The sequence below is a fragment of the Phoca vitulina genome, unplaced genomic scaffold (assembly GCF_004348235.1).
Source record: "Phoca vitulina isolate PV1807 unplaced genomic scaffold, GSC_HSeal_1.0 scaffold6, whole genome shotgun sequence".
NCBI lineage: Eukaryota > Metazoa > Chordata > Mammalia > Carnivora > Phocidae > Phoca > Phoca vitulina.
The window spans coordinates 65,499,724-65,571,812 of NW_022589709.1; positions in this window are offsets into that span (position 1 = coordinate 65,499,724).

Below are 72,089 nucleotides of genomic sequence, written 5' to 3' on the forward strand. Positions count from 1 at the left end.
ATTCAAATGGTCTCAACATTCAAGTTTCTTGCCAACAGCCCTGAAAACCTGAGTGCTCCGTGTATCAGTGTACACTTGGGCTGTGAGAACCCCAGGCACAGATGTCTGTAAGGCCATGTATATTTCTGCCATAAATACAACTTTCAAATGTGCTCCACTCTTATCCAGACCTCCAGACAAGGAAGTTGTTAAATGCGTTTTTTTCCCTTCTTTCCTGTAAGTTGCCTTTGCCTTTGAAATACCGTGAAGCAGTTGTCCCGCAGGGTGGAGGGAGAATTAGCAGCTGCAGCATTTCTTCCAGCGTCACCACGTTGGTATGTAGCTTCCTTTCACTCTCCCGTCAGGGAAGATCCCACCCCTCCTTTGCATTCCTCCTGAGCAAGTTGTGTCAAGGCAAGGCAAGAGAGGAAACTATTCCCATCCTCCAGGGTGTAATCAAAAAGGAAGGTTTTAATTAGTTTCTCAGGATGTTCTCAGTTTCTGCACAGAGCAGCCCTTCCCTTCCTTGGCATCAGAGCACTTCCTGGATTCTTCAAGAAACACACAGTTTTGCTCTCTCAGGTGTGAGACTGTATTGAAATGTAACAAGGCGTCTGTGAAGCCTGTCTTTGATAGCCCTTACCTCGAGTGCAATCCTCTATTTATTCACATAATTAGTTCACTTGTGACGGTCTCTCCCATTCTGCTGAGGACTCTCTGCAGGTGGGGGCATGTCTGATTTTGGCCGCCGTGATCTCCTGAGCACCCCGCAGTATGCCTGGGACAGAGCAGGTGCTCCTGCTCTTTTTTTCTACACTATGGTGACAAAATAAAATGATGAACATGTGATCGAAGAGGCTTCCCCACAGCAAACATGATATCACCGAAGCACATGTGGCCCTCAGAGATTGCTTCTTCACGATCTTCTTGGAAGGAGTACTGTTGATGACGGTGTCTTGTCTAGGTACCAGACACTCCTCTTTGTGCATCACATTTATTGTGTCTATTAACTCCAATAATCCTCATAACAACACTGTGAATAGATTCTGCGATTATCTGCATTCTACAGATAAGAAATCTGAGACAGGGAGAGAGAGGGTTAGTGAAATGTCCCAGGGTCACACAGCAGCCATGGAATAGAACAAGCCCAACTGGTTCGAGTCTCTACACCAACTCACCATGTGATCCAGCCTCCAGGGATGCTGCATAGACAGGGCTTTGCGTCCACCAAGTACATGCAGCCTGAGTCTGAGGGATAATCCTAACTGGCCAAAAATAAAAAAAAATTTTAAAATAAACATAAAAAGGATTCAGGTCTAGGCAGATGTGTGTAAATTTATAAACCATCTTTCATAGTTAGGGACCCCAATAAGCAAACACACACTTCAGATTTAACAAGATCAAGGACCGTGTATCATTACTGGCAAAAATAAACATGGGCAAAAATTCTCTCTTGAATGCCTTAATGTCAAGTACACTCTTACATATCTAGTGAATCAAAAGTCTGCCTCTTTTTTTTTCTACACTATAACCTGGAGGATAGTTATGTGAACATACAAACTAACTGTTCACTCCACGGACTTCATGGAATCCCAAGTGGCTAAAGAATAGAGGTTAAATGCCATTAAATTAAGATTTCTGTATGAAGAAATGTCCCTCCAGTACTGAAAGGCATATACTTCAATTCCAAATGGAGTTTTAGACACAAAGAAGTGGGCAGGAAAACATTTCTCTCTCCTCTAAATTCCCATTGCACATTGGGCCATTTTTCTTGGTCTTGACATTTAATGCATTGTATTCTGATGTCTGTGCACTGGTCTTATCTCCCTGCAAAAACTGTAAACTCCTTAAAACAGGAACTGTGTCTTGCAGTAAAAGGCGGTGTGCTGGAAAGAGCAAGATTTTTATTGGTAAGTGCAATTACCACTTGTTATTTGTACAACCTTGGGCAAGTTCCTTAACTTCTCTCATCCTTGATTTATTCATCTATAATATGAAGTTAATAATGGTATGTAGCATTATTAGCTAGAATTTTAAAAGATTATTTGGGACTTTGTTTTCCCATTGAAACTGATATGCTTTCGTCCAGAAACACATTAAAATTTTAGTAAATAAATAAAAAACCTCTTAAACCCATAAGGGCAAAGAAAACAAGGGAAGAGAGAGAAGACAGAAAAACATATATCCATACGGAAAGCCGTGGACTGATGTGTGATTTGGCAGACCAGCAAACACGGAAACCCTTCAGTGAATGAAGTCACAGAGAAGGCTCATTTGCATTTCAGAATCTCAGAGGGCTTGGGAGTTGGAGGCAGGAGGCACTCTGGAAGTGGGTGTTGGTGGGATGAAAACAAGAACACCATTGAAGGTCTTTGTAAGGAATAGTGAAACCCTGGGATACTTTCCTTTCCCCACACAGCCAGGTGTCTACATGGCTTCACTGTGAATAATCCTTATGTAAACAAAGCAGTATGCAGACTGAATATTAATATGACCAAAAATTATAATTTAAATTATATTATGAAAACAGAGAAAGAAGAAGTGAGTGTTTGAGGTGAGAGGAGGTATTTAAGGAAGCTACATCCTTGTCTTCCATTGTTCTCAGGCAATATCTAAAATCAACCAAAGAAAAAATAGCAGTAGAGCATATTCTGTAAAACACTGAAGGCAAATACCCAGAAGAAACAGCTGAAAGGATTAAAAGTGATTTCCTCTAAGGGATGAAAATTGAAGTTGGCCGGGTGAGACAGGGGCTAATATTTTGCATTATAAGCCTTGAAGAGTGATTTGACTTTTATATCTATGTACATTTTTAATCATGAAAAAAAATGTTTTAAATGAATGCTGGACTACAGAAGGCAGTCATAAATATCATTGCCAGCTCTCTTAATCCCTGTTCATTTTTATTTTGCCCCCTGTTCATTTTATTTATTTATGTTCATATTTTTTATTTTTTTTTTTAAGATTTTATTTATTTATTTGACAGAGAGAGACACAGCGAGAGAAGGAACACAAGCAGGGGGAGTGGGAGAGGGAGAAGCAGGCTCCCCGCTGAGCAGGGAGCCCAACGTGGGGCTCGATCCCAGAACCCTGGGATCATGACCTGAGCCGAAGGCAGACGCTTAACCGACTGAGCCACCCAGGTGCCCCTATGTTCATATTTATTGCCCCGTAGGTTCTCCTTAAATGTTTACTAAATGACTGAGCAAATGAACCCTGAAGATTCACATGCTGAATCACCAACAACATCTTCAGAAGGGAAAAAAGGAAGGGACACATTTACTACCTTAGATTTTATAGTGTAAAAAATGAACTGTCACCTAGGAACAAAGTTTTGAACAATGAATGATCAGACTCCTTGGCACTTTTTAGGGGAGGGACAGAGAGAAACTGCTATAAATAGGAAATCAGGTATTTGTTCCAAAGGCATGACCTGAGAAATATCAGAATTATGTTTAACTTGAAAAACTCCCTTAAAATACCATACTCGACCTAAAACATGACTGATGAATTAATCGGACAGCATCAACTCTTAAAATGACCTTTGCTGCCACCACTGTTATATGGGCTCTCATTTCCCCACACCTCCCCTCCAACTCCACAAGCAGGGTGGTGATTGATTTAGCACTAGTGGTGACCAGGTGACATGATCCCTGAGTCTGGGTAGATTTACTCTTGGGGAGCTTGCCACCCAGTAGCATATTCACACACAGACTCAGAACTTGCATGGCACAAATAAGCAACTATCACCTTTCCCAGCCCACGTCACAGTTTGGTTTTATATGTACTCTTCTCTCCAGGAAGCATCTCCTCCCTGGAGTTTTCCATCCCTGCAGTTGTCCCCCTACCCCAGCATTCTTTCGTCGGGATGAATGAGGAGAAATAGATCTGGTAGGAAGAGAGAAACAGATCCTCTTAGGTGACTTGTTTCCTCCTCTTCCACTCCCCAGTTTTATTTCTTTTGGGACCCCCACCTGCCATGGACAAAACCTCTTCACTGAAGCACAAATCAATGAAGATCAGTGAAGATCAACCAAGGAGAAATGCCATGGGTCCATCCCTCAGTTTGCATGTCTGTTTGTTTGTGGAGATGCATGAAGGAAAAAGCATGAGGGGACCACACCGATCTTTTCTTCTCCAAAATGATTGTTTCTGAAAATCCAGATGACATGTACTTTTGAAGATTATTTTTATTTTACATTTCCAATAGTAACAATAAATTAAATTCTCTCTCCCAACAGCTACACATACTGCTCAGCGGAGCTGGTGATTTATGATTAATAATCCCCTCAGAAATACAAAACCCAGTCAAACAACAAAGGTTCAGATTCAACCCAAGCGAAATCAACAGATGCCTGGCACCATGTACTAAATACCACCAACTGGAGGCTCCCATGGAATGCATGAAGGAGGGGATTCCAGAAACACTGAGTCAGTCTTGGAGCCAGTGTCCACTCTTGGTGATGGCAAGGGACATGGGAATGTCCCAGGTGAAGAGTTCAAGTTTTGTCGAATCCATCCCATTACTGAAAATTTCCAATGATGTAAGATTCCTAAGCATGAAGTCATTATCTGAATGCTGGGCTATTATCTGTCATAAGAATGAAATATCAAAAGAGGATAAGAACGGTGGTCCAAAGGAGACTAGTAGATTTGCAACTCTGGGAAAATGTCAGTGGATACGTGCAGTGAATTAACCTCAGCCAATTTTGTTGTTCGTAATTATTAGGTTCTCTCTAGTAGATATGCCCTATTGTAAGAGGTATGTGAGTGGTCTTGGTCTCCTTCCCACAACCTCACTACCACAGATGACAGCAAGTCTCAGACTGAATTCTGCTCTACAAACATTATCAAATAGTCACCAAAAGCATAGCATAGCAAAGCATTATATAGTTCCAGCTTTCTGACCTTTAGGTGTTTGGAACATTCTCTATGAAAAGTTCCCTCAAAGCAAATGCAATAGTATTTTAGCAGAAGGATTTAGCTCCATTCAGGCTGGTAAGTAGTCTGAATCAGGAAGCTTACTGGAGAGTTATGCCTTGGGCACCACACTGAAGGGCACAGATTACATGGGTTGCTATGTTTTTATGTCTCATTCATGCAAGGCTAAGGGTTGTGTCTTTAATATTTCTAGCTAGTCCACACCCAAACACCACTCATTTCGTGAATGAAAACCTATTTATTACATTTGCTATGCCACTTTACAAACTTTCACATTCATTGGGCAGCTGAATTTCTTACCATAGCTAACTCTGAAGCAGGATCTTTCAGTTAGATGTTAACAAATAAACCATGCACTAAGCTGAAGAGTATCCCCCCCCCAAATTCATGTCGACCAGGAATTTGTGAATGTGACCTTATTTGGAAATAGGATCTTTGCACAAGTAATCAAGTTCAGATAGGGTGATAGTGGATTAAAATATGCTCTAATCCAACAACTGGTATCCTTGCAAGAAGAGGGAAATTTGGACACAGACACATACAGAAGGAAGAACACTTTGTGAAGATGGGGAAAGAGACTGAATTGATGCTTCTAGAAGCCAAGATACATCAAAGATTGCTGGCAACCACCAGAAGTCAGGAGGGAGGGATGGATTGAATTTTCTCTCAGAGCCTCCAGAAGGAATCAGTTCTACTGACACCTCAATTTTGGACTTCTAGCCTCCAAAATTATGAGAGAATAAATTTCTCTTGTCTTAAGCCTGTCTGCAGTAGCTTGTTACAACAGTATTAGGAAACTAATACACCATGGAATATGGAATATGTATTTCCAACTAGGACCACTAACCACTACAGGGAATAGATAGAAACTAACCAGTACATATATCACAATGTTAATGCTGAAGTATCTAAAAGTAAATTATAGGCAACATGACAACATGCTAGTAGGATTGCCATACCTATGTTTTTAACAGCTATATTTTGAACAGCTGTACCAATCAGCTAAAGGTCACATAAGACACAGATCACCTTTATATCCTTGGGCCTATAGATCCATTCTAGGGTTTTTAGACAAGAAGAGTGGTCTCTATCTCATCTTTTCCAAGGACTTTTGGAGCCTTTGGAGGGCATGGCTCATTCACAGGCTTAGTTTGCTATTGGTTAACAGACACCATTTGTGCCAATATAAGAAGCCAAATCTAATATATAAAACATCACCGGAGTGCCTGGGTGGCTCAGTCGTTAAGTGTCTGCCGTCGGCTCGGGTCATGATCCCAGGGTCCTGGGATCGAGCCCCGCATCGGGCTCGCCGCTCTGTGGGAAGCCTGCTTCTCCCTCCCCGACTCCCCCTGCTTGTGTTCCCTCTCTCGCTGTGTCTCTCTCTGTCAAATAAATAAATAAAATCTTTAAAATAAATAAATAAATAAATAAATAAATAAATAAATAAATAAAACATCACCTATCTTGACCAGAAGTTTTGTTTTTTGAGATGAAAAGATGAAATTTCATTTGAAAGAATCTTTTGTGATTTTTTTTTCTAATGTAGAAGCACCATAAAAGGAAATAAAAGAATCATTTGGTGGATAATAAATGATGAATACAATTTATTGCAATTTATTCAAATTACTTGTACTTTCTCAGCACATATACATTTTATTCAAATCCTCATATTTTTGTGACTTATTGGTGTTAAATCATCCTGAGTATAAATTTTAGTTCTGAAACTTCTTGTCTGTGTGACCTGGAGAGAACCTTTGTTTGATATTTGCACAAACCATGATAATGTATACCTCACAAGCTTATAATGAGGATCCAGTTAAACTACATATGTCACATATGAATCCCATGAAGTGCACAACACTAGATAAATATTTGCTTCTTTCCTCCATTGACAAAGATCTTGCATTTTTTGTTAGACCTCATTTGTTTCAGTACAGTACCCACCGTTTTGTTATGGGATCCAGGCATAAGTGATGCTCATAGAAGTTCACTTGCTCCTTCTGGTTTGCCTATAGACTCCAGCGTGCTAAGGATCAAGAACAGGCAGGCCCCTGCAGAGAGGAGCATCAGTGTGCCTTTAACTCCAGATACTTTCCCCTGCAGATTGACCATGGCTGGAAGAGCATTCAGTTGGAATACGTTCAGGACAAACTGAGTTCCATTCCTAAAGTACACCCCTACACCACCACCACCCCAACAGCATCCCTATAGCTCCACTTCTAGGACCCACACTAGAATTAGCTGAATGTGCTACAAACATGAGGTGGGCCATATTAATGACCACAGCACTGTCCTGCCTCAGGGGAAACGACATGAATTTGGGAACATGAGAGAGTGGTTTTGAATCCAGGAGCCACCTTTTACTACCCGGGTCATCTTAGGAAACTTATTTTAAGTTCCTCAGCCTCAACTTCTCACCTGGAAAAATGGAGCTCTTACTTTCCCTGTTGTTGACCTGCAGTGAAGATTAAATAAGATAATATTGCAAAAAGTCCTTTGCACAGTGCCTAACTCATAACTGGCTTCCAACAAACAACAGTCCCCTCCCCCCACACACATCCTATATATACTCTATTCACTCTGCCTTCCTTCCTCTTTTGCTCTCATAGGAATATCATTCTTCGCTTAATGGCTGGCTTCCCACAGCTTCTTCCTCTATCCCTCATGCTCAGTGAATCTTCCTTTACCACTTCTGCTCTTACTTCCAATGGTAACTAGAGATCATAGGTTTTTGAGCCTTACTAGGTGCCAAGAACTCTATAAATGCTCTCAGATTCTCACTGCAACCCTCCAACACAGGTCATACTTTCCTTAATTTACATAAAAGGAAACCAAGGCTAAGAGAGATTAAACCTACCAAGCTCACAAGTGAGTGAATCAAAACCCCGTGTGTCTAACTACACAACCCCTACAATTGCATCATCTGTAAGACTTACTTCGTCCATACTGTCTCTCACATTTTAGGCATGCAATCCACATACCAACTGACGACACGCATGAAGACAGGCTTAACACAATGTTTAGTTCATAGTAAATGCCAAATAAATGTTAGTTAATTATTACTAAAAACTGTTAATTGGTAATTAATTGATGATGATTAAATAATTCTGAATATGCTTATTATCCTGTAGACATTCTCAGGCAAAAGAAAATCCTGAAAGAGGGTACCTGGGTGGCTCAGTCGTTAAGCGTCTGCCTTCAGCTCAGGTCATGATCCCAGGGTCCTGGGATCGAGCCCCGCATCGGGCTCCCTGCTCAGCAGGAAGCCTGCTTCTCCCTCCCCCACTCCCCCTGCTTGTGTTCCCTCTCTCGCTGTGTTTCTCTCTGTCAAATAAATAAATAAAATCTTTAAACAAAAAAAAAAAAAAAAAGAAAGAAAAGAAAATCCTGAAAGAAGGAAGGCTTCTATTTCTTCAGGAAAGAGGATTTTTAAAAGGTTATGGATTGGGCGCCTGGGTGGCTCAGATGGTTAAGCATCTGCTTTCTGCTCAGGTCATGATCCCAGGGTCCTGGGATCAAGTCCCACATCGGGCTCCCTGCTCAGTAGGGAGCCTGCTTCTCCCTCTGCCTCTGCCTCTCTCTGTCTCTCTCCCTGTCTCTCATGAATAAATAAATAAAATCTTTAAAAGAAATAAAAAAAATAAATAAAAGGTTATGGATTAAGCCAGAATCCAGTCATTAAAAAAAAAAAAAGTTTCTTTTTTTTTTTTAAGATTTTATTTATTTATTTGACAGAGAGAGACATAGCGAGAGAGGGAACACAAGCAGGGGGAGTGGGGGAGGGAGAAGCAGGCTTCCCGCTGAGCAGGGAGCCCGATGTGGGGCTCGATCCCAGAACCCCGGGATCATGACCTGAGCCGAAGGCAGACGCTTAACGACTGAGCCACCCAGGTGCCCCAAAAAAAGATGTTTCAAAGAAAATCAGGAAGACCTGGGTCTATCATCCCAGAACTATAATGAGGTTCTTCCTTAGTATAACCTTCAATAATATTTTTAAAGGTGCTACATTGATGTGTTGACAGTTGTTAAGGTTATGATGACAAGATATTAAAGGGAGAAGGGTGAAAACAAGACCATGAGCCATGTAGAGAATCAAGGGGCAGCCCATTTTTATGTACTTGCTCATCTCCCTGACCAACAGTGAAGGCCCCACCCCAGCCTCCCTCACCCCATGTTAGAATCCACCTACACAGTAGCCGTGAGTTAGAGTAACACAAAAGTAATTCTGTACTGATGAAAATCAGATTCCTTCAATCCTAGTTATAATGAAAGACATCTTATTATCCATCGATTTTGGCAAGACTATTTCAAACTGATTTTGTTATCCATATCCTGAGAATCTGGCCTCATGTCCTAATTCAAGTAGGGATTGCTAATTTTTCCCACTCAGTTTTAAAGACCAAGTGGCCAACAATGGAGGAAAGCAAGATCTCTGCCTCAGATCTTACAGAGGAGCACTGCTGGGTCCGTGCCCAGGATACCTGCCATCTCAATTAAGGAAAGTCCAAAGCAGTATCTATGCCCATGGGAGAAAGGAGTTGGTTACTCTGATAAAATCCTTACCAGTGATTTCCTGAGAATGGAAAAGTGAGATATAACGTGTCTGGCAGAGCTACTGATGGTGAGTGGTCATAGGCAGTTGTTACTGTTTTGTTTTTTTCCCCCGAAGGAGGAGGTGAACACATGTTTTGGCTTTACATCTGGCACCCAGCCCTTTCCAAGGAAGAACTTCTGACTCTTGCCAGCAATGGACTTAGTTGCTTTCCATGGGATTTTATTAATCCGGATGGTCATGAATCCAACTCACAAACAGAAAGGAGGTTTTCCCCAAGCCAGGGCCAGGTGCAGAAGAACCACACACTGACCCTCAGTGTAATATGTGCTGATGATATTCTGAAACAGCCTTGACTTGGGTCCAGTGAGAGCAAGATGCAACTCTATATCATGATCACAACTGGACTTTCCCAGACTTCCCAAGTTTGTAGATCTAATAACACTAAAAGCAATTCCTGCTGAGTGCAATCATTAAAAGTAAGAAAGCAAAATTTCAAAAACATACCATGACCTAACTACCATTATTTCATAAAACAAGAACATTTTAACAACAAAAGAAGGAAGATGGTCATAATCTCAGAATAAAAGAGTCTGCTAAATTAGTAATTTAGTATTATATTTTTAAAAAGTATTCTGATGATTCTTACGAAACTACTAACCAATGAAAATATTAAAAAACCAGAGTGTTTCTTGTAGTCTGGAAAATTCATGGGGCACCTGGGTGGCTCATTTGTTAAGCGTCTGCCTTCAGCTCAGGTCATGATCCCAGGGTCCTGGGAGCCCCGCATCGGACTCCCTGCTCAGCGGAAGCCTGCTTCTCCCTCTCCCATTCCCCCTGCTTGTGTTCCTGCTCTCGCTTTGTCTCTCTCTGTCAAATAAATAAATAAAATCTTAAAAAAAAAAAAAAGAAAATCCTTAAATATGACTAATGGATCCTGGAGGAGCACATCTCATCAATTAAACACATTTAAGGTATACGTATAGGAGTTTCGCTATGGAATTCATGAAAGCATACGTTTGAGTTAATGGAATCCTGGAAATAACTTGATGAAATCCTGGAGGTAGATTTGTGGCTGAGACCACAGCTGAGCCTCAGCCCTCCTACTGTGCCATCCTGATGCCTCTAAACTCTCCCATGGGGCCATGATTAGCCACACCACTTGGCATTTAATCCCACATCTTTGATATTGACAGCTCACAGCACTTACTGGCTACATCACATTCCATACATATTTTCTAGATGAATAGAATTTCTTCCACATCCAAGGGCAAGAAAGTCCCTGGCAAAATGTAGGGCTGAAACATAAATACAGTAGATTCTGTAATAAGATCAGTAATTTCAAAAACCTACATGGGCAGGAAGATAACATGAATGTCAAAATTCTGTAGGCATATAAAGTCCAATTAAAAAAAAAAAACTACTGAGGCATCTGAAAAGAAATTCTGGGAGTTAAAACCTGGTTTTCCAGGCATCCTCTCTTTTCTTAAGCCACCTTTTCCACTGTTCTTCTACTTAAGAAGGCTTAGCCCTTCTTTTCAAGTCTACCTCTCTTCTCAGAAGTCTTTCCAACTATCCCAGCCTTTGGTGATTTTTCCCATCTATGAGTTTCTGCAGTATTTATCTCTTCTCTTCTCCCTCAAAGAAAAATTTAACTGTATTATAGGCACAATGAGGCTAAATAACAGAACTTTTCCATCCTACCTTCATCTCTCTGTATTCTAAGCAAGATATTCCCAGCCTACCTTCTACATACCAGGGAAATCCTAATCATCCCTCAAGGTCAGATCAGCAAAGTTGCTTCCTCCTCTTTATACCTGCCCTGTGATCATGACCTGAGCCGAAGGCAGACCCTTAATTGACTGAGCCACCCAGATGCCCCAAAAGTACTTTTTGTTTATCTGAAATTCAAACTAGTTGCCCATATTTTATCCAGCAACCCTATCTTTCTTACATAGTACAATCCAACCTGAATATCTTCCGGTCTTTTGATTTTGGAATGTTTCTCATTGCCTCAAGACTTACATATGCTAAGTGTATTCATTTCTTAGGCCTGCTGTAACAAAGACCCACCAACTAGGTGACTTCAAACCACAGAAATGTATTGTCTCATAATTCTGGAGGTTAGAAGTCTGAATTCAAGGTGCTGGCAGGGCTATCCTACTCCTTGCACCTTCCTTCTGGTAGCCCCAGATGATCTTTGGATTGTAGCAGGATAACTTCAATCTCTGGCTCAGTCTTCACATAGCTATCTTCCCTTTCTATGTCTTCTCTTCTTATAAGGACACTGGTCATATTGAGTTAAGGGCCCAACCTGCTCCAGTATGACCTCAACTTAATTAATTATATTGGCAATGACCATATTTCCAAGTAAGATTACATTCTGAGGTACTGGGGTCCTGGGGGTTAGGACTTCAACATATCTTGGGCGGGGGGAGCACAACTCAGCCCTAACACTAGTTCTGCTAGGAATGCACTGTTTTCTCCTATTTCTCTAGGCACTCCTATTTACTTCTACCCACACTTTAGATTTCAATTTAATTAACAATTCTCTGACTTTCTTGAGTAAATCCTATTCCCCAATTTGGTACTTTCAAAGAACCATATTCTTCTCTTCATTCCCCTTTAGGTTCTCTGTGATAACTCTACATGCACTAGCTTGATAATGTGATGAATGTCTTTGTTCCCCCTTGGACTGCACTCCATGAAGGCAAGAACCAGGCCTGCTGGGCTCATTAGTACCTCCTGGGCCGTGAGCCTTACACTTAGTAGGTATTTAATGAAGACTCATCCTATGAATGAATAAATCAATCGTGATTTTGATGAATTATTTTACAGCATAAATGGCTTAAGGGCAGAATGGAATCTGTATATTCACAGAGCCTGGAAGAGGCCTGATAGAAAATCTGTGTTCAGTAAGAGATTTCTACGTTAAGTAATTAGTTGTTTTCATTCCTACTCTTTTGTGGTTTTTATCCTAAAAAGAATATCAGGAAGATAATTACCAGGCAAGACAGACATATGTGTTTATTTATTAAATGCATAAAATACTTAATTCATTTTTTTCTATCTGAGTTTCTTTTTTTGATTGAGGTATAACTGACATATAACACTATATTAGTTTCAAATATACAACAGAATGATTCAATATTTATAAATGAGTCTCTTAGATAGACCCATATTTGTCACCAAAAGACCATGCGGGCCTGACCTGTGTTTGAGTAACAAGAGTAAAAGTTGATTCAATTTTGAACACTTGGAGAAAAAGTTATCCTCAAAAAGTGAGTTAAAACATATTTACTGAGCTTTATAATATTCTTCAACTTTATGCAATTCTACTTTTAACTTTATGAAATAGCAAAACACAAAAATGTCTCTGGATAACTTGACTTTTATCTTTTCTCTTCTAAGCTATGAATGACGAAGACAGCGTCAGAGCATCAAAAAGGGTACTTTCTTAGTATTATATGTGTGCTTAAAGAATACCAAAACTAGCCCCAGGAACTAAGAAGCTTTTGAGATTGGACTCAGAAGCGAAGCTCATTCATTGTTTCCAACCTCCTCTGCTAATTTCTTCAAGTAAGTAATACATCACTAAGTCAGAGTCAGTGGAATCTCTTAGCTATATATTTTTAATGATGATGAACAAGAGGATTTTGCCAAAGCCTGTGTGGAGATAGAGTAAGATTTATTGAAAGCACATCTAGCATTGATATTGCACTAGTTTGGATTTTAGGTTTGTTTCCACTGGCCCTTGTGTTCATTAGGAACCAGCTTTGATTACTTTTGGGGTGGCAGAGAACTGAAATGAACTAAAATAGTGTCTTCTAAGAATTTGTACAGCTTGGGTATATCATTGTTAGAAGTTGAACTTGTTAAACATCTAGGTAAATAGAAGATACAATCAACTTTGCTCTAAAAGGACTAAAGTAGACTTTAAATATTTTTAATGTAGTCTGTTCTTTAATATGCTCCAGTGCTGTTGATTTCAAGTATGTTTAATAGACACTTGTTAGCTTCCTACTATTTGTGATCACATGCTTTTGCATGTTTAGTAATTTGATAGGTAAGTAGGAAAATCCTATTTTTTCCTTTTTTATCTCCTTTACTCTCACACTACTACCACATTCCCAACACTTCTGGCACCAAATGTGTGCATTTTCCCCACACCAAGCAATTCTGTGAAATATGCCAGTTATCCTATAATTTAACCCAATTCTGACACTATTTACCCGGAGATAGCATCCGATCCCACAGGTTAAGGACTCAGTCCCGGAATACTGCTTCCCACTTCAGATGCCAATCACAATTAGTAGGTCCCAGGTTACCCATAACTTCTGTCCAACTAGGCTACAAAATGGAGGCTCTCATGATCCCCTCTTCACATTTGATTAATTTGCTGGAATGGTTCACAGATCTCGGAAAACCCTTACTTATGTTTACCGGTTTAAAAAGGATATGATAAAAGATACATTAAAGAGTGAGATGCAGATATACATAGGTAAAGTCTGGGAGGGTTCTGAGTACAGGAGCTTCTGTCCCTATGAAGTTGGGGCATGTCAGTCTGCCAGTATGTAGATATGTTCACCAAATTGGAGGCTTCCCAAACCCCATACTATTGGGATATTAATGGAGTCTTCCTTAACTCCATTTCCAACTCTTCTCCTGTATCTAGAGAAGGTGGGAATGAGGGAAAGTTCTGAAAATTCCAAGCTTCTAATAATCATGGCTTGGTCTTTCTGATAACCAGTCCACATCCAACAGCTTATCCAGAGTCACCTCATTAGAACAAACGATGTTCCTAGTGCTCTGATCACTTAGGAATTTACAAGGGTCTTAGGAGCTCTCTGTCAGGGACAGGGTCAAAGATTAAATGTTAGAACAAGAGATGCTCTTAGTGTTCTTATCACTTAGGAATTTATAAGAGCTTTAGAAGTGCATGTCAGGAACTGGGGAGCAGAAACCAATACATATACTTTCTATTATCTCACAATGAGGAAGTATATCTTTTAAGTGGACCTTCTTATCTAAGTATCTACTTTTCCGACGGTATTAGCCCAATCATTCTATACCCTTACAAGAAATTCAGTGATGAGTCAGTTTCTTTCAGATGGCTTCCCTTGAGGAACACCATAGGATTTGCTTTGTTATATGGGTCTTTAAATAATATCCAGGTTTTAAGACAAACTTCATTGTTTTGTCGGTTTTTTCACCTGTACTTTGTTAACTAATCTAATTCATCAGATCCATCTATGTTTTCAATAAATTCCAGTAGTAGTACAAATTGTTTTCAGATGGATAAAATAAGTTACTTCAATTTGTTTTCCCTTTGTTTATAAACAAGGTGTTTCAACTTTAAAGGCATTTAAAAGTTTTTTATTAAATCACATGAAGTAAAAATTATCCCATCCTCACCACAGTAGAGGGAGGAAAAGAAATACTTATAATGAGATTTGTTTTAAAATCTGACTTCTACCTAGAAAACTTCTGGGTGAAGCCTAGGGTGGTGATGGTTGCTCTCAGCTGTGTATTCTTGGCAACCGGCATGGTCCCTCAAGGAGAGCCTGGGCCTCATAAATAGTTGTTGGAAAAAAATGTGTAAATCAAACTGCAAATAGAAACAAATAGAGTTTCTAGAATTAGAACCTCTAAAAAGATAAAACCTTAAGTAGACAAACAGGCAATACTATCTGATAAGACCTTCTAAGGAAAGATGTTCTTCCCAAATATTGTTCTATTCATTCTTATTTTTTTTTAATGAAAATACGAGGTTGTTGGGTTAGAGAATAAAAAAGGGTATGACTAACCTCAAGGATGCAGACATAGTCCTGAGGAGTTTTAAGATGAGGTTAGGTTATAAACTTGCTTTCTGACATAATATAACATAAAGAGATGCAAATGAATACAGAGCTGAAGGTGGCATTCAGCTCTGGCCTGGGTGAAGAAAAATGGCAACAAGTATCCTAACACCCATTTACCAAAGCATAGTAAAGTCAGGGAGGTCCAGGATACTCATCTTGTTCAATGTTTTATCAGCATCACAATATAGTGGCTTCAAATTAAATTCAAATAGCACAGGCATTTTTATTCATGAACAGTACCACCAAGCTATGAACGAAGCAAGATCCTCTTCAAATTGCCGAAGGAGCCTAGATAAAAACCCACGGCTACCCAGCTAGAACCGCCATTTGTCAGTTATCCTGAGACAGAACCCTGGGGTGGGCCTCGTTGTTCTTCTCTGAATGCTGACTAGACCAATACATAAATGTGGGCTCCTGCATGGAGCACTGCAGGTGGAATATGTTTAAACACCAGGCAGAGGTGTTGTCTCTGACATGAGACTAACAAACCTGATACAGGTATGGATCGGCTCTATTGTATGGCTGCAGATGAATGACAAGAAGGCTAAGCAGTTATTGGGAGTTTCCTCTGAAATACAGTTCACTAGTTCTCTGGGCTCAGGGGAAGAAGCGTTAGAACATATGCTTTGCTACTAACAAGTATTGAAAATATTGATCATTAAATACTGCATTGTATTAAAGTAGTTATCAGGAAGCAACATGTAGATTAGGTCATCCCGTTTATGAGTCACAGGGTAAACAGGACAGACAGGAACGAGTCCAAGAGAGACTGGGGAAGCACTCTTGGCACAGCAAAGTGTGGGCTACACAGTCCAACAGAACCGGAGTCTTGGTTCTACCACTTGCTGGCTGAATGACCTATAGCAAACCATTCAGCTCTCTGAAGTTCCCTTTCTACACCAGTCAAATGGAAGTAAAAATACCTACCGTAAAGACTATGGATGTGGATAAATGAGATAAGTAATGCCTGTTACCTGTCGCACCGAGCAGGGACTACCCATGTGGAAAGAAATGCAGTTGATGAAGCAAGCAAATATGCAGTGGTTGGACGAAATACCTGTATCAGTTCCCGAGAGTGGAAATAGTTGTAGAATGACCCATTTCGGCAGACTGACCAGCAACTGGTTTTCAACTTCTAAAAACTCTACTTTGTTATGCATTCGTGAAATGCGCTAAAACTATTAGCAAGCTGTACCCAGCTGGCAACTGTGGGGAAAAGGGATTGGTAAGAAAGCGCTTTTCTAAGTATGCCCTCATCTTTTCCCAAGTGTTTTGTCACCAATAACAAGTAGTTCTTGCTATTTTCTTTTGTTTCTGTTTACATTTAACAGTGTTGAATTGATACCAACTGTAGGTGAAGAGTTGGTAGGAGTGTGGTTTTTCCTCGTGCTCTGTCTTCTCCATGGACACACATACACACCCCTCAGAGACACAATGTCATGGACATACACAGAGAGATAAACACAGCTACCTATGAGCCTGTCTTAATCCAACACATAATTTCATTAGGAGCTATGAGGGTTTCCAAGTGATTTCCATAAGAATACCAGCTATAGTTGATTTTTAAAAATTACATATCAAAGTTTTTCAAATACTTAGAAAAAATTTTTGTTTTTGTTTTTGTTTTGCTTTTGTTTCTATTTGACATTGGATTGTGCTGTTTTACACAGAGAAAATGCATCATAGATATCATACAACTTACTCGATCCAAATTTGGTAAATTTTCGAAGCTATGAGGACAGTCAATATGAGAATGCTCTGTTCAAAACTGGATACTTGCCAATTCGTTTTAATAAAACAATAGATCTCTATCTATATTCTATAGCTGGGTAGCATTCAGACTATTACAAAGAGGAAAAAAAAATCCTGCATTTTATCTATGATCTAAGTCAGTGAAAATATGGCAGGGAAACAAACAAGACAGAGTACTCTCCTTATATAGAGAGTACAGGCAATGGAATGAGGCAGAGATGGTAATGACTGAGTGAGCAATACGGACAGAATGACTCTCGAGCGAATCACGCCAACTAGGGAGCAACCCACTGATTGGAGAGCACCACCTTGAACCACAAAGCTTTCATATTTCCATGGTGAGAAAGAATCAAGACATGAAGACAGAACTTGAAAACACTAGGACAAAGGTAAACACAGAAGTATAAGCATTTAATCAAATGCCATGTATTATATCTGACTCATGACTTCATAAATGTCTGAGGAAAGCCCTGTCCCTGCATTTGACTGCCATCGTATGTACACAAAGAGAAGAGCATATTTGTGAACATTCTGGAAAAAATATTGTTCTATTGACTCCTATTCTGTCTTCTCCCGATGCCATAATGATTTTCGTCCTTGTCCTGATTATGTCCCCAAACACTATACATCCTGCCTTGCCTAGTACCTAGCTCCACACAGTTTCTCTCCAATGCTCTAAGGGGAAATTTACTCCACTTTCCTCAGTTGTTAAGTTATATGGAAAAGCGCAGTGTTGATGGTGAACATAGGAAAGACTGGCAGCTGGAAATGATCTTAGAGACCAAGCAGGAGCTATGGGCCAAAATCAACATGTTGGGAGGATTAAATGAGATAATGTCTGTGAAAGTGCTTGTAAATTGGAGTACACTAACAACTGTTCTGAAGATGCAGTAGGTGAAACCTAATAGATGCAAATTCTTGCATCCACATTACAATAAATTCATTGTGTGAGTGTCAAATGAGAGAGACCTGGCTAGAGAGCATTTCGATAGAAACCAGGAGTCTGACTTGGCTGCTGGAAAGTCTTAGGTCATCTGCAATTACAGGTCAGTAGATCACATCTGGCTATGGTGTTTATTTCTGGGAGTCACATTTTAATGGCATATGGACAAACTGGACCCTGTCCCCCTCACAGAACAGAGTGTTCAAGTTAATGAGAGGTTGGAAACTTTGTCATTTGAGGAATGGTTGAAAGAGATAGAAATAAATATTTCTTCTCAAATGTTTGAAAAGTTAAGAGTGAAGTACAAGAAAACAGAACAAGATGGGGGTAGAGGCAGATTTTAACTCAATATAAGGTAAAACATTCTAATCATGAGAACTCTCTAGAATTCTGGAATAATGGATTGTCCCTTTCCTTGTTTCTTTAATTACTATGCTGACCTCTCAGAGAAGCATCTAGGTAGCTACTATATCATGAAAGGAACTTTCTGCACAGAGTTGCCATGCTCTGTGGCACATGCCCCGTTGACCATGGCTGACTGGAACAGGGATGGGCATCTAAGCCAAAGGCCCCAACCAGTGAGGTGACTGAGCCTGAGATACCAGTCCAATGGGGCCCTCTATTTAGGATAATAGTTAATAAAGCCAATCAGATCCTTTCTCTTCCAAAATCTGATGTCTATGGATACATAATAAGTACCTGCTAGGTAGGAGAAGAAGCAAAAGCAGAAAAAAATGAGAGTAAGAGAAGAGGAAGATAAAGAGCAAGAAAAAAGCTGAGGCCACAGGGGCTTAGGTAGACGTGAAAAGTCAGGATCAGTAATGCAGAGCAGGCTCCAAACAACTGCTGGGTTCATCTTGTATGTTATTGGATGCTAGAGCTGGGCTATGTTGGGACTAATATTCGATTGATAAGGAGGCCTGACTGTGATGTTGGCTGCATCATCCAACGGTTCATCTGATAAGACTTTATTCTTCTCCCTGCTTTCCTGCACATTCTTACACTCAGTCCCCAGTCACAGAGGTGACATGAGCATGTTTCAGGGTAACCTTTCAACTCAGGAAGCCTAACACCATTACAATATAGTAATATAAACAAAGAAAAAGAAGGAAAAAGAAACTGATCAAAAACCTACCCTAGATTAAAAAAAAAAAAAAACTGTTAGTATTAGCCATGTGTGTTCTTGGGTCTTTATATACATGTGTGTATGTGTTGCTTCATACAACACTCAGACAAATGCAAACACACGCACATGCAGGTACAAAGGGGTCATATAATGCATACAGTCTAGAATGTGAAACTTTTTACTCAAGTGAACAGGATAATCTTTCTTTACCTTGAAATGTATCTTTTTAAATAATTGCATAGTATTTCCTTATACTATTGTATCACAATTTTTTTCTGTTCTTTTTTTTTATTTAAGTAAAGTTGACACACAATGTTACATTAGTTTCAGGTGTACAACTTAGTGATTTGACAAGTTTATACATTATGCTATGTTCATCACAAGGTAGCTACTACCTGTCCTGTTACATCGCTGTTATAATTGACTGTGACCATTATGTTGTGCCTTTTATTCCCATGTATCACAATTTATTTTTAAAATGCATTTTTTGAACATTTAAGTTGTTTCTAATTTTTCCTATTCTAAGAAGCATTGTGTTGACTGTGTTCTTAAAGCTCAACTTTGTGCACCCACTGACAATTTTTTAAGATAATATCAAAAGATGAGTATATTTAAGACATTGGATTCAGACTGCCAAATCTCCCTTTAAGAGATTTTTACCAATTTCCACTTCCAGTTGTGGGTTTTTGAACTACAGAGTACTCATTACTTAAAAAAAAAAAAAAAAAAAGATTAAAGTGATGATCATATTTTAGAAAAATTTTGGAAATTTTTTCTGAACTTGAATGATTGATGGTTGATATAACTAATATCTAAACACTAAATACTGTATCACAAAATATCACAGAGCTAAAAATAAGATTTGAAATCTAATCAATGACTCTTTAAGTTTATATTTTCTTTTAGTAATAATCTTGGAAGTAATGAACTTCAGTCTTGATATTCCAGAGTTCCCTTATCAGTTCTTATGATTTCAACATTATAATCATCTGAGAGTAGAATTCAGGTTAGATTGCCTTGTATCAGAAGGTAGCAATGAGTTTCACAGGGGCAATTCTATTACTGAACAAATCATTATAATAGAAGTCTCAGCTCAGATTCTGATTGACCTAAATATATTGTTAGCAAATAGTTATGAACAGTAATGAAAATTTATATCCAAGATCATGCATGTATCACAATAAGTAATCAATAAGCACATGTTGAATAGATAAATGGATGATTAAATCAGTATTATTACTTAATATGTGGGAGGTATGTACATGTAATGATTATATTTTTTGCAAGTAAAAAAAAATTCTCCAGTGTATAAAATGGAATGAAATATATCCATCTTTGATTACATTCCACAAAAAGCTAAGGTGGTGGTTGAGCTATCCGAGCAAATTTAAAAGACACTAATTTAACTATTTACTAATAGGCAAATAAGAATTGTCCTCCCAGTTCCTTTAAGAGATAATGAATACTTTCAATTTGAAAGGAGAAAGCAAGATACCATCTCTTTTGGAAGGATAAATGTAGACAGATAAAAAGGTTGTAGTCTCAAGAAACTAAAATTCGAAAGAGATCTTTTCCTTATGCAGTAGCTATGGTATTGATGAACGCATATAGGTAGGAAATGCTTGTTCTTCATATTTTCTAAAATCTAATTTACTTTTATTTCTAGATTTACTCTTCTTCCTGAAATATCCAAAGAAACAAGGAAAAATGTTCGAAACAAAGGTTTTCAAGACACTAGACACCAGGCAGCCTAGGTCAGCGATCCCTGAGACATGGGAAAGAAGCAAGATGAGCCCAGCTCAGTATCTTGAGAGAGTTTCCAGACTATGGTACAGGTAGAGCCTGGGATCTCTTATGTTGAAGGGATAGTGCACAAAGTCCAGGGAGACCAAGGTGGCTAGAATCACAGAACAGAATACCAGACAGGAGATAGTTGTATGGGTAACCCTGGAGATCTATAAAGGTCTCCACTTGTATATTCAACAAAGTGATGATGGTGCATCAAGTCTAGAAAAAGAATCATCTAAAAGGATTAAAAGGAATAGTATTTGATGTTTACATAGCGTTGAGAAGAGTAGCTTCTCCACAATGTACAGCTAGACTATTCAGAAGGCTCTTGCCTCTACAGTGTGGGATTCTTAGCCCTAGATTCAACACTGCCTCATTTGTACCTAGCAAACCTTAAAAGCAAGACCAAAAACTGAACTAAAATAAAATTTTCCAAGTAACTTAACTGCATCTCAGAACAAAGCTTGAGGTACATAGAAATACAAAAAGATATAGCACACAGCAAGATAAAATTCACAATATGTGATATCCAATTAAAGATTACCAGGAATGAGGGCGCCTGGGTGGCTCAGATGGTTGAGCATCTGCCTTTGGCTCAGGTCATGATCTCAGGGTCCTGGGATCGAGTCCCGCATCGGGCTCCCTGCTCCGCGGGAAGCCTGCTTCTCCCTCTGCCTCTCTCTCTCTCTCTGTCTCTCATGAATAAATAAATAAAATCTTTAAAAATAAAAAAAAAAAAGATTACCAGGAATGAAAGAAGAAAGAATATGACCAATAATGAAGGGGTGGGGGGAATTAAATGATCAAAACCAACCAGAGCTGACACAGATGACAGAAATATCAAACAATATTAGCAAAGTCAGTGTAGCTCATTCTGTATGTTCAAACAGTTAAGCAGTGATATGGAAGATATAAAGAGTTCCAAACTTCTACAGATGAAAACTATAATGCCTAAGAAGAAAAATACACTGGATAAGATTAACGGCAGATTAGTCATTATAGAAGAAAAAAATTAGTATACTTGAAGATATAGCAATGGAACCACGCTGTCCAATCTGAAAAACACATAGAAAAAAAACTGAATTGAAAGAAATCACCAGTAAACTTGGGGCAGTTTCAAGCAGTCTCATATTATGTAAGTGGAGTCCCTAGAGAAGAACTGAAAGGAGGCAGAAAAAATTTGAAGAAATAATGACCAAAATGTCTACAAATTTTACACAAATAGTAGTTTTTTATTTCTAATTTAATTCCACTATGGTCAGATAGCATACTATGACTGGAAAACTTTTATATTAATTGAGACTTATTGTATGGCCCACCCAGAACATGCCTTTCAAGGTAAATGTTTCAAGTGTACTCTAAAAGAATATGTGTTATACTCTTTTGTGGTACAGTATTCTATAAATGACAATTAGGTCAAGTTGTATTGACATTGTCTACATTTATTTGTATATGACATGATCATCTTTTGTAAAAAAAATCCCATGGAATCTACAAAAAGCTACCGGAACAAATAAGTGAATTTAAGAGAGCTGAAGGATACAAAATCAATATAAAAATCAATCATATATTTATACACTAGCAATGAACAATATGACATTAAAGTTTTAGAAAATACCATCTACAAGAGCATCAAAAATATGGGCTACTTATGGATAAGCTGGACAAAAGATGTATAAGATCTATACACTGGAATTGTAAAACATTGCTGAGAGAAGTTTTAAAAGGCCTAAATAAATAAGAGAGATTATACCTTATTCATAAATGAAAGTACTCAATCTTATTAAAATGTCAATTCTCCTCAAATACCTATAGAATCCATGCAGTCCTATCAGGCTTTTGGAAATATTCGTTTGGAAATGCAAAGTATCTAGAATAGCCGAAGCAACTTTGAAAAAAGAACAAAACTGGAGGACTCAGATGATCTGATTACAAGACTTACTATAAAGCTACAGTAAAAAAGGCAGTGTGGCATTGGTATAAAAATGGCAAAATAGATCAATGGAACAGAAGAGAGTCCAGAAATATACTCAATCATATACACAGACAAATGACTTTTGACCATGCTGCCAAGGCAATTCTGTGGAGGCAGAACAATCTTTTCAACAAATCATGCTTGGATAATTGAATATCCACATGCAAAAAAAGAAATAAAAACACACTTTGATGTCCCATTTTTTTAAAAAAAGATTTATTTATTTTAGAGAGAGAGAGCATGCACGGGAAGGGCAGAGGGAGAGGAGTGAGAGAATCTTAAGCAGACTCCACACTGGGCATGGAGCCCCACACAGGGCTCGAGATCATGACCTGAGCCACACATTTTTGATATTCAAAGTGTGTTTTTATTTAAATTTATTTAAATTTTATTTAAATAGGCAACTATTTACCTCTACAATATTGGAATGGTTAGAACCTGGGGAGTAAGAGAGCAGTAAGTCTTGGTCACAGATGACAGATGTACAAGGAAATTAATCCTAAATAAAACTGCAAACTGTGATTCTATGAAATTCTACTTTTGCTAAGAGTTGACCAAAAGACACTGTTGTCTGTGCCAAAAAAAAAAAAAAAACAACAAAATTCATGCCAAATAAAATGTTAGATTGATCTATTTCTTTTTTTTTTTTTAAAGATTTTATTTATTTATTTGACAGAGAGAGACACAGCGAGAGAGGGAACACAAGCAGGGGGAGTGGGAGAGGGAGAGGCAGGCCTCCCGCCGAGCAGGAAGCCCGATGCGGGGCTCGATCCCAGGACCCTGGGATCATGACCTGAGCCGAAGGCAGACGCTTAACGACTGAGCCACCCAGGCGCCCCGAGATTGATCTATTTCTTAATCAATTGGCTTTCCTATTAAAAAGAGATTATAGATTTTTCTTTTTTCTTTTTTCTTTTTTTTATTATGTTATGTTAATCACCATACATTACATCATTAGTTTTTGATGTAGTGTTCCACGATTCATTGTTTGCGTATAACACCCAGTGCTCCATGCAGAACATGCCCTCTTTAATACCCATCACCAGGTTAGCCCATCCCCCCACCCCCCTCCCCTCTAGAACCCTCAGTTTGTTTTTCAGAGTCCATAGTCTCTCATTGTTCGAAGAGATTATAGATTTTTAAATGGCCTTCATGGTTTCCTGACTTTACAAATGATACACATATTTGCCATGCTTCAAACCATATAAACACTTAATTCAAAATGGGTCTTTACATATGATACATTTGCCATGCTTCAAACTCCTCTCTAATACTAAAGCTCTGGGAAGTGGTGTCTTGTGACATACTTACTCTCACCATATCCTGAGTCTACCCCACTTTCACCCTCAGGGACTCTTTCAACTGAACAGCAACATCACACATCATGGAAGGATTATCACTAAAGTGGGTCTCTCCAATTGTCTCTGTAGTTAGTAGGTTTCTAATAGCACTAGCACCTTTGTTTTGAGCACAGCTAGAAGTTGGGCAAAAAACAAAGAGGAAAGGACATTTAAAAAGGAAATAACAGAAGACTATGTCACTTCTGGAGTCAATCAATCTGGGGAGGCAGTAGATTGCTCAGGAAAAAATATATTCCCATGTGCAACCCATTTCTAGTGTGGCTATTGAATTTCAACATGAGGCACTTTGTGGCTCAAAAGTGAAGACTTCTGCATTGGAAGACAATTCTTCCCTCTATTCCCAAGCTATTTGTCACAAATCTCTTCTCTTTCTTATGGGTTAGACCTGATACATCCCTCCAAAGCAGAAATGGGAACATTTTTAGGGACAGAGAATTTGTGAATCTGTTGTTTATTTGGAAAACTGGTATCACAATTCTCAACAAATACAAACTAGCCCTGGCTCTCTTTGGGGCCATTCCATACTATGATCTTAAAAGCATTTACAACAGTTTGGAGACAGAGATGGTGAGCTTTATAGCTCAGACATGCAAAGGGAGCACTCTCCTTCCACATATAAAATACCTAGATGCAGAAGGATGATCTCTGTTGTAAGAGCAGCCTATTTCTGCTAGGAAGTTTTTCTTCAGCAGAGACTCCTTTAGATGACACAAAATCCCAAACCAAGACTAGCAGTGTGAATGGCAAGCCAACGACATTCTTTTAGCTTGAATCTGGCACACTTTGTACAGCTGTACTCATTTAAAATGGCAACATAGTGAATGTTTTTCATTTATTCAGTAAATCAACACATATTAAGTACCTACTAAGTGCCCGGAACCATTCTTCAACAATGAATAGTATGGTGCTAACTCTCAAGGAACTCATGATCAATGGCAGTGATTCTTAATGGTGGGCCTTTTTCTAATAGGGTTTATGTTATTCTTGAGGGTGTTAGAGAGAGAGCGAGAGCGAGAGAGAGAGAGATTGACAAAGAGGAAAGAGAGACCAGTTGTGAACCTTAGATCCCAAGAGAATGTCAGTGGGTCTTCAAGATGGAGAGGTAAGGCCACCTCTACTCTGTCCATACTCTATTTGAGAAATCCTCTGGATACTAAAGAGGAGGGGAGGGGCAGTGCCAGGCCTCTTTGAAAATTTGCATGTGGATCAGTCTCTGCAGAGCCTTCCCACCTTCTTGCATAAACATACACAGAAGCCCTGACCAACTTTAAGTAACCAGCCTCCTCTTCTTGGGGTGTGAGGACTGAAGTCAGTATTGTAGTGTCTCTGGAATTTTGAATCGGCAGAAATGGCCAGGGAAAGCACCAGAGAGGTTTCACAGTTGCATGACTATTGCCAATGAAGTGACTCATTCACCTCAGAATGCATTGCAAATCATGAGGTCAACTTCAGAGCAGGCAACAGCAGTCAGCCAGAGAACCAATCAGTGGGAGATAAATTCTTCAAAGAGTAAATCTTTCCAGTGAAACACAGTCAAAGAAAAATACAGCCAGAGAAAATACATCAGACCTTTACCACAGACTTAGGAATAGAACCAACTTAGCTGGTCTAGGCAAGCTCATATGGACTTCAAGAGCTTGAATAAAAGTAAATGTATTTGTTTTTTCCACTACGGATATAAATAAGTTTATGGGGGAAAAGCAAACAGAGACTATAAAAGAAACTGAATGATTTTACGGAGAAACTCTGATTTTCTCTTATGCTCTATAGTACGATTTGTTCTGCCATTCTAGCGGTCGAAATGCCTATCAGCCAGCTCCATATGCTTTCTCAGTGCCATTGTCAAGTCATGTCTTTCAAGTATTTCATCCTCTTAGTTCTTTTCAATCAGTAAATCAAATGTCTGATGCCACTTTGGGGTCAATTCAATTTTTATTGACTACTGGGAGACTTTACCTTGTGGAAAATTGAGACAGTATTTGACAGAAGACTATACCAGGAAGACTCTTGAGGTTCTCCTCAGTTGGTTTTGAGATACTTCCTTAATTGATGAATGACAATTTTTGGATAACCAAGATATAGAAAGGTTTTATGATAAAATAATTTCAAACTAAAAAAAGAGGGAAAATCATACATTTCCTGAATTGTCAGACTGGGGGTGGCAGGCTAGTGAACACTAGAGGCATCAACCTTTAAAAAAGTCATGGTAATGGCCTCTATTATTTTAAGTTTGCTTTTCCTAACCAGATCTTGCTGGTACGGGCTCTTCTAAGAGCCTACCAAGCAGCATTACCAAGTAAGGAGACAAAAAAAATTGCTGACTGTATGTTCCACCCACTAGAAGATAGATTTCATCATCACTTCTCGGCCTTTTGGCTAAGATCAAGTGTAGAAGATAGATTTCATGTAGGCAGAGATATTGATTGTTTCATTCATAGCCATACACTCAGTATCTGGAACAACGCATATCACAAAATGTGTACACAATAAATATTTGTGAATGCACTGAATGAATGAAGTGGCAGTTTGTACCTGTGATTCAATTTGCCAAAGAAATATGCAGGGATTTAACTGCTGTCTAATTAATGCCTCTTTAAAATGTGAAGGACTCACAGATCCAAGCTGCTGTGACACAGGCTTTTTCTGATAATTTACACATTTCTTTTTGGTCATATACACGTAGGATTTTTATTACCAAGTTTGGTATGGAAAAGAGTGAAGCTCAAGCTAACAACATTCCTTGGGAATTTTAAATTGACTTCGTCGCCAAAGGATATGAGATCAGAAGAAAATCAGCGGGAGGGTCTTTAACAAATCTAGGCAAGAAGTAGAGTCAGTAGAATCGAAATTGAATCAGGATGGAGGTTAAAAGGTGAATTTGGGCTTCATCTTTATCGAAGCCTTAGATCATTTGGGTTAAGGATGAAGGAGGACTTCTGGTTACTTTCCTATTGAGAGTTAAAAGAAGAGAGTAAAAACTAGCCACTAGAACTGGGGTGTGGGGCATAATGATCCAGGTAAAATAATTACCTACTAGGAGCTGATGAAAAATAACTCTGTGATTATAAGTTCAGCTTTTATTTTTTGTAGCAAGTGAGTCTTGGAAAAAATGGTCATGCATGAATTTCAAGTGCTATTAGACATTAATTGCTTTGGAAGTAATGTATGCCACAAAAGTGATAACATGGTAGAATAAAATGAACATTAAACATACACACACACATACACACACACACATGAAACCTGTAAACTCTACAAGGTATATTTCCTTCCGAGTTTATGGCTATTACTAAGAGTGATCACTTACACCAAAATTAACTTGGACGCCAAAGTCTCCAGCTGTTGAAAAATCAGTTTTGGGATTTCCGACCAAAAGTTCCCGGTACATTATCTAAGCTGCCAGCTCATTTACTCCCTGTATAAAATCTTCCCTCTTCTTTGGATGAGGCAAGACCTCTATTCAGCTATATTTATTCATATTTTTTTTTTTAGTCCACTGACCAACTCTCCAACCCTCTTCCTAAGACTTTGAGGCAGAAAGTTAAAGAAAAGGAGACTAGATGAGAACTATATAAAATCTGTTGTATATATCTGCAAGTAATTCTACTAATTAGAAAATACCTTTTCAAGAGAAAAAAATCCACAAGAAGTCCAGATCAAAACTTTGCTCTCCCCCTGCCCTCCATCCTCCATGATGGCTTTTAAAAACAGCATCTATTTGAAGTATCTACTTCTAATTACTGTCAATTATCAATTCTTAGTTCATTCCCCTTAGCAACATTTCTGCCCTAGGTTAGCTGGAAATACATCTTTAAGCACATGGATTAGAAAGCTGAAGACTACAAAGCAGCAAATTAAATAGGGAGTCATTTCATCAAATGGAATTATTTTTTTAATAATCCTGGAAAATAATATAGACACCATAGATATGGTTTTAAAAAATTCAAGCCAATAGCCATGCATTTACTCTACTGTCCTTCCTGAGCACGAGTACCTATATTTATATTACATTTTTAAAAAATTTATTTTCTGGTTTGTATTTGTATTCCCCTAAATTTTACATTCTTTTTTAAAGATTTGAAAGCAAAATATCTCACCCAGCATTAAGTGTAATATTTCAAAATATTGAGTTAATCTTTGACCTTCACTCAGGGAGAGACAAAATGATCACAAATAGTATGTGGTTGTCTTAAGAGGTGGAAAAATGACTTTTCTTCATGTCATCTGAGCAATGGCACACTGTCTGTAATACTTTCAAAGCTTTCTTTTCAAAACAGCAGGCTGCAAACTATTACATATATCTATGTCTTTATCAATATCAATATATAGATATAGATACAGAGATGTATCTCCAACAGTAAACAGAATCACTCAAAAAAGGATTTTGCCAAACTCTAGTCTCAAACCAGCCAGTGTTTTATCTTCTGTCCACGGAAATGACAACTGCTTAATTTTCTCGAGGCTCCTCTGGCTTTCCCCAGTACATTTATTTCATTTAATCATAGGCATGTAGGAAAGAAAGCTTGGTTCATATCGTGAATGGAAAACCACATACAGCTTTTTTTAAAAAATCATTTAAGTGAGCCTAGAGCCAATGTCTGGAGGCAAGACATTGATCAGATCTTCAACTGTGAACAAAAGCATCTAAGGATAACAATTCTTTCTGTCTCCCAAAAAGTCTCATAACAAATAAGACTCCCTGGATTCATGCATAATGTTTCCCTCTAAATCTTGTCTGGTTTTAAGAAGAGCTATATCATAATGTGAAACATGAGCCAACTACTTTTTATTTCAGGAAATTATGTGATTTCCAAGACAATTCCAACAGATGTAAGAGCCTTCAAGTAACCTTCCTGAGTGGCAGTCACCCTTCCTTCCCTCAAACCCATCTACTTATTTCTCTTCATGGACAATGTCTCTCTTCCTCTTCTTTATTTTTCCTTCAACTTAATTCAGCCTAATTCTCAATTATTTATTAAGCCCTTATGTGTTAAGACATATTGTAAGGATTTCAAATATTAACAAAGCATCATCTCCCCACTGGAATTAGAGACCCTTCAGAAGGCAAATTCAGTGAATACAGTAGAGATAAAAATGGAAAGGAGGCTTACAAGAGACTTTGAGAAGTTGAGAAGGTAGAATTTAGAAGATGAGTTCCTCAATGACAGAACAAGGATCTTCCTGTTTATTTATAGAGCCAGAGGCAAAACTATGAACACAGGCCCACATGTCATATGCCTTAATATATAAAAGATAATAAACTGTACTCTCAAATAGAGATTTAACATACTTTCTATTCTCTTACCTTGACATATTTACCTTTAAACAAAAAATTGAAAAAATATTAAAGTTATGTTTTTATAATTTTAGGTTTATAAAACAAAGTTATATATGTTTATAAAAACATAGTTATGTTTTTATATGACTACAAGTTAGCAAAATTTAAGACAACTAAATTTATATGTTATTGTACATATCTGAGTAATTTGCTAATGGATCAGCAATTAGATGAGTAATAAAGTAAAAAATATATATAATTCATAAACTAGTATATGTTTTTTCAATAAATTTATTTTTCTTGCCTTTATTTCAACAAGAATTACGTTGCTCAAGCAAGATCTTTTTTTTTACAGAATTTGTGTTCTATTGACATCAATGATCTAAAAGGTTTAAAATGTAAACATACAGTTTCCAAAATTTGAATGTATTTTTGTCAAAATTGCATATGAAAGCAAATATAAATAAGTAAAGGTATTTCTCAGATATAATTTCAAAAATATTATTACTTTTCCTTTTAAAATACTCAAAAGTATAGTATAAATACTATAATTAATGAATATCAAATTTTAAATTATGATTACTTTAGTAAAGCTGGAGATTTATCTCATAAAGTATTTTTATAAAAATAAAACTATTGGAAATTTTAGTGATCAACCTTCATCTAGTTGCTAATGTAAAGACTTGGCTTCATATGTGATAGCAAGACATATAAGTACACTCACCTAGGAGTAATATACATTATTTAATATTATAAGATGTTCTTTATTCCCATGTCCAACTGTGGTAAATAATGCGTTAACTTAAGAGTACCTCCCGAACCATGAATTATAAATGATAAGAAGTGGAAAAAATGGTTGCTCAGCACTGGTGGGAAAAAATAGTTGGCTATGTTAAAATTTACTGCATTCATGCTATCTGGGGAAAAAAAATATGACAAGTTAAAATAATTTGTATTTTTCATTTTTAAGAGGTTTCCCTGCTCAAACCCCCATACTCCAAAGGTGTGTCCATATTCAACATGACAGGGGCACAAAATCCAATTTTGGGGCTTTGGAGCACTTTTTCTTTCAAGGAAATGGGCAAGATATATGAAGACTCATTTCTTTGGGCCACAAAACATCTGTGTGGGTGTTGAACTCTGGACCCTGAGAGAGATGCCTGTGAGTTTTAAAATAATTCTGAATGTGGATTTATGACATGCAGGGTTCTCAAAAGCTTAGGAGCTCAAGGCAGAAATATCCTTAACCCAAGTTCAGGGCCATTACTATCCAGCACTTATCACACTGTCTTATACATATGGTAGGGTGTAATTAATGTAGTTGTTAAAGAAGTTGGTGACTAGTTACACAGGCATGGGTGAGGAACACATAAAGGAATAAAGCACAGCGGTAATGTTTAAAACCTGATGATAGGGAGGTTTCATAATTTTAGAAAAAATAGTATAGTGTGGAAAGAAGTGAAATGTATCTCTAAACAATGTAAATTTGAGATACTGGTAGAGTTTCTCTGAAGAAGTTCTGTTAAATAACTGGACATCTTGAGGTGGATCAAAATATAAAAAAATTAATAAGGGCTGAAATACGAAGAATCATGTCTTCATTTTTTTGGAAAAGTTAGAGAAGTACAAAATATCCCAATGGATAATGCAAAGGATGCTCAATTTAACAATGCAGATTAAGGTAAGTGAGCATTTACTTCTTTTCTTCCTAGATTGAGAATTAAAAATGAAGTTAAAATTCCGTTTTTGGTAAAAATGGTAAACATAAAATGTAGAACCACAGGATAGTTTTTGGGGCTATTCACACAATGGGAATCCAGCAAGGGCACACACAAAGAATCATGTAAAAGAAATCATGGCAGTAAGACTCAGGAAAAAAACAAACAGTAAGAAACAGTCTTTTAAAAGAAGGTAACCTGAGTCATGACTGCTAAGCCTTTGTTTTTACCAGCAGGACAGTGGTACGCACATTGGGGGAAGAAGTAAATAAGGGTGGAGCCAAAAATTTTATTGCACAGACAAGCTATATTTTCAGGAAGCTGTCTGTCTCTGAACCAACAAAGCAGAAGAGAGACTTTACATTGTCAACAATCCCCAAGCTGGAGAGAAGTAATTGCTGTATGAACTCCCCACAAACCCAAGGATCTTAAAATAATCCCAGTTAATCTGGAATATAATGACAACACTTCCATCACACAAATTTTCTATCAATACCAGGTCCAGGACAATTTTACTTCCTTTAGAGGTACATAGTGAACATAAGAGATGAGACAGTATCGGGGCGCCTGGGTGGCTCAGTTGGTTAAGCGACTGCCTTCAGCTCAGGTCATGATCCTGGAGTCCCAGGATCGAGTCCCGCATCGGGCTACCTGCTCAGCAGGGAGTCTGCTTCTCCCTCTCCCGCTCCCCCCTCTTGTGCTCTTTCTCTCTCTCACTCTCTCTCTCAAATAAATAAATAAAATCTTAAAAAAAAAAAAAAAAAAGAGAGAGATGAGACAGTATCTATATAAAGATGCTATGGAAATGCAGAAATAAAAATATGAAACAAAAGTGAAATAAAGGAAAGCCACAAAAAAAAAAAATACCATGGGACAGATAAAAATTATCACAAAATATTCCATTACATATAGTCCCCCAAATTAATGAATTAATTATCCCTATAAAAAAAGATTACATGCACAAAATACATACATGAAGACAAAAGTGGAAGAAACATGAGAGAGAATAGATATTATTGAAAACACAATAATGGAAGGAGATAACCGATATGAAAAATAAAAATAAAAAGTAAATCATGATAGTGTAAAATTTGAGAGAAAAAGACAAGCAGGCTAGATAAAGGGGATTCAACATACACATAACTGGAATACCCAAAGAATAAATCTAAAAACAATTAAACAGCACATTTATTTAACATTTTAAGAAAACATTTCTAAAACTCTAGTTCAGTACTGATAGGGCACATCATATCCCAGGGAAGAGTGAGCCAGCTAAGTCAAGATGAGTTGTATCCCAGGTAAAAGGACTTTAGATATAAAGAAACACTCATTCGCAAAGTCAAAAAACAAGAAAATAACCAAATGATTATTAAACACATGACAGTTGTCTCCCCTTAAAAAAAGGGGAAATCCAAATCAGAATTGCACGGACATATAATCTTCCACTTACAACACTGGAGAAGAAATCGGTAATGCACACTGTTGGTGATGGTGTGGAGAAACATGCGCACTTCTAGACAGCTAACCAAAGTGTAAATCAATATGACTCTACTATGGGAAATTTGTTTATACCTCTTCAAACTTCAAGTGCATATCACCTAGATACAGCAATTCTTCTTCCAGAAATTTATCCTATAACTATAATCCTATAAATTAGAAATGACGTATATGTAAGTCATTCTTTGCAGTATTTATAACAGAAAACAATAAAGAAACAACACATACACACACCCATCATATACACATACATCATATAATTAAATACCATACAGTTGCCAAAATGAATGAAGAAGCGCTTTATATACTAACAAAAAAATGATCTTCAAGATAAATTGTGAAAAAAGTTAAGGTGTGGAACAACTTGTAAAGTCTGCTATTCTTTGACTGAAAAATAACGAAAGAAGGTATGTGTTTGCATACATGTGTGTGCTATTTCTATCCTTGTGAATCTCGGGAAGAATACATACAACTGATAACATGACTTGCCTCTGGAGAGAGGAGCAGGGATAGAATTAAAGAATAAATAGATGTGAGTTAGAAAATTGGGAAACTGCATTAAAACTTTTATATGCATTTACATGCTACTCAGGTTTGGTAAGTAGTCATTTACTAGAGGAAATAAAATTACAGTGGCCTGAATAATTTAATGTGGATCAAGCAACACTCTATAGCTTAGAAAAAGTTGATTACAGCAGCATTGCCCAGTAGAACTTACTGCACCGACAGAAATGTTCTATTATTCTGCACTGACCACTATCGCAACCACAAACCACATGTAGCTATAACTACTAAGCACCTGAAATGTGGCTAGTGTAACCAAGGAATTTTTTATTTAATTTTCATTAATTTAAATTTAAATGGCTACATATGGCTAGTGGCTGCCATGTTGCACTGCAGAGCTTGAGACTAAAATGAAAACACTAAGCTCGAAGTATTAAAATACCAGGCTCTGAAGCCAAAAGATATCATTAACATAAACAATTTAGATTTAACATAAACAATTTGGATTGTTCCCACTCCGTGTACAATAGCTCAGTCTTCAGCTAGGTAGCTTTGATTCTGTTTCTCAAACTCTTCTTTTTTTTTTTTTTTTAAGATTTTATTTATTTGACACACACAGAGAGTGTGCACTAGTAGGCAGAGCGGCAGGCAAAGGGAGAGGGAGAAGCAGGCTCCCCGCCCAGCAGGGAGCCCCATGCGGGGCTCGATCCCGGACCCGGGGATCATGACCTGAGCCGAAGGCAGACGCTTAACCAACTGAGCCACCCAGGCACCCCTTCTTTTTTTTTTTTTAAGCTTAAATTATTTAAGTAATCTCCACACCCAACGAGGGGCTCGAACTTGCAACCCCGAGATCAAGAGTCACTTGCTCCTCCGACCAAGCCAGCCAGGTTCCCCTCAAACTCTTCTAACCCATAAAGCCTCAGCTGAACCACATGTTATCTTTGTGGAAATTAGAAAAAGGGGACAGCTCCACAGGCAGATGGCTTGGCCAATGATCACTGGTAGGAGATGTGAGGCACCCAGACCCATTCTCTGGGCAGTCATGGCTCCCTGCCATGGCGTGCAGCATGGTGAGCAGAGCACAGGGTGGGTTCACCACCAACTCATGCCCTTGGCGGTCCTGTTCCCCTCATGCTGTGAAACACCTGCCTGTTTGTACACAGGGACTCTGCCCATAACCTTTCTCAAAACTGAGACAGGGATGACCATTCAAGCACAGTGGACATCCCAGATCAAATCCTTCTCATCGCCCTTACTTGTGTTAACCCCTTAAAAGTGAAACAGAAACAAGACTCCATGATCTGAACTTTATTTCCTCCATAATTATTCTTTCAGTGAGAACCACAGTAATACCTGCCTCATAAGATATCAGTTTGAAGGTTCAACAAGGTAATTTATGCACAGCTTCTGTCTGGCCTAGAATGGATGCACTGTAAATCTTAGCTCTTCCTTCCACGTGGATATTATTTATTCTGTTATTCTGTTAAAAGGAAACTAAACTCATGAATTTGTCAACTGCCACCTGGATGTTCAGTGAAGTGTGTACAAATCCCTGATGAAGTCGCGGGAAGCAGGGCCTGGGAATGACTGGGAAGCTGGTGTGTGCATGTATGTGAATTGAGTGGCGGGGGCGGGGGGGAGTCAGCTGACTGGCATTGACCATGACACTTGGTACAGCTGTACCTTCCAACTTCCCTAGTTTAGTCAGTAACACCAAAAAATTTCCATCAACCCACACAGAGTATTTTCCTGACGTCTGTGCCATGTTCAAATTAATCCCCCTTTTAAAGGGGAGGAAATTGAGGCTGAAATAGCTTTAAGTGATTACCCAGAATCAGAAAGCTTGAGGCAGAGGCCAGTTCTTGTTACTCTAAGTTGAATTTTTGTTTGACCAAACTCCAGTTGTCAAAAACAATATGCCGGCCTGTCACAATTAATACCACTGACCCAGAGTTAGAATTAGAAAGAAAGTTTGTGTTTAACTCAGTCAGTCACCATACTCCTCTTATTAGAATTTATTTTGGGACAAAACTTCACCCTCACAGACCTCCTGAACTCAGAGCAGAAGAGGTCATAAAACCCACGTTGCTCACTTTACACACGAGTGCTAGTGATTCATCCAGACTGAGTCATCATTTCCCTCCTTGGATCTTCTAATGACCAATGTCACACATGAGAAATAAGCGGACAAGCTACAGCTAAGGATGATTTCTCTATAGGAGAAATGGGAGACAAAACAAGTTTCTTAAAGGATAGATTCTTGGACCCTTCACTCAAACGTAAGGAAAGAAAGATGTATCTTTTTATATATTCCATTAATTCCCACCGCACCAAATAAAGCCACAAACACAGCACACCCACTATTTGTTAATACATATATAAATTATTATTTTGGTCTCTTTTGACTCAAATGAAGGAACTAAGAAGGGCGTCTGATCTATTTCAGGTCCTAAATTAAATATAACCAATTTAAAATTAATAAACGCAGAATTTATAAATAAAACAAGACTCAGTTGAGCTGGTAACACTTCCTCTTGTCTCCCACTCTCTGAAGTGCTGCAAGCTAACCTTTAGGCCTAAAAATAGGGCAGTCTTGCTGAGTCACTAATAAATTTCAGCTCTGCACTTCACAAGAAGACGAAATGCTCTACAACAATGCTCAGTCTTCCTGAGTCCACACTCTTGTCATGAAACTAGACCCAAATTCCATGATGGTTCCAGAAAACTATTCCTGGCATATTAGACCACTGTCAGTGACTTAGAGGCTTCTGCTCACTTTGGTACAGAGAGGGGACTTTCCTCTTTATAGAAACAGAAATGAGGTTATCTACCTTGGCTCCATCAGTCACCACAGTCCCCTTTTTAGTGATTTATTCTTAATGGTTACTCAGAAATTCAGGCTCACTAAGTCTGGAAAGGACCAAGAAGTCAGAAAATCCAGGTTCCTAATTGTATACCTGAAAACAACAAACACAGGACTGTCAGCAAGTCTCACGTGTAACTAGTAAAGTTTCTTTTTTAAATCCAGAGTTCCAGGTGTCTTTATCTTGTAATATGTCAACAGCATGGCAATATGAAATCCAGTAGATAATATAAAATGGCTTTATATTGCATGCATTCATTCATTTGATAAATATTCAGCTGGTTTGTGCAAGCTCTTATACTAGGTGCTGAGTCTACAACAAGGAACACAAATGACATGGTTTCTGCCTTCTCAGGACTTAGTTTAGTGGGTTACACAGACAATAAGAAAGGCAATTATTATAGTGCAATATTTAAGTGTGAAAGGAGTACAGATGTGTTACAGAAAAATATGGGCAGGGAAATCATTAGAGAGGAGGAAGTAAAATCCCTAACCTTGATTTGGACATGAAGGAAGGCTTTCTGGAGAAAGCAATCCCTAAACTATGACCTGAATGATGAGTTAAGAGTTAACCTAGTAATGAGGATGGGGGCAAAAAGGAAGAGTGTCCCAAGCAAATTCAAAGACCTAGAAGTGAAATGAAAGAACCAAAGGCCATTCAGTCTAGCAGGAGACCAAATGGGTCAGGATACCATGGTGAGCTATGAGGTTAGAGAAGCAAGCAAGAATCAGATCATAAAATGTAGTTATTAGGAGCTGCATTAAGGAGTTTGGACTTCTGTCTAAGAGCTTCATAACACAATAAAGAATTTTAGCATCTGAGAAGGATTATTGAGATTACATTATGTGTGGGCAAAGAATTGGAAGAGACAAGATTTAAGGCAAGGATGTCAGTTATGGAGGGGCAGTTCAGACATCCAGGCAAGCAATGTGGTGGTCTGAATTAAAATTGGGAATGCATTGACAAGTATTTATGCAGTTGAATAGAAAGAACTATGTTTTTACCAGGGCAAACAAGAGTGTACCCAAGGGCTTAGTCCTCTCTTGCCCCATAGCCCATAAATCCTGGAGATCACAGATCAATCCATCAACAAAGCTCCCAGAGTAAAGCACTCAACCTCCAAAGCTGCCCAGTTGGAGTCTTCTGGATCTATGAGATGAAGTCTAAAGAATCCTTCCTCTCTCACTAGCATTCATCCTACAGTTATTTATTGAAGATCTGCTATATTTCAAGCATTATTCCAGGTCTTGGGAATAGAAGTGAAAAGGACACAACATCCACATTTTAAGATTCCTGTGTTATAGATGAGACAGATCTGTAAACAGATAATTATAAAACAATGTCATAAGTGAAGTGATAGTTACTCTGACCAAGTATACGGAAACACATAATCCAAGTAAGGAAATCATTAAAGTCTTTGTGGGTGGCTTCACTGAACGCTTCCAAGGCTGATTCATAACAAATAAGTAGGAATAGACAGAAGAAACGAGAAGGGAAAAATGATATCAAATATATAAGGCATGAAAGCGAAGAATAGCATGGCATCGGCACAAGGGATATAAGCAATATTGTGCAAATGAAGCATGAAGTGAGAGACAGAGTGCTGTCAGATAAAGCTAAAGAGGTTCATAGGGAGGGCCTGCTGGGCCATGGTAAGAAGTTGAGATTTTATTCACTGAAAAACAGAGTTATTAAAAATAACAACAAGAACAAAAAAGAATAGAATCGGATTTATGTTTCAGATAGTCATATTGTGGATCTTTACAGAGGATGGGATTGGATGGAGCATATCTAAAGGCAAGGATGGATGGTAGGAGGCTCTTCAAGTAGCTAGAGAGAGAAATGATGGAAGTCCAATCAAGGTTGGTAATAATAAGGATGGAGAACAAAATGAATGAGGGAACTTCCTAGAATAAAACATCAGAAGAATTTTGTAATGCATTGGATTGGAGTTGGTAAGGGTGCAGGAGAAGATGAAGGGCAATTAGTTTCTAACTATGGGGAATGGAAAAGTTCTACAACTGAGATAGGCAATACTATAGATGTGTTATTTTGCATACTGAGTCAGAATAATCTCAGTAACATATAGATGGAGACATAGCATGTTGATTATATATATGAGCCCAGATCATCAATGTCATAGAAAATTTGCAGTTATCAGCATATAGGTGGCATTAAAAATCTTGGGAACAAATGGAAGCATTTATTTGCTCTTTTTTCAATTGGACCAAATATATATTCAGTACTTTGTATGCATATAGTATCATTACACAGAGTGAGAAGAACTGGGACAGGAACAGAACACTGATAGCCCAATGACTAACATTCAAGAAGTTAAACGAAGGCAGAGAATTCTACAAATGAAACAGGGGAGAAACTATCTGTCAATTTCAAGGAGAGACAAGGTGTGGATATTACAAAGGTCAAAAGAGCGGAGATCAAGATTGGTAATTCTAATAAGGTAAAGACTAAAAATGATCTTTTACTTAACACTGTGAGACTTTTAGATGCCACTAGTGAATTATCACCAGAGCAGACATCGACAAAAATAGGCCACTCAAATCAGCCTCCGTGTACAGCAATGGCCAACTACCTTAAAACTTCCAGATGCTGATCCCTGGTCCCCTAAAACTAGGAAAGTATATTGGGTCAAATGCAATAGTTGTTAAATGCCTTTTGCAGAAAGATAGGTGTTTGAAGTAGATGATTGTTGGTATTGCTTAAAATTCAGAGATTCTATGATTGTTAAGATACATAATATTCCCAGATCTGTCTTGTTGCAAATCAAAGCAACCTCATTATTGAATCTAGTTGATAGGAAGAATAGGAAAATAAGTTCAGATATTGAGTGAATCTACAGAATTTATTCCTACACTTTCAATAGCAAAAGAGGAGGAGTACGGATAGCAACGGATACCAACCCTATCTCAACAATTTTATCTGAATCTATTCAGTTCCAATGTTTGGAGAGAGTTTACATAATGAGAAATATCTACATCATATTATGTCTTAAATGTTCTTTTATACAATGCAGGAGCTTAAATAAATAATTTTATTTTTCCTTTGAAGCCAGCCAAAATGAAGGAACTGTCCAAAGTAATGTTTAAGAAACAGAAACTCTTCTATAACATGGAAAGAGCACTGAATCAGGAATCAAGAGAAGGAGTCCTCGGCCAGTACTAACCTGTCTAGTGGTCTTAAGTAATCCATTTAAACCTCTGGAGCTTAGATTTCTCATCTACAAAATCTGGTTGGACTAGATAAACTTTCAACCCTTCCAACCATTAGTTATATGATTACAGGTGTGATTACACATTATAATATACAAATCCATTATCTCGTAGGACACCTCAAGGACTCCAGGAAGGCATGTGGCCTACCTCTTACTTTGGAAAGTTTTACAAAGTTTTATATTCCTTCAAAATAGGAAAGCAAAGTGAGACGTGAAACTTTTGTTTTCCTGCAAGATGAGAAAACTCATTTATAAATCTGGCGCAATGCATGTCAATCTCATAGTAAAGACTCTCTTAGGAATTGACTTCATCCAAAAAATTAAAGATCCCCTTGAGGAACACAGAACCTTGATCAAAAGTTTTGCTCTGAAATACCTACCAAGCTGCTGTCATACTGTTTGAAATGCATATCTCAGTAAATCACAAACCCTGAGTTGAGCCTGAGAGAGATTTTCGTGAGTGGAATCACAATGTTCTGACAGGCTTTTGTTGGGAGACCTCAGAGAGTTTCAAATAATTAAAGCATTTACACTTCAGAAGCAGGAAATAGACTGAAAAGACTTTCAAACATATCTTGTTTTTGCAGTCTTATCAGAAGGTTGACACAAAGCAGTAGAAGAACAAAAGAGATAATTACCTAGAAACATTTGGACATAAAATTAAGAAACCCAATCATTCAGCATCTGAAAATTCTATTTTAAATTTTCGTTTTCATGTACGAGTAACACAGGTGCATTTTAAAATACTGAGAAATAGGAGAAGGGGGCACTTTTTATCTTCCTTTTGCCCTTTCCCAAAAATCAAATAAATGATGTGAAGGAGGGAATAAGAGAGGACAGAAAAGATTTTCATTTACTTGAAAAACATACTGAGGATGCATATGATAATAGATAACATTTATGAAACACATTTTGTACCTGGGACTGGAAAAACCCAATCACAACCCTTTCTAGATACAACCTAAAATAGTTCTAAGATCGATGGCAGAGCACCTGGGTGGCTCAGTCAGTTGAGTGGTTAGGCTCAGGTCATGATCCCAGGGTCCTGGGATGGAGCCCTGCATTGGGATTCCTGCTCAGCAGGGAGTCTGTTTCTCCCTCTTCCTCTGCCCCTCCACCTGCTCTTTCTCTCTCTCGTTCTGCACGCTCTCTCTCAAAGAAATAAATAAAATCTTAAAAAAAAAAAAAAAAGAATGTAAAACACAACTCAGGGTTATCACATTTGAAAGGCAGGGAGATGGAGTATTTATTCACCAGCCCCATCCATCACTGGCTGAGGGCTGCTCCTGAAGGTATGAATTCCACTTGCTGGGTGGCCAGGTCAAGGGGGAGTCTTCAAGTACAGAGCAGTAGGAAATGAGCTTACATACTGACCCTTGGGTGCTGAGAGGATATGGGTGGGCAAGGCAATGCAGTGCATTTCTCAAATACACATCACACATTACAATTCTTGTACCGATGTACATGCTGTTTCTTCTGCCTAAAGTGTTCACTTTATTCTGTCTTTTCCTCCTCCATCATTAAGCACTGACTAATTTATTTTTCAAAATTCAGTCTAAGTGCCAAAGCATTCTGGGAAGTCAAGGTCATTTAACAGTTTTGCTCTATGGAAAAAGAGAATAATAGCTAACATTCACTTAGCACTTCTAAGTACCTCAGCACCAGGGCTATACTACTAGTACTTTCATTGTGCTGTGGAGAAGCAAAGTAACGGTGTCTGAGATTTCAAAGACAGTAGGTGACAGAGCCAGAATTCAACTCAGGCTAGTCTGTTTCTAGAACCCATGATCTAAGACTCAGTACCCCCAAAGACACAGAAGATGTAGCCAACTGCCCTCAGAAAGCTTAGCACTTAGTTGGAGATAAAGGTTAGTCACACAAAAAGATAAGGCATATCTTTAACAAATGACAAATGAATAAAATAAATACCGAGTGTTCTTTTTCACACACCAAGAAAAAATAGATTGGAAGGAACTAACGAGAAAACAACAGTAAGAGATAAAGAGGTACAAAGTGTAAAAGAGAAATTAAGGATAGAAATAAGAAAACCTAACATACACCTACTAGGAGTTGTGTAAAACAGAAAGCATTGGAAAAGGCATCATTCAAGCACAAAATGGCGGTTAATTTTGTAGAATTGATTAAAGGTGTATTTCCCTGATTAAGAAGCAAACTGAGTACCAATAAAAAGAAAGAAATATAAATCCACACTCAGACACACCTTCAGCAAAACTGCAGAACACCAAAGATGAAGAGATTTTTTTAAATAACCTGAGATGAAAGGCAGAAAACGTTAAAAGGAACAAGAAATAGACTGACAGCAGGCTTCCCAAGAACAATCACAGAAGTCAAAAGGTAAAGGAATAGTTCAAAGTACTGAGAGAAAATAACTGTCAACTTAAAATTGACTGCTCAGCTAAATTGTCATTTAAAAGTGAGAGGGAAATCAAGATACTTAATGCTGTGTCTCTCTCTGTCAAATAAATAAAATCTTTAAAAAAAGAGAGAGAGAAAGAGAGAACACTAATCCCTAAGTGACCCTCTGTGAAAGAAATATTAAAAGTACAAAATGTATTTTTTAAGTTTTATTTATTTAAGTAATCTCTACGCCCACTGTGGGGCTCGAACCCATGACCCCAAGTTCAAGAGTCACAAGCTCTTCTGATTGAGCCAGCCAGGAGCCCCAAAAGTACAAAATGTTTTTAAAGAAATTTAAAGTAAATTTAACAGAGAAAGAAGGAATGAGATATTAGAACAAAGGCGATCACAGAAATCAGCAAACATTTTAACAAATCTAAGCATGCATTGACTACATAAAAATAAATATGACAACTAATTTGGGGAATTAAATATTTGGTGATACTAAGATACTTGACAACATAAAAGACAAAGGTGGTGAGAAGGGTTAAGATAGTAAGTCTGACAAATTCAGAGGAGCTAATGATTACTTCCAAGAAACAGAAACAAAAAACTTCCAAACCATTGTTGTGTATATAGAAGGAAGGGAAGGAATAAAGGAAACAGTGAATCCATAAAATGTTGGAAAGGGGAGAATCAAATAAAAAGCCAATAAAATCTAAAGAACAAATAAGATATTATGAATAATGACAACTAACAGTTCCATAAGGCTTCTATGAGCTAAACACTGCTCTCAATGTTTTACAAGTATCGATCCTTTATTCCTCCCAACAATCCCATCAAGTAAGTCACCCAACAGTAAAACCTCATGTCACAGAGGAGAAAAGTGAAGCAGAGGGAGGTTAAGCAATTTGTTCAACAGCTAGAGCTATGAAGTACCAGAGATGGAGTAAAAAGACACAAAGTATACACCAAAGTCTGTACTAGTAACTAAGATGTTTTGTTGCTTCTAGAAATGAACCCAAATATATTAGTAATTGCAATAAATGAACGGCATTAAACTCACAAAATAACGACAAATTCTCAGAATATATTGCTTTTTTAAAAGGCCAATGAGATCAAAAGCTAGATATTTGTAAACAAAAGCTAGATATTTGTAAATACAATAGACAAATCTCAGTCAAGACTGTTCATGAAAAAGAGAATGGATAAAGAAATCATGACATATGAGTAAGACAAATTTCAGATACACTATCAAAACTTACAAGTTTCAGCAAGGTTGCCAAATGGATAAAAAAATCAATATAAAAAAATCTATTGCTTTCATCCCTATATAACCATTGCAAGTGATTTGAAATCTACTTTTAAAAAATATATTTTCCAGTCACCCTCTAAACTGAAATGTCTAGAAATAAAATAATAAAATATACATTAATTTTTAAGAATAAAATGTAAACACCAGTAAAAAGACATCCAACACAACTTTAACGTATGAAGAGACACACAGTCCTTTGGATGGGAAGACTCCATAAGGTAAAGATGACAACTATGCCAATTAATTAATCAGTGATTTAATTTAATGCCAATAAAAATAAGTGGAGTATTCTTGTGAAACCTTGTCAACAATCCTAAAAATCATTTGAAAGGACAACAATACTCAAGACAATTTTGAAAAGGAAGATTCATTTCACCAGATAGCAAGATTAATTAAATAATAATAACAGTAATAATAATAATAATAACTGTAGTACTCAGTCTCCAGTCCTAATTTAGCCATAAAAGAATTCATGTGTCTGTGTATAATTTATTTAATTATCTTGGACCTCAGTTTCCCTATGTACCCCACATGAAATAGTCCAGGTGCTCATGCAGATAAGAGATCTTCCCTGACTGTCCTATATAAAACAGCCCCTCTACAGTAACTTACTATTGCATAGACTTGTTTGTTTGTTTGTTTGTTTTTTTATGGCATTTGCTATCTTTCAAATATTAGTAGTCATAAAATTGTTCTCTCTCCCAGCAAACAAAAATAAAAATAAAGGTGACATATAAATGAGACAAACTTGAAACAAACTATTGAAAGATTTGTCTAACAAACCACAAAGGGCATATCCATAGTTAGGAGAGTTTGAACTTCCCCTCCAAACAAGACAGAGAACAGAACATTGGTCACTACCCCAAGGCCTGTCACACAACTTCCAACTACAAAAGACCACATTCATTCCATCAAGATTATTCCATATGGAATTGCCTAAAAAATTGTTAAGTTGAATAAACTTATTGCTCAGTAATGTGAAAGAGACCTGGGCTCAAACCCCAGCTTCCCTACGTACCAGGTGTGTGAATATACATGTTACTTAACTTATCTGAACCTCACTTCATCATCTATAAAATATGGTCAACAGCAACTATTTCTTATGGCTAATATGACAAGTACATGAAATTACAAATTTATCATTGTAAAGACTCTAAAAGAGTGCCTGAAATTTCTTGGGTGCCAAATAAATTGTTTTCTTTTCAGGAAACCATAGGAAGAAACTGGTGGAACCAGAAGTAACTAATCTCAAAATAAGAGGCAACACTAATATCGTGTGTTTTAGAAATACCACAACAGGGAAGAAGAAAGAAGGATGATCCTGACTAGGAACTTTCTTTATAAATATAACCTTCTACTTCCCATGGCCCAAGGCTTGACAGGCATGAATATGTTTGTGGACTGGGGTGTGGAGGAAGGTGTTTAAGTGTGAGGCAGTTTGTAGATGCACACACTGTAAATACAGGATGATATCAGAAAGCCATTAAGCATTCCCAGTGATTTCTAGGTGTTGAATACATTGCTATAATCTGCAGAATGGTGGTAAAGGGATGGTTTTGTCACTGTATACAGCCCTTTATTTTCAGGGAGAAAAGAGAACTAGGATGAGCAGCACATAACAATCCCTTGCTTTCATATTTTAGACAATCTTGTTCACTCTATCATCAATCAGAGTGAAAACAAATCGAAATGAATTCCATGTCCCGTGGATGAAATGAAATGGGGGCTCTAGGCTAATTTTCTCCAGTATGAAGAGGGAACACTGTGTAATTGAAGGCTCCTGTCAATATTCACAGATTCAACAATAATATATTGAGTGCTAAGTCAGATACTGTGCTAAACTTTCATGTTGTACCATTTTATGTCCAGTTCTACCAGATGTATCAATTGATCTACTCTATATAGTTCTACCAGATATATCAATTAACTCTATTCTCAGCTCTTTTTTTTAAGAAAGATACATTAATTCTTTCAACCAACCAATTCTAAGAATTTTAGACCCCACAAACTCAGATATTTACCTTCTCAACTCTGCAAAGCTACCTATCTCTCTCTGGGTTCCCCTTCTCAACTCTGTAGTTTGGACGATACCCTGAGACAGAAAGCCTGGATAATCACAGAGCCAAGCACTGCACTAGACATTGGAAGACCAATAAAGGGCAATAGGGACAGGCAGGTCTCTGCCACATGGGGATTATATCTTAGTAGAAGTTGGTGCCACTAAGTGAATAGTAAAGACAAAGGGAAGAATACTTTGGGTGAAGCTACGCTATAGAAATTAAGAGTTCTGTTTGGATGAATGTTAATTTTGGGCTATTAGAGATCCAGGTGGAAATGTGAACTAACCAGTTGTATATGTACAACTACAATTAAAAGATAAATTCCAAATTTCTTACCTTAAGAACTAATTTTGCTCATGTAAAAAAATGCAAGGATTGACTTCCACTTCTGGCTATAAGTAATAGTGGCTGGAATCACCCTTTCATGATTAACTATGAACTATGCAAAAAGTATTTTTAGACACTAGAAACAGATAGCCCAGGACTTTGATACCTGAGAGAAGAAGGGAAAAATGAGATGAACCTTATCATCACCTGCCTGGAGGCAATTTTCAGACTACAGCCCAGGGAGGGAGAATCTAAACAGAGACAGTAGTCTTACCAAATTGAGATGAATATCTGAGTTCAGGGAAGATGAAGTTTCTAGAGTTGGTGGGAGATAATTTCTGAGAGTAGAAAGCAACACAGAGAAAGAGGCTCAAACGTCTGAATAGGAGTTCTCTTGACTCTTTGACTGAATATCAATCATTACATGTTATGTGCAAAAACAATTTCTGAGAAAAGAACAAATACCAGGAGAACTAGAGCAGAATTCTTAGTGTTCGCAGAGTACTAGAAATTGTTTAGTTTTGCTCCATCCAAAGGAGAGAGACCTCACTGAATAAACATGGCAATTAGTAGACACATAAAAGTCCACACCCTAAAGTGGGATGAATCTGCTCTAGAATAAAGGCCACTGTAGCCTGACTCTCAGAGAACCTAAAAATAAGGTCCCCCCAAAAATCAAACTAATCTGTAACAAACTTGAGTTTTCACAAGAAAAATATTTAATACTCTTTAAAGGTAAATAACAATAATGAGCAATCAGCAATGAAAAATTCATAATATCCAGCATCGAAAGGAAAGGAAAGGAAAGGAAAGGAAAGGAAAGGAAAGGAAAAGAAAGGAGGAAAGGAAGGAAGGAAGGGAGAAAGAAAGAAATGCTAGAATACAAAGAAGCAGGAAAATGTCCATAATCAGGAGAAAAACCAGACCAAAGAAAGAGGCCCCAAAATGACAGAGATGATATAATTAACAGGCAAGGACACTAAGACAGTGATTATAAATGTTACATACACTAAAGATGTCAAAGATAACATGAACATAATGAGGAAAGAAATAGATGATATAAAGAGGAACAAAACGTAACTTCTTGAGATAAAAATTTATGCTGACTAGTATTGAATAGTAGACTAAATTCTGTGAAAGAAAATATCAATAAACTTGAAGACAGTAAAAAAAAAAAAATCTATCCAAAATGAAGCATACAAGGAGAAAAATACTAAAAGAAAAGGAAAAAATGAAGAGAGACTTCACAACCAGTATGATAGCACCAAGTGGTCTAACATATATGTAACTGGAGTTCCAGAAGGAGAAAAATGGTGGCAGGGGAGTCAGATGGTGGTCAGAACAGGAAAAATGAGTAAAAATATTTGAAGGAATGATGGCCTAACGTTCCATACTTGATGACAACTATAAACCCATATCCAAAAAGCGCAATAAAACCCAAGCTGGATAAACACACATATGCAAACGTACACACACACCGCTAAGCACTTCGTAATATTGCTAAAATACAGGAAGAAAGAGAAAATTTTTCAATTATTCAAAGAAAAAATATATACTCATCAGAAAAACAAAGATAAAATTTAGTATAGATTTATTATCCAAAACTACATTTTGGACAAAAGACAAAAAAAGACAATGGAATAGCATCTTTACACAGGTGGCAGGAAATAATTGTCAACCTGAAATTTTTTATAGTGAAAATATCTTTCAAACTAAAAGCCAACTAAAAACTTTTTCAGGGGGTGCCCAGGTGCTCTGTCAGTTAAAAGTCTGCTTTCAGCTCAGGTCATGGTCCCAGGGTCCTGGGATCCACCCCCATGTGTGGCTCCCTGCTTAGCTGGGAGTCTGCTTCTCCCTCGCCCCCCCCCCCCCGCTCGTGATCTCTCTCTCTCTCTCTCTCTCAAATAAATATATAAAAATCTTCAAAAAAATAAAAATTAAAAATATAAATAAAAAATAAAAACTTTTTCAGACTAACTGAATTTGTAAACAAATTTTACCTTAAGGAATCTTAAATTCTTTAAGCAAAAAGGAAAAAAAAATAAACAGCAGATGGAACACATAGAAAACAAACAGTAAGATGGTATATACACTTGATCCATGAACAACATAGGGGTTGGGGCAGTGATCCAGCTCTCCAGGCAGTCAAAAATCCTCCTATAACTTTTTTTTTTTTTTAAGTAGGCTCCATGCCCAGTGTGGAGCCCAATGTGGGGCTCAAACCCACAACTCCAAGATCAAGATCTGAGCTGAGATCAAGAGTTGGATGCTTAACCAACTGAGCCACCCAGGTACCCCAAAAATCCTCCTATAACTTTTAACTCCCCATAAACTTAACTATTAATAGTCTACTACTGAGCAGAGTCTTACCAATCACAAAGTTGATTAACATATATTTTATACATTTTATTTATTATATACTATATCCTTACAATTAGGTAAGCTAAAGAAACCTTTATTTAAAAAATCATAAGGAGGGCGCCTGGGTGGCTCAGTCACTTAAGCGTTTGCCCTCAGCTCAGGTCATGATCCCAGGATCCTGGGATCGAGTCCCACATCAGGCTCCTTGTTCAACGGGGAGTCTGCTTCTCCCTCTGCCTCTGCCCCTTCCTTCTGCTCCTGCACTCTCCCTCATTCACGTGCTCTGTCTCTCTGTCTCTCTCTCTCTCTCAAAAAAATAAATAAAATCTTAAAAAAATTAAAATAAAATTTTAAAAATCATAGGAAATGAAAATACATTTGCAGTATTGAACTGTGAGAAATCCGCATATAAGTGGACATGTGCAGTTCAAACCAGTGTTGTTCAAGAGTCAACCATCCAAACCAAATCATATCAATAACTTCATTAATTATTAAAGGCCAAATGTTCCAATTAAATAACAAAGACTGCCAAATTGGAAAAAAAAAATCAAGATCCAAACTAGATGTTGTCTAGGAGAAACCACTTCTAGATGCAAAGCCACAAATAGTTTAAAAGTGAAAGGATGAAAAACAAACACACCATAGAAACATCAAAGATTAGGGTGGGCCCTAAATCCAATGACAAGAGCCCTTGTAAGAGAAGGGGAGAAGAGAGGTTGTGGAAACAGAGGCAGAGACTGGAGCAATGCAACCCCAAGGCAGGAAATGTCTGGAGCCCTTAGAAGTTGGAAGAGACAAGGAAATGTGCCCCCATAGAGCCTTTGGAGGGAACGTGGCCCTGCTGATACAATGATTTTATGCTTCTGGCCTCTAGGGGAAATTAGTTTCTGCTTTTTAAGCCACCACGCTTGTGGTCATTTATTACAGCAGCCTTAGCAAACCAATGCAATGCTATTCACTGAACAATGTAAGGAACACCTCAGTGAGTCCGCCTACAGCTGGCCCCAACCCTGTCTTGGCAGTGACTGCCCAAACTGAATGCCCAGAATGCCTTGCAGCTGTACCTCCATGAGTAAAGGCATCTGTTTCCTGTGGTCACTCATATCTCACATAGCCTATTTATTCTTTCCCTTGGTTTTTAACGACACAACACAGGGTGGGGGGACAAACACCAGATTTGGAATGTCATCTTGATTCGGCCACTGGTCAGTCATTTCATCTAACTGGGCCTTACTTTTTCATGTGTGAAGTGAAGAAGTTGGGCAGGACGTTCTCAACAACAGGTGACCATGGGCTCCCCTTATCATGAAAGGTTTTAGCACTGAAAGCCCTGCATCACAGGAAACTCCTCAGTCCTGGGCAAACTAGAGATTTGGTCACCCTATTTCAAATGTCCTCCCGGCTCTCAGCCTCCATTACCCAAAGCCTTTCACTGATATTTTACATTACTTTTCTTTTCCTCTCATTCTCTTGATTCCATTCTCATAGGAGTCTCAAGGCAGAAGTCCTTTGATCCACAAAAATGTTTACCTAGTTTCAAAAGAAGTTCAGGCCTTTAAAAGACCGGGAATTAGATATCAGGCTGGGGCTTCCCCTCCCCCAACATTAATGGAACATTGAGAAGACAAAGAACATTTCACATTTCTTTAATTCTTAAGATCCTGTATTGGATACAAACTATTTCTTTTTTTTTTTTTTTTTTTTTTTTAAAGATTTTATTTATTTATTTGACAGAGAGAGAGACAGCGAGAGAGGGAACACAAGCAGGGGGAGTGGGAGAGGGAGAAGCAGGCTTCCCGCGGAGCAGGGAGCCCGATGTGGGGCTCGATCCCAGGACCCTGAGATCACGACCTGAGCCGAAGGCAGTCGCTTAACCAACTGAGCCACCCAGGCGCCCCGGATACAAACTATTTCTATGAAACAGACTATTCTATTGTGGTTCTTGGGGTTCTACACTAGGGTTCCTCAAATATATGGCAAGGTAGCCCAAACCAATGACTACTGGAATCAGTACAATGGACAGTTAAATCCATCCATCAATTGTACTTTCTTTTTCTTTTCGTTCTTTCTTCCTTTTTTTTTTTTTAATTCCAGGCCTTTTGATTCCATTCTTTGGACTCTTTCAGATTCTTCCCTTGCTATTTTAGTCAGTCAGGGGAAGGAAAAAAATGTCAAATTCTAAAATGGTATACCATCTTTTTGCATTCCTTAGAGGCATACAAAAAAATAATTTGGGGGGTGCCTGGGTGGCTCGGTTGCTGGGCGTCTGCCTTCGGCTCAGGTCATAATCCCAGGGTCCTAGGATCGAGCCCCACATCGGGCTCCCTGCTCGGCGGGAAGCCTGCTTCTCCCTCTCCCACTCCCCACTGCTTGGGTTCCCTCTCTCACTGTGTCTCTCTCTGTCAAATAAATAAATAAAATCTTTAAAAACAATAATAATAATTTTTTCAATAAATTATATAATTATGATAAATATAATAATCACCCATAATAATATCATAGCAAACATATAAGGGAAAGAGTGAATATCAACTCTACTACCTCAAAAGAAGTGCCAAGAAGACAAGATCTATGGCTTTTGTGTTTAATAATATAAGATCAACATTGTTAGCACTAAATTATGTAAAAAAACAATCTGTTGCACTTTTTTTAAGGCAATAGGCTTTTCTTAGAAACCTAGCACTTTAAGGAAATAGGGATTAAACAAATATATCTACATAATATGTTATAAGTCACCCAATGAAAATTTCCTATGATTTTTAAAGAAGAAAAAATAAGTATTTTGGAGGAATATGCAGTGATGCATCTCGTTAGTTATTACAATTTTACATTAAGTGGGCTTTACTTATCTCTTTTCCAGATTAAATCTCTGATGTGCTACCGTCATCAATTAAAAAAATGGCAGTATCTCCTCTAAAAGCCCCCAGTGCAGCAAAGCTTTGATATGTCTCATAATGGAGTCGGAACAATCTCTCTCAATTTCATATTGTTCTGTGCATTGGTCCCAAAACAGTGCTAAGTTTTGTTCTCAAACTCTGCAAGAGAACAAGCCCTCCCGTTTTTATTTTCAGCCTCTTCTGAACCTAGGACTCAGACATAAATCCATACCAGGAGAGCTAATGACAGAGTGACAGCCTGTATTGTATTCATATTCACCCTCCCTCCCCACCCTATTGCGGGAGAAAGCCACATGCACCAGATATCATATCGGTCTTTTAGGCAAACACACTCCTTCTGGCTCTTCCTTCCAATCTGTCAGATATGCCCAGGCATGTCAAAGAACACAGACGAGGCTTAAAATAAGCCAAGACACAGGGGAGAAGGGTCTCGACTCCCGCCTCCCGATTTCCAGCACTGGAGCCTTGTAGATCCTTGCCTTCAGCGTCAGGATGTTTAAGCTCCTCCAACCGCTCCCATTTCGTATCTAGGGGCACTTGTGCAGCGCTCCAAGGATGGCATTTCAAGCCTCGCCACCAGGTGCTCTCGGCCTTTGTGCTGTACTCCAGCAACCTAGTCCCCACATTTTTACTGAGATCAGGAAGCTGAGCCTCAGTCCCTGCCTCAGTAACCTGTCTGGGGGACTCTGCACCCCTCGGAACTGTATCTGCAAGCTCCTCTCTTCCACCCGAGAGAACTCATCACATTCAGGTCTGACCTTCCCAGGATGGCCTTGCTGAGCTGAGCTTTGTTCTGACGCCATTCTTGGTGCAGCAGGAGGAAACCAGGCTGGATACTACCGCGGACAGCTGGGAACTCCAGAGAGAGGCTCAGACCTGATTCAGTAGACGATGGGGAGTCAGGCTAAGTGCTTAAGCAGGAATGCAACACAAGACACACAAATGAATAGAGAGATCTGCCGGCAGAGCACAGTTCCCACCACCTTTGCTTATCGTGGATGCAAGCTCCATCTGCTCCACACTTTTAACCCTGAAAGTGAACTGGAAATAAGGGTTCTTGAGAGTTGGTTATTCTTATTCTCACCAGGTTTCCTCTTCTCTTTTATATCACTTTACATCTATAAAAAAAAAAAAAAAAAAAAAGCCCTTGCTGCTCTTGTGCCTACAATAATAAAACTTTGCTGGCAATGATGTTCTTAGAAAATGTCCAGAGTAAAACTGAAACCAACTTGGGCATTCTGAAATATCTTAAGTGCCTTTCCAAATGTTTGAGTTCCCAAACAATTCAAAATGCATTTAGTAGGATGTTTTCCATTTCTTACTTAAACCCAAGCGGGCTTTAAGGAAATCAGAATTCAAGCATTTCTTATCCCTTCACACTTAAGCAAGCCAAATGTGATTTGGAAAAAGCTACTTGATATCCAAGAAAATCTTTCTACTTTGTAATGAGGGATTATTTTTTTTTTTCCCCTTAAAAGGGATAATAAGAACTCCAATGCAAACCAACTCAGAATTCTCTGAGTATGAACTAGAAACTTAAGCCACAAATGCTCAATGTGTTTGTTTCCTAGTAATGTGCCCATCTCCCTTGTACGTTTTAAGAGACATTTCATATATCCTTGGTGTAATTCCCACCCTTAAATCTGGGTGTCCATTTTCATGACCAAAGTGGAGTTCAGCTAAGCCAGTGCATAATGGGCTTTCAAAAGACACTGTTAGCACACTGAAGTGTGGGTAGATTTTTACCCCAGGTCCAAGAAAAGTGAAAGCAACAGCCGTGGGAGTGCCCAGGGTAGATAGAAGAGCCAGAAACACATTGAAGCCAAGACAGTAGGGGAAAAAAAAAAAAAAAAAAAACAGACTTCAAGCATAGAAGATAATATTGAGGGCTCCAAAAATGCCCTACAAATATCAGACACAAAGAAATAAATGGGTTTATGAGGAGCCATGCAATCAATTAAGTAAGGAATAAGCCATGCAGTCAGTATGCTGAGTACTAAGGACTAGCTTAGAGAGGGTAAGAGGAAACAGGCCAAGTCCCTGACCACATGGTACAGATGTTCATTTTTAAGGGCTGATGAACATCACTGTAAAAATAAATATAACATTTTAGAAGCAAATAATGGAATGTGAAATCATGGGTTGCTGAGTAAGCAAAAAGATTCACTGGACCACTCAAAACTGTTTTCTCCAGTTGTTAAAGAAATGATACTATTTACTTCACAGAGTAGTCTAAGAATAGGTCATTCTAGAGTTTTTCATCAGTCCGTTGCATACTTATGCTTCCTTTTTCCATTTGGAAATCAGAGACCTGCAGATATTCTCTCCTTAGCACTTCCATTAGCAAAGACTGAGACGATCTAAAAAGCATTTGAAATTTTAAAGTGCAAAACAATTTTTAAAAAGGAAGACATTGCATTATTGAGAGAGAGAGAGATGATCACTGGGTGGGAGAATAAAGTAAAATGCCCCAAGGAAGCAGACAAAACTGAAAATATCCAGGCAACCTTGGTCCTCCTCACTCACCAGGTGAAATCAGACCCAGCTCAAGGATGCAAAACTACCCTGGGAGGGTGTTCCATAATGGCCATGAACCAACAGATGTCTAAACCTATGTCATCCAAATATCCACCAAGCCTGCTTATCTGTATTGCTAGTTCGGCTTTATAAAAGACTTGGACCTGGCCTTTTGGAAGTTTCCTGGACTAGGAATCACTCAGCAGGTTTTAACAAATTGCAAGAGAGCTTCCCTAACTAGAGTCTTCCAAACCAAACTAACACCTTAAATTTCTAGAAAAAATTTAGTCATCAAGAGCAGAGTTAGGATCCCTGCAGAAAACAGATGGCCCACTCAAAGTGAATAATATAAGAAGAATTTAATAAAGAGAACACTGTTAAAGTATGGGTAGGGAAACCAATGTGAATGACAGGTTAGGGGAAGGTGGGGGGAGAATTACTGAAGAATTATTAAGCCCAAACATCTGAAGAAGCTCTTGAGGGTCCCCAGAAGCAAAGAAACCTGTGTAAATATGGTGCCCTTACAGGACACAGCCAGATATGGTGACACCCTCCCATCCTCGGGAGGAAAAAATACCCAACCCCTCTCCTGTATCCTCTTGCATCCCATCCCTTGCCATTGGCCAAGCCAACTGGAAGCCGGAGGACAGATGGGAGGCTCCAGCTGTGATCCATGTAGGCCTGACTCTCAGGTCACAGAAGAACATGGAGAACAGATGCAGAGGTCACGAAGAAAAGAAGCAGCACAGAGATTTTCTAGCTGTTCTCTATAGTGGGTTGAATTGTGCTCCCTCCCCCACAAAGATATGTTGAAGTCTGAATCCCCTAGTACCTCAGAATGTAACCTTATTAGGAAGTAGGGTCTTGACAGAAGGGTAGGGACAATGAAGTCTTCCCTTTGTCCCTTCTGGGGCCTTTGGCTGGTCTAATCATTAAATTGACGTAAGACAGATTAAGAGGAGAAAAACAACAATTGAATAACATGTAGACCTCCTATATACATGGGAAAGACTCAGGAAAACTGAACAACTATGAAATGCCTGCAGCATCACCTTATATACCACTTTCCACTAAAGACAAAAGATGCTGGGGGTGGGGAGTCCATTATGGGAAGTTACCAGGAAAAGCACAGTAAACAAAGGTAGGGTTGTTATGCAGATTTTAGCATCGCCTTCTTAATTGATAACAGTTTCAAAAGACTCAGTCATCCCCCTCTTCCTGGAACAGGAGGGAGACACCCTTAAAAATGGAGATTTCCCTTATAAATGTAAATGTTTACAAAACTTAGTTTTCAGTGCTTCTCTGGTGTATATACATTCTCAAAAATAACCAGCTTAAAATACTCAATATGCCAAAGAAGCATATCTTTGGGTGGCAAAATCGCTCCCCTTCTGAAGTCATCAAGTTAAAGCGAGGTCATTGTGCTGGGCCCTAATCCAATATGACTGGTGTTTTTATTTATGAAAAGGGGAGACTAGGACAGACAGATACTCACAGAGGAAAGACGCACATGGAGAAAACCATGCTGTGACTCGAGGGAGGCATATACAAGCCAAAGAATGCCAGAAAACTCCAGAAAGTAAATGAGACAAGGAAGAATTCTCCCATAGAGCCATCAGAGACCATGGCCTACTTACAGCATGATTTTGGGCTCCTAGGCTCCAGAACTGTGAGAATTTGTGGGGGTTTTTTTGTTTTTGTTTTTTGGTTTTTGGTTTTTGTTTTGGTTTTTGGTAATGCTGTTCCAGGGGCCCTGGGGGACTCATAAACCTGCAAAGGTGCAAGTAGCCCATGATTGAACAGATTTAATTTCTCAGAGTAGATGTTTGCTTCAAAATGGACCTCAAAGAGGATTATGACCAACACTTTATTTTAACTAATAAGAAAACTGAGATGTCAGAGACTTGCTCACAGTCGTACAATTGATAACCAAGATAAAACAGGAGACTCCCAGGAAACTTCCCTGTCTGCCCCACATTGACAGGAGGTGAAACCACTCTTAACCTCACTGAGCTAAAACATTGTACAACACTCTGAAATTTCCCCTAGGATATCATCTAAGTCGAAGTATTCTCCAGAATGAATGACAAGTGGCACCCTTTCCTGAGCTCCCATATCTCGGCCGTACTAGCAGCTTTTAAAGAGTCAGCTTTTAAAGGAGCTAAAGAATACATTTCAGAAATGAAAATCTGCCTTTGTTCTTTTTTAGTGCTAAGGAATCAATCTAATAATCCTGAGAAAGAACACCATAAACCCGCTAGGACACTGTTTTACTTCCTTGTGAATTAGCAATAAAAACAAGTTACCCAAACAAAACTTATTGTTTGAAGATTGACTGTTCCACATACCCAAAAAAAAAAAAAAGGTAAGAAACTACGTAGTCAGCAATGTAGACTCTGGGGGTGGGGGGTTGCGGGTGGGGAAAGGAGAGAAAGAAAGAAAGCTCCACCCAGAACAAATAGGTTTCCTATAGCTCTGTGAGGTTTCTTATCTAGAGGAAGCTTTTGTTTATTTGTCAATCATCACCGGCAGATCTTCTGAGGACCGGCCACACCTTGGGCTAGGGAATGCTCAGGAAGGAATGTGGGAAGGCAGAGGGGAGAGGCTATTTCCTGACGGGTCAGCTGCTGGCAAGTGTTTGGACCCTGGGAAAGTCTTGATGTAGGAATTCCTCTCCTGAGAGAGGAACCGGAGCAGCAGGAACAATGCTGTGATCCCCTGGTGGTAACTCCCAGGTCACAGGGCTTGAGCAGCGCAGGCCGGCGGCAGTGGGCTATGTCTCAACCCGTCCCAGGCTCGCGGCAGCCTGCTGTTCACCCCCCTGGTTGAGTTCCACAGCCAACATGGAGCACTGTTCTCAAAGCAAGTTCTCTCTAAGGGACACAGTTAGCTTCACACATTAGCTTCACACAAGCCAAAAGCTTCGGAGTAACTAAAAAGGCAAACTACCTAAGGAAATTCCCATTGGGACTTCCAGCTTGCCATCGCCATCCTCTCGGATGGTAGCTCTTCCAAATGAAAGATATGTTTTGACTACAAAAGGGTTCCCTTCATGGGCAGTTCCTGATTTCCTCTGCAGAGATCTAAGTACTTGGGATAGTGTCCTCCCACGTAAGACAACGCAGAAATTATATAACAGTTAATTAAAGGGCCACTTCCCGCCTCTGCGTGCCCATGCCCTTTGAGGACAGCAAGCTGAGGGGACGCACGGAGACTCCTCCTTGGCCAGAGCACCACAGAATATAGCATTCATTTAATGGAAGCTCTAAAAGCTCATTTCTAAAACTGGTTTTCTCCCATATAGAAAAATTTCTTCTCTGACTTCTAAAATTAAGCTATTCGTGAGGAAGCATTTAACCATTCTAAGAGTTTCCTCTAGTTAGACCAGTGCATAAGAGAGCCAAAGTAAACCAAGAAAAATCAATATAAAATGTGCTATTCAAGACAAGATTTCCTATTTCTTAAGAGCCTAGCTGGAGAACAGCTGTTCTGATAATTTATTTGCCTATTTTCTTTCACTCAGGCACAAGCGGGACACTTGGCTTTTCCTAGGTATTTTGGAAGCCTCCATGGCCTTCAAATCTGGTGCATTGGTGACCTCTAGAGGACATAATTTTGGTCCAGGTTCAGTGTTAAGATTGAAAATCCATTGTTCAGGAAAGGTGAATACATTATTAATTTTATAACTGCAGAATAGGTTTTAGTTCTTACAGCACAAGAGATGAAGAAATTATCTTCTTCCAGATAAAGTCTCCAAGGTGTCAAATGATCCATTTTGCTGTAAATGAGAGCTTTGTTGTTCATGAAAATCTAAGAAAGGATGGATTTGTTTTCTCTCCCAGTTGGAGTTCATTTTCCTAAGGACTCCCAACTCGGCTGAAATATAGAGATTAGCCTGAGTGGGTGTCTTCAGCTCTTCTTTGTTCTCTACACCTCTATGTCCTGCCCAGTTCAAAAAAGCATTCAAAGAAGCTGTTCTTGAATACCTCCTAGCCCACTGGACTTAGCACTTCTCAGAGTTGAGTGTGAACTCACCAGCCCTGGTTCCCCTCATTCCCCTCACCAGCAGAGCTTCTCAGCCAGGTGAGGGGTCAGGAAGTTCTCAGGCCCATAGAGGTTGGGTTGAGGCAAAAAAATGGGCAATGGGACTCACATCACCATTAGGATTGACACGGGGTACTGGGACAGAGCTGCCTTTCTCGTCGCACAAAGAGCCAGGAGCACTGAATCACGTTCTCTCTTAAGAAGTGACAGAAATCAGCCTAATCAATGTAGGACCACTTAGGACTAGGTCATAGCATCATTGAAAAGAAAAAAAAAAAAAAAAAGGAGTATTTGAAACCTTCTACAAAGGCCTTCTATGTGCTCTTTCATTTTCAAAGCAGACCTGCAAGGTAAATGTTACTCTCTGCATTTCTGAGAAGAAACTGAAACCCACACAGCTCCGCCTGATGAAACCGCATATGTCACTGGAAGTTTGCTTATGTGTGTGTAATTTCCACTCTATCACAAGGCTTCTAACATCATCCAAAGTTAGAACCGAAAAAGCCCACTGCACTCAGAGTTCAGTCTATTTATTCACTTTACAAATCAAGAGACAGAGGAAGTACAATGACAGCCTGAGGCCAAACACTTCAGTGGCACAGCTGGAGCTAAGAGCTAGTATTTAGATGGCCAGGCCAGTGCTTGGGTCCTTCCACACAGTCCACAATCATTCCCTTCTTGCCACTGCAGGAGCCAGAGAGGGTCACTAATGCTGTCAACGGAAATATCAGGAAATTATTCTCCTTTAGCATGCCTTCTCCCAGTTACCTCGCCTGGTTTCCACAGTGGGGATATCTCTCTAAAGACCCTCAGGGAAGCCTGCAAGGCTCCCACCTCTAACCCCAAGGCTTTCCTCACCATTTGCTCCTCAAGTGCAGGTGTCCTTACTGACATTTATAGGGGGAAGAAAGTTGGAATCTCCAGGGCAGAAGCACAAGCCCATTAAAGAATAAGGAAGAAGAGCAGACCTGAAAACTCAAGATCAGAAGGATGAGGATGGAAACTGGGACACCAGAATGCATTTCTACAACTGGAAATTTTATTCTTCTCTAAGAAACCATTTATCATATGACTTCTGGAAAACCCCATTAATTTCTCAGCAGGTCAGTTTCCACCCCGATATCGTGTAAGTTCTGTAAAAAAGATATTCTTATCCCATTGAGGTTTATAAATAAATGATAAAACCGTGGTATAGCGTGGTATAAAGGATAATGGATAGCAGGCTGGAACAAAGCTATACAATCCATTTATTATACAACAATGCGTGTTCAATCAATTTTTGCTTCTAGGTCTTCTTTCTACTGCCCAATTCTGGTCCCATGCCTCAAGTTAACACTTCTCAGAGAGGTCCCAGCTCCTTTGAAACTCTTGTCAGTGAAAGCTGATAGCATTTCTAGGGAAGATTTGTTAAGTCAAGCGGCTAAAGCTAGTAACAAAGCAGTGGTACGGGCATTATGTGGGAATTTCAGTGATCTCCGTTAGCAGTGTCCCCATACCATGGGTGTTGACAGTTTTCAGTGACTCATCTTTGCAATAAAAAGAAGAGGTCTCTGGGAACCACCCAGATCTTCAAGGTTATTTGTAAGGAAGTGACAAGCCTCCACCATTAGGAACGGGGGGCTTGACAAACTGAATCTTGTTAGTCTGACCTATAGCACTCTAATTACAGAGAGTCAGTTAGGAAAATTCCCAGGTTGGTTGGCCGGTGAGCTGAAGCTTCCTTAATGCTTGGGGAAGTACAGGGAGACCAATAGCCAAGTACCATGAGGGGTTGCCCAGCTGTAGGACTGTGATAGTGTAGAATGAACACAGTTAAAGAGTTCTGATGCTTGAAATCTTTCCCCTGAGTTTTCACGTCTGACCTGCCCTGTTCCAATTTCAAGGCCAGTCGTCCAACTGTCACTAGAACAAGAACTAATTAGAAAAGCCCTTTCAACCTTCTCCTCCATCTTTTTGCCATAATGGAGCAGTTCATAACAGAACTGCAGCAGGGGGCCTAACTAGCAGGAAATTGCAGACATTTTCCTGAGGAATATGTACTGTTCACCTTTTCCTAGTTCCTACCCTAGGAGGGATGGTTAGTATAGCGTTAGGAGGAGTTTTTCAAATTCAGCTATTATTTCTGTAGCGGCCACTTACTGATGTACGTCTAGGGCCGAACAGAGGTCTGCAGCGAGGAAGAACCCTCGGCATCCTCACATCTCCCACACCATGCCATAGAGCAAATCCAGCCTTCTCGGTGAACAGATGCCTCATCACAATTAGAAGCAAAAGGAAAGAGCTTTCAGCTGAGAAGTGCTACAGGCAGTAAAATTGAGAAGAAGCACTTAAAAGTTTGAGGTAATTGTCTGGATAAATATAATAGAAGCAAAATTTAATACTTATCAAACATTCTCAGCAGGCCGCAAAGGCCAAACAGGTCTTCCTAGGACAACATAAGTAAAAATAAAAGTAAAGCAAGATAAAACAAAGATCTGGCTTTCACATAAAATATTGCTTTTCTATGTCTAAGAATATGGAACTGGGGGTTTTCAGTCAAGTTACCGATTGCTAGGGTCCCAAAGAACAGAAAATTGAGAATATGTCATCAGAGAGCACAGTGATATCCAGGCTGATGCGGTTTCAGCTGGGAAAGGTGGTTTCATTGAGTAAATTTTGTATTTTTTTAAAATGCTTCACCAGAAGCAAGCAGTCCATGAGGCACAGTATAGACATTCAAATCATGATGAGCCTTATAAACAGAGACCACAGCTGTTCTCCAAGGTAACTGCAAAGCACTACCTCCTCGGAGAAAATACCATATAACTATTGAGGTACCTGGATAATCTTGTTAGTGATGGTTTGAAAATCGCCTAGGTTTTGGTGTTTGCTTAATGTGGATCAAAATGGCTTAGCAGTTTGAACAACTAACTAGGTCCCTCTAGGGCTGGAGTTCCTCCAATATAACACAGAGTATAACTGAGGGCCTACCTACCCGATGGGTTTTTTTTTTTTTTTTTGAAGATGGAACAAGTCAGTTTGTGACAGAAGGCTACATAATAACCGACACATTTTGGCATTTAATGTATGTTCTTTCTCTTCCCTGAATATAATATTACACATAATATTATCAGATTGAAACCTTTAAGAGAAAGAGAAGTCAGTCATAAAAAGAATACTAACCATAAAATTAACAGTAAAAAATGAAGAATAATACTAATCATAAAATATATTTTTTAAAAAAACCTGCTAAGCTCCATGAGCAAGGAATGCTTTGCAATATGAAGAGTTACTAAATTCTCATAGAAGCACATTATTTAGCACATTGATAAGTACATGTCCAGTAGGAATACTTAGCATTCATTCTGGTAGAGCTGATTCACTTTTAAATTATAAAATCCAGTTGGAAGCTGAAACCCAGTACTCTGAAATTTGTAAATAATTCCTAGAATATGAGCTGAAGAAGTAGCTATCTAAAAACATTACAATATGGGTATGCTTGTGGGGGTGGGAGTGTATGGGCATGGGTGCCTAGCTCCCTTGAATCCTAATGTCTTTGATCCAGATATGAATTGATATATTATTTTGGTAGAGGTGTTATGACTCAAAATATTGCGGGTTTTTTCATGGTAAAAAATGTAGAACATACTTCATCTAGTATGGTTTGAAAAGGGATTTTTTCCAAAATGCATAAGCAAGGGCATTTTTAAGATTTTTACAGGAAATATTATTTAATATTTAAGCCAATCTGGGTACCTAAAGGAAGGCTTTCGCACCCAGAGCACTGGAAGGCCGTGCTAAACAGTCTTGAAAATAATATATTAGGACATGCAACATATTTTCATGTATAGCTTCTGGGACAAGAATTGGGAGTTACCTTATATGCAGTGGGAATAACTTCAGCTCCAACAAAATACCTAACTAGAAGTAGCTCACCCAAAAAGGATTCTCTCGCTCATATACTGTATTTTGTCAAAACTGCAGCACTATGAACCCTAAGAATAATTATTTTCTTTTCCTGAAGAAAAATACTGCCAAGTAATTATGAAACATGTCTTTATTACTTAGAATTTGTACTAGATATAGATGTCTTAAGTTTGGATCTGTATCATACCACCTCTGTGTGTTCTTTAAAATGTCAAATAAACTGGTTAAGAAATCTCTAAACTCTTTCAAATTCAGAGTTTAGCCCTTCTCAATAATTTTCAACTAAAACTTGCCAATGAGTTTTCCATTCTATATTGGTCTCTGTGCCATCAAGAGCAGAAGTGATTTATTCTTAAAATGGTCTTTGCAAGAACTAAATGCCACTGGTGCCGAGCTCTGAAGCTAACTTTTAAAGTAAATAGAGGGGCACCTGGGTGGCTCAGCCAGTTAAGCATCTGCCTTCAGCTCAGGTCAGGTCATGATCCCAGGACCCTGGGATTGAGCTCCACATCGCATTGGGCTCCCTACTCAGCAGGGAGCCTGCTTCTCTGCCTCTCTCCCTGCTCATGCGCACACACTCTCTCTCTCAAATAAATAAATAAATAAAATCTTGAAAGTAGATTTCCTCTTGTTGCTAAAACCTACCCTGTCCCCCATCTCCTCTCTTAGTTCTTAGAAATGAAAAGTGTGCTCTGCTATAGTCTTTAAGCCCCGGCACATTCCTAATTCCAGAGATGGTAAAGTACAAAAATAACTATATACCTTTAAACTGAATATTGTAATAAGAAGTCTGAAGATAGGAAATCCATGGTAGATTCAATGAGGAGAATGAAAGGGGCTCGTTTTCTCCTTCTGTTTCCTGTGGCTTCTGCTCTCATGGTCACAAGACGGCTACTGTAGCACCAGGCATCATGTCTACATTCAAAGGAGATAAAAAGAGGAAGGACAGGATAGCAGTGGTCTAACTGCCATTTTATCTGAAAGCTGTTCCTAGTAGAAGAATGTGATTTCTGACTAGCTTAACCGTATCTCAAATCATGAAATGAACCTATATAATTACTATTCCAAACAAAACTGAGGTTCTATTAACAATAAAGCAGTCAAGGAATAGCCCTTTGGGTGTTTCAGAGACCACTGGCTCTATCTGCTGAATACTGTAAAAAAAAAAAAAAAAAAAAAGACATTCTTTTAAAAATTTAGCTACTCTTCTAAATTAGAAGTTGGAGAAAAGTCTCTGGTTTTAAACTAGAGAAATAAGCAGGTGGCTGATAGAGACTATGGCATTTATAAAAGTCAGTGACTTTTTTAGTGATCTGTAACTCATTAATATACTACCACATTTTAATGCTATAAATTTCAAACTTTTAATTTCAAATCTGTTATTATGTGCTTCATCCCCCTTCCCTACCAAATGTTGGATATTTTCAATAAATTCTCTGCCTATAATATAATCAGTATCAAAGAGATTAAGTAGTTTTTCTGTTTGGTGTTTTATAATTTAGGGCTGTTTCACTGGTATGATTAAATGACAGAACTTTAAAAGTGCCATTTAATAGATATTTCAATTTCTGATAAGGATAATGATATGTGTGGGTTAAAAGAGGACAATAGTGGAGAAGATCTACGTTTCAGTGGCCCCAAATGTGTTGTTATCTACCCAATATGTGGATCTTTTTGATTAGCACTTTATACACTCTTCTCCTCCTGCAGTAAGTAATTAGTAATGGAGAAGAATTAACCCCTCTAACACATTCTTCTGTGGGGCTTATTAAATGAATGCTAAAATTAAAGTAATATGAAATCCCCAATAAACAGCTAATCTTGCTGTGTGATGTTGACTTGCTTGAGAATAATACTGAAACAAAAGCAATGAACCCCTTTCTAAATTTTCTCAGTGGCTCTTTAAGAGTAAATCCTCACCAAGATGAAAAAGAGTCCTTTAGGGCAGAGAAAGAATCCTTTTATCCTTTGACCTAGCAGTCCATACGTAAGAGGATTTTATGTGAACCTGATGTGAGAAAAACCTAAGCCAACTAGTGAGTTCCAGAGTCTCCAAGCCCAGCAGACAGGATGAACCCTTACCACCTGCATGACTTTAATCACTTATTCTCTGAGTTTCCTTTACCTACCATAGTTCCTACTCACTGTAGATAATCCAACAAATGACTGATTCTAATTAGCATTAAAAATTAACCAGCCTCTATTTCAACAAGATCAAACTTAGAAGATGGGAATGTGATTTGGGGTTTCCCAGCTAGCTCCTGACCCAAAAACACATGTCATTTACCATGTGACTATGACACAGTGATTCATGCATTTGGGTTAGGTTGAGGGAGCACTTCCCACAGACTCTAAGATCTCTAAGGGCAAAAGTTTATTAACCTTTGTAGCTACTCTTCTTATTTCTAGCATAGATATTCTGTCTTAATACAATAGGAATAAATGCTTAGAAACAAACACACTTATTTCACTTAAATGCAAGGTGTCTTTACATTTATATGTATCTGAATGAGGAAAAAGAAAGAAAACTAACAAAAACCTATCAGGTCCCTTTCAGAAGGAACAGGGAATGAAAGAGAAAGTGAGAATGTGTCCCAAATGAGATTAACAGTGAGAAACTGTCACAGAGGCCCTTTGTCGGATTACAGAGAGGCAAATAAAGCTTGTACCTAGGACACCAACAAGGGAGAAGCACCAGAAGAAGTTTCAGGAACTAATTTTATAGCTTCAGAAAAGAAAATTCCAAGAAAATGTAGTCATCATGGAAAATATCAGGACTTATTTTTTTTTTTTCAATACGGTAATTTATTCTTTTAAATTAATATAAAGAGGAGATGGGTCTTAAAATGTTTTCAGGGCTTTCGGTCCTCCCAAGATTCCAATCTGGCCCTGCTGGAGGCATTGGAAAAACCCGACCGACACGGCCTCACCCAGATGGTCAAGCTTAGCGTCCTCAGAGGTAAGTTGTCTGGATAGCATGTACCTGACTGCAGCCACTAGTTCGTGCCGAGGTGCTGGCTGAAATCTGTGTCAGAACTTGTCCGGGTAGAGAAGACTGAGACGGAGTTAGCGACTCAAAGGCCCAGAGGGATGAAGCAGACATTTTTATCTTTTCAACATCTCCCTTCCTGGTAGAATCCCAATGGTGTTCAGATACACACCTTCCTCCAGGTATAGGTCAGTTTTCAGTGTACGCACAAAGCAAGGCAACCATTAACTACCACCAGAACATTTCATCACCCACAAGAAAGCCCATATTCTTTAGCAGGTGTTCCCCTACTCCTTTCTCCTCTTCCCTAGCAACCGCTAATGTACTCTTTGTTTCCATAGATTGGCCTATTTGGGGTATGTCATATAAATAGAATAAAAACATATGTGATCTTTTCACTCTGCATACTGTTTATCAGATTCATGCACGTTTTAACAGTTACCAATACTTCGTTCCTTCGTATTGCTAAAGGATACTCTATTGTATGAATATACCACATTTTATTTAACCACTTTTAAGTTAACGAACGTTTGCATTATTTCTACTGTTGGGCTAATATGAATAATGCTGCTGCAAACATCTGTGTGCAGTTTTTATGTGAACACAGTTTTAATTCTCTTGGGTAGATCCCTAGGAGGATTTTGATTTTGGTTTTTGCTCTGAGTGAGACTGGACATCATTGGAAAGTAATGATTTACATTTTTCAAAGGCTATTCTGAATTCTATGGTTAAGAGCAGACTGCATTCGGAAAAGGATGGAAGCACACAGATCTGAGGCTACTATTTTTTAATAGTGAAAGTGGCTAAGACTAGAAATGCAACAGAGGTAGTCCTGAGAAGTGTTTATAGTGTAAATACACTGAAAGTAAAGCTAACTAGATTCCCAGATGAAAATGATATAGGGTATGAGGTAAAATGAAGTCAAGGAAGATTCCAAGATTTTTGTTCTAGAGAAGTAGAGGTGCCATGTACTGAAAGGGCAAATATTTCACAGAACAAACAGGGAGAAGATCTAAAGTTTGGGGTTGGCTGATCAAGATACCCAAGGGGAGATCTAGGATATATAGTTAGATTTGAGAGAAATATAAGATGTAAGTTTTGGAAGTCATTGTATAGGTAGTAGTTAAAATATAATCATCTTAGATTCTTTTAAACATAGTCAGCATCCCTACCTCCACCTCTTCAACACTCTGTGGGTCCACCTGCTAATATCTCTGGCAAATTCCTCAGCTCTCCCTGGAAACACCCACAAAGCATTATCCTATCTGTTCTTGGCCAAAAATGATGATACAGCCAGCAAAAAAAGAGCTATGGCCTCGGGGCACCTGGGTGGCTCAGTCATTAAGTGACTGCCTTCGGCTCAGGTCCTGATCCCAGGGTCCTGGGATCGAGCCCCGCATCGGGCTCCTTGCTCCGCGGGAAGCCTGCTTCTCCCTCTCCCACTCCCCCGCTTGTGTTCCTTCTCTCTCTGTGTCTCTCTCTGTCAAATAAATAAATAAAATCTTCTAAAAAAAAAAAAAAAAAAAGAGCTATGGCCTCAATTCTTTACTCCTGCCCAGTAAAGAGGGTATTTTATCCTTTCTACAAGCCTTATTTCAGTGTCAGCCCTGGGCAACACTCAATTTTACTAGTTATAAGATTACTTCATCGAACTCTTAACATCTCTACCAGTCTATTAGTTTTTTGAGGACAGGAACTATCTATGGTCTGAGCATTAGATTTCTATTGCTATTGTAACTAACACAAACTTAATGACTTAACACAATTGTATTATCTTATAGTTCTGGAGGTCAAAAACACAAAATTGGTTTCACTGGGCTGAACATTCAACAGGATGGTTGTTGCTCTCCAGAGGTTCCAGGGGAGAATCTATTTCCTTATCTTTTTCAGTCCTAAACACCACTTACACTCTTTGACTCATAGCCCCATTCTTCCAATTTCAAAGCCAACAATGCTGGGATGAAATCTATTCATGCTGTGATCTCTCTCATTCTCCTTCTGCCACCCTCTTCCACTAATAAGCACCCTGTGATTACATGAGATTCACCTGGATAATCCAGGATCCTCTCCCCATTTCACATCAGCTGATTGGCAATCTTAAAATATTTTAAGATTGTATTTATTTATTTGAGAGAGAGAGAGAGCACAAGCAGGGGGTGGGGTGGGGAGAGGAAGGGTATAGGGAGAGAGAGAGGGAGAAGCAGACTCCCCACTGAGCAGGGAGCCTGATGCAGGGCTCCATTCCAGGACCCTGGGATCATGACCTGAGCCGAAGGCAGACACTTAACAGACTGAGCCACCCAGGCGCCTCTGATTGGCAACCTTAATTCCACCTGCCATGAAACCTAACATATTTACCAGTTTCTGGAATTAGGATGTGGAAATCTTTGGGGGCCATTTTTCTTCATACAATGGTCTGGAACCTAAAGCTCCTAGCACAATGTTTAATGTGTTCCAGCCCTCAGCGAATGCAAATGAAAGAATGAACTAAGTAACGCACTTCTCAGTACCCACAGCTGGGTGTTTTCCTCTAAACCCAGAAAATAGCCTCCTCTTAAGTAGCACACCTGCCAAGTTTATTTTTAGTGGAATTCAGGAGGAGAGATAGAAAGCAATTTTTGAAGTAGCATCTCTTTAGATGTCCATAGATCAAAGAAGTAGAAAACCTTAAAGGAAACAAACAAAAAACCATTATTATCTCCAGTCTTAAAAATCTTACCTGTAGCTTAGTGTATGGGCTACAGGAAAGAATTTTAAGATTGTGGGCTTGTGATTCTTAAGGATTGCAGAGAATTGAATTCAAATCAATCTAATCCTCTGATCAACACTAACACTGAAAATACTTTTCAAGTATTTTGCCAAGTTCCTATGAACGTATCAAAGCCAGATCCTCAAAACAGTGAAAGCCAACTAGCAAAATTTCTTAACCCACCCCCACCCCCATAGAACAGTCTTCCCCCATTACACTTAATTTTTATTAGTTGTTTGTCTGTTTTTCCTACTAGTCCACAAAGTTCATGCAAATAGTCCTCATTTGCCTTTCTCATTATTATGACCCCAGCACTCGGCACATAGTAGGTGTTCAATCAACTATCGGTAAATGACTTTGTTGAATTACTACCCATGAAGTACATATTGAATCAGAGCCAGCTTTGTCCTCATCACTGCCCTCATCCTGAGACCTTGGAGACTCAACCTTGTTGTTGGTTCTCTTGGGACATCTGCCCTTTGACTCACTCCTTAGACACTGGTCTCTAGGTTGTCTTGAACAGACATTCATTTGTCAGTTAATCAGCAAACTGTGCTGTGTCCCACACAGTGAAATAAGAACATCGCATATCACTACCCTGACTGTGTCACTGACAAAGTCACAGAAATGGAAATTTCCCTTCAGTGTATCTTCAGGTTGAGTCTTCACAAAAGAAACATTTTGTGGGTGTATATGAGAACATGTTGTAAGCAAAATATAAGTTGGGTTTATTTGATTTTTATTTAGTTTTTCAAATCTAACTCCTTTGAATTTATGAGTAATCTTATGCAATTATTAAAATGTGATTCATCCTGGGAATCGATTCCAAATACTTTATCCTTTCAAAGATGGGCTGTTTGTCATGATAAGTGAACAGATTATCAAGCAATGGTTCAGGGAACCACAGAATTTCCTAGGGGTTGTTGGGAAGTCTATTTATAAAAAATATGTATAATGTATTTTATCAAATCCCACCCCATCATGGCATAAAGAGCTTTGGTTCTAGAGATGAAACAAGTTTTTTTAAAAATTTAAAAGTTAGAGCACATTGAAAGGAAAGAACAGGAGCACCTGGGTGGCTCAGTCAGTTAAGTCTTGGTTTCAGCTGAGGTCATGATCTCAGGGTCATTAGATAAATCCCTCCCCACCCCCCACCCCCGAAGTCGTGGGGCTCCGTGCTCAGTGGGGAGTCTGCTTGAGATTCTCATTCTCTCCCTCTGCCCCTCCCCCTGCTCACACTCTCTCTCTCTAAAATAAATAAAATATTTTTTAAAAAAAGAAAGAAAGCAAAGAACATATTTTTGTGGAAGTGGACTCTCTCACCACCGAATTTTGCTGATTGACAACTCGAATTTCAATCTGCATCAGAGTAGTTGCTTCAGATAATAGAACACTGGGCAAGTACAGACTATAATGATTTAGTCTATAATCTTACATTCATCTGAATAGGGAAAGGGTTAAGGTATAGGCAGGGAGAGACAGGAGGCCCCTGACTAGGCTCTAAGGGCATATCAGGTATGAAGACGCTGAGACAGAACAAAGACAGAGACAGGAAAATTTAGACCACCCTATCCCAATTACTAGGGTTAAAATGTTTTTTCTAATAATTACATTGTGAACACAGAAAATAAAAATAACCACAAAAACTGATCAGGCCTCAGAGGAAAATTTCACTATGAAGATTAACCAGACCTAGCAATACCTATCTATAGATCATAGATGTCACAGAAGCAAAAACTCTCATACAATGTCTAAGCGCCATGTCTGGTTCCAGACCTAACCATCGGCCAGTTTCCTGGTAAAGTCCTAATAAAAGGCCGGAAATGAAAAGCCATCATTAGCAACCGGGTCGGGACTGCTCTCACTCCTGAGAGCTTTTTCTGTATCCTTGCTTGATAAAACTCTATCGCTTTACTCACTCTCCTTTGTCCTTGAGATTCATTCTTCGATTCTGCGAGACAAGAAACTCGCTCTCCTGCTTCACATCCAGACTCTACTTATGAGGGAAACAATACTGTATAAACTCAGTGTTTGAGAGCATGGACTGTCAAATTAGACTTCCTGAGTCTGAATCCAAGTTTGTCCAGTTAGTAGCTGTATGACCTTGATGAAAGTTTCTTAATTCTTTACCTCAGTATTCTCAACTATAAAATAGAGTGTGATAATAATAGAAACGACCTCACTGAGTTGTTGCAAGGATTAAATATACTAATATATGTAAAGATCAAAGTACAGGGCTTGACACAAGCTAAGCGTTACATAAGAATTTACTATTATTATTACTGCTATCTGGAGCTTGCCATAATCACTTTATCCCTGTTCTCTCTCTAAACGATCCTATCCACTCCCATGCCTTTAAATGACATCTAAGCTACATTATACTCCCAAATGCTCCGTCCCTGGCTGCTCCTCTGGGCCTCAGATGCATATAGCTAAAGTCCTCCTGAGATGGCCACTTGGGTGGTTTGTAAGCATCTTGAACTTCATGTGTCTAAAACACAACTCTCAGCATCCCACCACAAATCTACTCTTCTCTAAATTCCCATAGTAAATCGCATTGCTATATACATCACCGCTCAGGCCCAAATCCTTGGAATAATCTTTTGTTCCCCTAGGCAAATAATTTTATCAGTGATACCTATGAAATACATGCTAAAAATATCCAGGTGTGTGTGTGTGTGTGTGTGTGTGTGTGTGTGTACGTGTGTACATCCATGGCTTCTACCCTAATCTAAGAAACCATGACCTTCTACCTGGACTACCACCAGTGGTAGCTTTATAACAGGTCTGCTACAACCATTCTTGCCTCCTGTAATCCATTTTCCATAGGCATGGTCATCTTTTAAGAACATAAATCAGTATAGATCACTCCCCCCTCAAAAGCCCTCTAAGGGCTTACTATCAACCTCCACATACAATCAGAGCCCCTCATGAGGCCTAGAAGAGCCTGGATAATTTGACCCCTGTCTACTTTCCCAATCTCAGTCCTACCATGCTGGTGTCTGCCCATGCCACAAAAGCCAAGCTCCCTGCTTTGCATTTGCTTTTCCCTCTCCCTGGAGTGCTCTTCTCTCAGGTCATGGTGGTTGGTTCTTTCTCATCATTTATTTCTCAACTCAGAGTTTCTTCCTCAGAGGTCTCCAGTTTTTCTCTATCACATTAGATTATTAGATCACCCTACTTCATTTTCTGTATCGCCTTTATCACTAGCTAAATTTGCCCTTTTTATTTTTATTTATTGTTGACTGGCCTATATCAGACATAAATAGGCCCTAACAAATAATAGGCCCTCTGGTAGAATAATGCCCCCCCCACAAAGATGTCTCCATCTTAATCCCCAGAATCTGTGCATATGTTATGTCATACAGAAAAAAATCTAGATACGATTAACTTAAAGATCTTGAGATGCAGACATTCCCCTGCATCATGGAGATGTGCCCAATGTAATCACAAGGGTCCTCATAATGGGATTGCAAGGATTCTAAGAGAGGGTCACAGAGAAATAGGAGATAGGACGATGACAGCCGAAGATGGAGTGAAGCACTTTGAAGATGGAGGAGGGGGGACGTGGAACATGGAATACAGGCAGATTCAAGGAGCTGAGAAAGGCAAGGAAACGGATTCCCCGCCCAGAGCCTCCAGGACGAATGCAGCCCTGTTGGCATCTAGATCTAGATTTTAGCTCTGTAAGACCACTGTTGGATTTTTTTCCCCTCCAGAACCAGTAGGATAAGTCTGTGTAATTTGTTTGCCATCATTTGTTACAGCAGCAATAGGAAATGAATACAGGGTCTCAGATAAGTTTATTGAAAGAATAAAAGGATTCTAACTGTTGGGGATAAAGCAGTGAAGAAAACAAAATGGTAGACATACATTTCTGTCCTCATAGAGCTTATAATCTAGAGGAAGAAAAAAGACAAAAAAAAAGAAAAGAAAAATATATTATGTGCTAAAGGAGAAGGTAACAAGGACTAGGGGAAAAAATAAACCGGGGAAGAGAGATGGGAGAGGCTAGCTGGAAGTCATTGCAATTTTAAATAGTCTTTTTAGGGTGGCCTCAGTAAGAAGCAGAGAGCTAAACAGATACTTGGAGGAGGGGAGGGAGTAAGAAATGCAGACAAGGGAGAAGAGGATGCTAGGCGGAGGGAACGGCAAATGAGGACTTGGAACTGGACGCTACCTGATGTGGTAAAGGAGCAACAAAGAGGCCAATGAGGCTGGATCAGAGGTGTGAAGGGGGAGTAGCCAGACCAGAGGTCAGAGAGGTGGGGTGCTGAGGGCCCACTGCAGAAGCCATTGCAAGGAAGGGGCTATTACTTCAGGTGAGCTTTTTACCTGATTTACATTTTAAAAGAAACATTCAGGCTAAAGCAGGGTTGAAAATTGGGGTGGGACAAGGGAGGAAGCAGGATCCTCAGTTAGGAGGCTTCCCTGTGTTACCATGAGGGAGGAGGAGCCCCTGGACCACACACTGGTCATGGAGACACCCGTGTGTGGAACAAATTTATCCTGCTGGGCGGACCTCTTCTCATTCTGAACACTCAGCTGTTACCTCCTCTTGTGTTTTTTCCCAAAATTTTTACTATTCCTTCATCCCCCAAATAGAGATCTTTTATCTCTATCTCTGTACCTCCATAACATCCTTAACTATCTTTCTTATTTAAAAAAAAATTACCTTGAAATAATTTTAGACTAATGAGAAGTTGCACAAATAGTACAAAATTCCAATACACTCTTCAACCAGCTTCCCCTGATGATATCATCTTACATAACCATGGTACATTATCAAAACCAGGAAACTGACACTGGTAAACACTCTTAACTACACACCTTACTCAGGTTTCTTTAGTTTTTACAGGCACCTTATGTGTGTGTGTTTCTATAAAATTTTATCTCAAGAATAGATTTGCATCATTATAATTTTGTCATTTCAAAATGTTCAAATATATGGAATCACAGAGCATGTAACCTTTTAAGACTTGCTTATTTCATTCAGCATAATACCCTTGAGATATATCCAAGTTGTTTTGTCTATCAGTAGTAGTTCATTCCCTCTAATTGCTGAGTCGTATTCCACTGTATGGACGTATCATAGTTGGTCTACCTGCTCACCCGTGAAGGACAGGGGGAGTTTTTCAGGTTTGGAGATATTATAAATAAAGCTTCTCTGACCATTTATGAATAGGTTTTTG